This window comes from Meriones unguiculatus, chromosome 9, assembly GCF_030254825.1.
Source record: "Meriones unguiculatus strain TT.TT164.6M chromosome 9, Bangor_MerUng_6.1, whole genome shotgun sequence".
In the NCBI taxonomy this organism is placed as follows: domain Eukaryota; kingdom Metazoa; phylum Chordata; class Mammalia; order Rodentia; family Muridae; genus Meriones; species Meriones unguiculatus.
In genome coordinates, this window is record NC_083357.1 from 69964853 (window position 1) to 70036941 (window position 72089).

Below are 72089 nucleotides of genomic sequence, written 5' to 3' on the forward strand. Positions count from 1 at the left end.
GTGATTTTCCATTCTGGTTTTCATTATCCTTGCTTGCAATGCCTTGCTCCTGAGGCTTTGTGATCAAACAGAACCAGCACTCCCAATCCTTGGCCCAACTCCTTGTGCCTAGAATTGATCTGTACCAGACTTTTAGTTTAGCGAAGGCCTTACAAGTGTGTGTGTGTGTGTGTGTGTATGTGTGTGTGTGTGAGAGAGAGAGAGAGAGAGAGAGAGAGAAAGAGAGAGAGAGAGAAGATGGGGTCTCCTATGTCCAAAGCTGTCCTCAAACTATGATGACTTGACTTACAAGAGCCATCATAACCATCTTTCTTTCCAAGCATTAGGGCAGGATGAGCTATATCTGCAGAATTCACAACCCTTCTAGCCGTAAGCTGATTCCAAAACCAATAGACATGGTATCAAACTCGGCAGTATGTCAGTCTGCCAACACCAAATATCCCCACGCTCCCGACATATAATAAATGCTGTTTTCACCTTACAAAAAGAGAGGATCTTGATCAGCGCACATCTTTTCCTGCACTGGAAGCTATTACCCGAAAGACAGCCAAGCTTATTATGGTTTCAAGACCATGGGAAGGGAAAAGTTGTAAACTCCTTTAGGAGAGAGCTTAGCTTGGGATCTGCACACATGGGCGCTCGCTACATGTTACTTATTGACCAGCAAAAGACTGGATTTTCTGGATCATCTGGTAGAGAATATTTTACTGTCGTAAGTGCTGGCTTAAAAAAAGTTAGTACCTGGCCTAGAGAGATGGATCAGTGGTTTGGATCTCTTGCTGCTCTTGAACAGGATCCAGGTTCGGTTCTCAGCACTCACGTGCTGGTTCACAGGCAGCAATAACTCTGGTTCCGGGGGATCTATCCCTCTCTTCTGGATTACACGAGCACAAGACATTCATGTGGTACACAGACATACATGCAGACAAACACATACACACACACACAAAAGAGTATCTGATAGGCTGGTCATCACAAAATTATTCCTTGGGATAGAGAAGTGAGAAAGGCTCTCAGTATCTACATTGAGCCTGTGCTAACACCCATTCAGACTGCTAAATTCGCAAGCTTTCAAGCAAGCAAGACGTCTCTCAGAATGCCACCTCCCTGAGGACCCTGACTTGTGGACTGGCCTGACCTTCAATGCACTCTTTGCCGTTTTTTTTCCCCTCCAAGGTGATTCAAACTACCACATTCAAGAAACCCCACATTAGAAGGAATGTGAACTTCAAACATTGAAATTACTAGCAGATTTCTTCTACTGTGTCCACTAAAGACAGAATGTTGGTCTTGCTTAATATGGCAACATAACTAGTGCCAAGTCTGAGGTGTATGTGGCCATGCCAACCCCTAAAATAAATTCTAAGACTAAAAGGAAAGAAAAAAAAAGCCCCCAAAGAAGGTTTAATTTGCAACAGCCTCTGAAGTCTATACAATGAAGCCAGTATCTCCCCCAAGCTCCCTGACCCTAGACTGGTTTCAAACTTACTAGGTAGCAGAGGGTGACTTTAAATATTTCTTCTTCTTCTTCTTCTTCTTCTTCTTCTTCTTCTTCTTCTTCTTCTTCTTCTTCCTCTCCTCCTCCTCCTCCTCCTCCTCCTTTCTTCTTCTGAAAATTCACTTCATTTTCTATTATGATAGGTATTCAAAGGCTGTTTCAAATTAAATAAATCCAATCAGCACTCCTGCCAGGTTCGCTAGGCTCTTGTGACCATCAAATGTGGCCACTCCTGCTAAAGAGCAGCAGTGAACACGCTGCCAATGGCTACAAGAGGCAGAGGGGCCACACAACCCAGCAATCGCCAGGCTGCTGAGGGCAAGGCATGCTTTCCTTTGCACAGTTTCTACGGGTCCCACAGATAGTTCTCTGAGAGGTTAAAGGAGGGAAAATGAAAGGGAAGTCAAAATCCAGCTGTAGGAAAACCCATTTCACCCGAACTTCAGCTTCCGGCCAAACAAAATCAGTGCTTGCCTTTTTGGACATGGTATTCTGTGACCTGGGACAGGGTGCTGAGGTACTGCCAGCTCAGGACAGCCAAAGGCATGACAAATGACAGGTAAATGGGTGAGTAGTGGCTTCGGGTTGAGCTGGCAGTTGGGAAAGTTCTGCGTCCGTTCTGATGGCGGAGATCATCTGCTTGGTTTTGATAGAAGACGGGTCTGTTTAAGGATCTGGTGATAAATCTCTTCTGTATACTGGTATATGATAGCTTAAACTTCTGATCCTTCTATCCCTACCTCCCATGTGCTGAGATTACAGTGTGACACCACACCTGGTTTATGAGGTGCCAGGGATTGAACCTGGGGCTTCCCGAATGCTAAGCTGACCCTCGACCAACTGCACTACGCCCCCTTCCCAACTCACGAAGCCAATTTCTTAAAAGGAGACTACATAGTATCATGTTAAGAAACTGAGCAAAAGTCACTAGGCAAAATATGGCATACCTGGCGTGTACCAGGCGTTAATCTCAGAGGTGAGCACAGAATAAAGTTTCGGGTTGCATCGAAAGTTGCATTTTACTCAAAGAGATACACAATAAGCAGATAAAACGACGTGTGTATAATATTTCAGGTGATAATCAAGATCACAGAGAAAAGGGACGCAGCATGGTCATGAACTAGGAAGGCCTCGGGGCACCAGAGAGGCAATTTAGAGAAGACCGCAGTCACAGACACAAGAACGATTGGGTATGAGCCTTGTCAGGCTCACGATGCAGCAAGATGGGAAAAGGGCTCGGCTTTTGGTTGTCGAATGGCCTGTGTGGGGAAGGAAAGAAAACAGAGTGTTATGTCCTATGTTGGATGATCTCTCCGTGTAAGCTGTGGAGATGCAGAGAGCCCAAAGTTCTAGGACCCCTTGTGAGAAATCAAGGGAGCCAGCACAAAGCTTGTCCTCACTCTCTTCGCTTGCCTGCTCCCTGAACTTTGCATTACCTGTTTTGGAAATTTGGGAGATGAATAAGCGGATACATTTTGCACTGGGAACAGAACCCAGGGTCTTACTTGCTAAGCATGAATTCCACCACAGACTGGTCTAGGAATCTTGAGACAGGGCCAAGTCCTGGTGCTCACTTACTTTTGCCCGTCCTCGAACATGAAGCTGTCTTTGTGGTCTGACCTGGGTCAGGCAAAGTAAGAAAAACTATGCAAATAGAATGTTCCACTGTTGCCTGTGGAGGTGAGACTGTTTAGAAGAGGTGATTAGAGGTTGGGTACGGTTGCACACGCCTGTAATCTCAAAACCAGGGAGGCAGAGACAAGATTACTGTCCCTCGAAGTCCCACAGTAGCCTGATTTATATATTAGACCTTGTCTCAAAATAACAGTAATGGAACAATAAAGAAAAAAGTTTATCACGTGAGGCCTATCTAGTGAAATGCCATGTGAGCAGAGATGGGGGTGAGGCACAAGAGGAGCCTGTGGGCTCTACAGGAGAGAAGAGGCTGTGGCGTTCCCGGCCCACAATATGTAAGCACAGAGGCTCCGAGGCAGACATAAGCCTGGCATGTTCAAGAGAAAGCGAGGCAGCCATGTGATGGTGGAGGAAAGACTACAGGAGGTGCCGGATTAAATACGGTCCTATCTCAACTGCTGTAAGGACTTTGGCCTTTGTCTTCAACAAAAACACTGCGATTTGATCGAGGGAGTGACGGGACATGGTTTAGGTCTGAGGATCGCTAATGGGATCCCGCACTAATCTTAGCAAGAGATAATCGATGGTGGTACTGCTGTTTTAGCAGAAGAATAAGTCCTGGGCACCTGTAGTTTGAAAGTAAAGTACACGGGACTTTCTGATGGGGCAGATCTGAGATATGAAAAACAATCACCGATGAGCCTTGTTTTCAGGCAGATCAATGGAAAAACGAGTTAAGATGAGGAAATCCCGGGAGAGATAGGTGGGGAGTGGTGAGAGGGGTTGGAACAAACTGGGCTTTAAATGATGCTAAACCCTGATAAATGCCTGTTAGACAAATAAGACTATACTCTGAGGTGAGGAAATAAATGAGAAGATATCCCAACTGCAGCTGCTTGAAGGCACGTGTGGTCTATTTAATTCCAAGGTAACAGGTAACGGGGAACATATTTGTAAGTCGGTTTTAGTGTTTATGACTACTCACCTAAGACTACTTGGGAACTGCTATAGTCTCCTGTATTTCTTATACCACATCAACCCCTCTAAGTAAGGTTTACCATAAAAGTGGTTTCACAGTGAAATTATAACGGATTTTAATATTTTATTCAATTTGGGGATTTTTATTATTGTTTTTATTTTTGAGACGAAGTCTCACCATGGAGCTCTGGTTGCCCTGGAACTCACCATATAGTCCATTCTGGCCTCAGAATAGAAATCCACCTGTTTCTGCCTCCTGACTACGGGGATTAAAGGTATGTGCCACTGTGCCTAAATCAGAACAGATTTTTTAAAAAAGCAAACTATCCTCAAAGACTTATATATAAATGTTCACAGTAACTTTATTCATATAAGGTTCCAAGTTGTAACAACCAAATGACTACGATACATTCATGAAAAGGAAATTGCGGTACATGCAAAGGCGGGATGCTCAGTCCCCCAAAAGGTTATCACTCCACGTGACAATCGAAAGGATTGGGTGGAAAGGGGGACAAAGATCACAGGCAAACAAAACAAAACAAAAACCCCACACATACAGAGCATACTGAATGACTCCGGTCTAACAGAACTCAGGAACTGGATGACATGTTCTATGGCTATTGAAACCAGAAAGTAACTGCAGCAAAAGGAGTATGAGTGGAAACGGGAACAAGGGAATTTTCTGGGATGATGAAAATTGTCCAGCAGTTAACATGGATGCATGGAATCCTCAAAAATTTTATCGAATACTTACGATGGGATTTTGTTGCATACAAAGTACATCAAAGTACACAAAATAGGTAAGCCCCGATGAGAATGGTTTATGTTGAAATGCTAGGCTGAGAATAACTTTTCTAAATTAGGAACAAGCTCTGTCTTGAGCTTCCTGTCAACCAAAGCAAAAGGAAAGAAAATAAACTAGCTACGTTAACTGTTAGTCTAGCACGTGTCAGAGGAGGGGCAAACTGTCAATTCCAATAAGATTACAGTTAAGAGTATTAGGGAACAAACCAAAGCACTTTTGGAAAAGTTGAAGGAACATATTGGCTCAGTGTCGCTATCTGTCAATCTTCAACACAACAGCAGAATGTCACTCCATTGCTCAAGCACGGCCTTCCTTTGAGGAGTAAATCCTTTGAGGGATTTAAGATGGAGCTTTTCTGGAGTACAGCTGGCTGCAGAGAGCATCTAGACCCACCCCTATAAACTAGGAGTCTCAGATGTCACAGGCTCCTTCCTCTCTCTGGAGGTCTCAGAGTTTGTGATAGGAGTTGGGGATTTGGTAAATAGGGGTCCAAGTGTTATGTTCTCTGGAGCTGATTAAAGCTAGGTAACTTAGTTTTAGCTCCTGGACTTGCACTTTGCTAATTACAGGGGTTAAGGGATGTTCTAAAAGCTCACCATATTTATACCCAAGTGGGAAAACATTCCCCCCCTCTACTTACCGGGCTTAATGGGTACCTTTCTCTGTCACTGTGCAAGCTCTCCCGAGTCTCCTTCAAGCTCTGCAGGAGACACACGCCGTATATTAAGGTGACATTGACATTGTGCTTCAGGACTTCCCGGGGCTTGAGCTCTGGAAATCACCGGGCTTTGCAATGTCAATATCCTTTTGCTATGGAAGAACATGACTCCAGATGCCACCTTTGTGGGCCGTGGAGACATAACTGTCTGCAGAAAGGTATTACCAGCAACCCACTGCTACCACAGAAAAGCAAGCCCCCACAGAACATTTCAGTTAGAACAAGACGTAAGTCATACAAACCTAGAGGATGAACAAGAGAAACCCTTGCCAGCTGAGGTGACCCAAAAGATGTAGTTCATTTGTTTGACAAACACTGAATTGCTCCACAGCAGAGTTATAATGGGCAGTTTTGGTAGGACATGAGTCTGCTTCACATGACTCCATACCTTTTATTTCCCAGGGTCAGCAGGAAAGCCCCATGGGTAAAGGCACATGCTGCCAGGCCTGGTGACCTGAGTGTGATCCCCAAGACCCACATGGTCAAAGAAGAGAACTGACCCCTACACGTTGTTCTCTGAGCTCAAAACACATAATCTTAGTGACATCCATGCCATATGTTTCCACTGACCAGAATATTACTTTTATGTCTGCAGATTTATATTTAAGAAAACTCAGACTGTGGGAGAAATAGACTTACGGACATCACTTTGTGTGTGTGCACTGGAGTGGTTCAAGAAGGAATAGTTCACTCTGTAAATAAGAGGTGTGTGTAAGGCACTTTACTAAGATACTGAAAGCTAGGGGCTGGGAGCAGAGTGCACATTACAGCATGTGCCTACCAAGCATAAGCCTCAGCCCTGACAAGACAGAAAAAAGTACTGGCATCTGGGGGGTTATTAAAATTTTTATCATACTAAATGCTGCAAAGAAAAACCGTGTGATGCTACTGACACCAAGAAATAGGAGAGCATTTACTATTAGTCCACAGAGGATGAAACATGTGAATGAATCTTGAAGGCTGAAGTAGATGCTACCTCAAGAGCAGGGTTTTGTATAGCAATTTCCTTTGAGATAGAACCATCCTTCCTGGACAGAAGTTCTTAAGAGGCAGGATGTTAACAGGGAAGTGAAACACCAGGGTGCTTTAAGGAAAGGTGAATCATTCCAACTTGCAGGGAAGCTCTTTAAACTCAGAAGTAAACAACTCACTAGCTTCAGGAAATCCCTGAAACTGATCATATTCACAAGGCTCCTCCCTCTCCCAAGCATATATAAGCATTTAGGCCTGCTGAGAGAAACGCTCAGACCAGCCAAGCAACCTTGAAAGCCTTAAAAGGCCAACTGAACCACCAGGAAAGGACACTCTCCAGCCTTTAAGGTACCTGCAAGCTATGTGGTATGATCCAGGTTCCCAGCTTTTGTGAGCTGTCACTCATACCAGAGTGGGCTTTGGTGACACAGCTGACTTGGAGTCATTTCTGCTCCTGTAAATAACCCCTCACCCATATTCTTGTAAGCAATCCCAACAAAACTTAGTTGGTTCACCAAGTAGGGCTTGGATAGTATCCTTAACGTTGGCCCATTGTCAGCTTCATATATATAGTGAGTAAACATTTGTGCCTTTCTCCATAGGGAATAGGGCTGCACAACAGGAGAGGAACAGTGGAGAAATGGTGTTAAAGAAGAACATTTACTAAGAAACCATAAGGCACCTTGTAGCAGGATGCTCAGGGCAAAGGCGAGTTTAAGATGTGTCTAGAGTGGGTTGAGACTGGAATGTACAGCAGTATCTTCTGGCTCTCACTTCAAGAACAGGAGGCCCAGACAGTGTCTTAAACAAGGAGAGGTAGCAATGTTGACCTCATGTTTTGATGAACGCTTTGCTAACAGAATGGACTGTAATAGCACGTGAGTGGTGAAGTGGGCTGAGCCACAGCTACAGGAGCATGGGAAATTGTTTGGAGATGGATGTTTTGGCAACTATCCAAGGATGAAATTCCTGGTTTGGCCTTTTTAAAGATTTTATGTGGATGCGATTGTTTTGCCGCATGTATGTCTGTACAGAATGTATATGTGGTGACCAAGAAGACAAGAAGAGGGCACTGGATCCCCTGGACTTATGGATCATGGGAACCACCCCTGGTTCAGACCATTGTGAACCACTATGTGGGTGCTGGGAACTGGCTCAGGTCCTCTGCAAGAACACGGGTGTGCTCACCTGCCAGCTCTCTAGCCCCTGGCTTGACCTTCTGAAACATACTTCCAGTTTGATGGTAGGAGGATATCCCCAAGCCATCTAGAAGTTACATTATGCATTAAACGGTTAATATAGTCTCCTTTGAGGCCTAAGACTGGAACTAGGGATCGAGGTTGGTGAAAACAGGGTGGCATTCACCCTTAGTATTTCTGAATCTTTTTTTTTTTTCATAGTGAAACTGTATATACAAGTAAAAGTTTAAGTAGTAAGTATAGAAACCCATGAAATTACATAATACAAGTAAAAAAAAAAAAAAAAAGCCAGGAACTGTCTAGCTTTGTGCCACTGTTACGAATCTGTAGTTCCATAGAACCCACTCCTGTCCCTTCTGCTTAAAATCAATCCACAAGAGATAGTCAGGAGTGAGAATGTGGGTGACATTTTTCCAGTGGACACACAAACAGCATCAGAAAACCAAGGTGTGGATGGCTTCAAAGTTCAGAGAGAAAAAAATACGACTTTGAATAATAAAGAGTGAAGGGCTAAATAGACATGATGAAGTCCTTGTTTAGAAAACAAAACCTCAGGGTTCCTCTGTGGAAGGTTCCTGTCCTGTTCCTTGTCTTCTATTCCAATGTCTATCTTGTTTGCCCTTCTGAATGAGGATTAAGGATGTTCCCTAGGGTCCTCCTTGTTGTTTAGCTTCTTTAGGACTATAGATTTTAGTGTGTTTACCCTATCTCAGTGCTCAGCTCTTCGATTACCTCCCCCTGGGCAGGGTGTGTGTGTGTGTGTGTGCAGCCTTGCTAGGCTACAGAGGAAAATGATGCAGCCTTGATGAGAGCTGATAAGCTAGGGTCAGATAGAAGGGGAAGAGGTCCTTCCATCAGGGGACTTGGGAATGGGCATGGGGGAGAAAAGGGAAGGTAGGTAGGACAGGGAGATGAGGTAGGGGGCTTCAGCGGGGATACAGAGTGAATAAATTGCAATAAATAAATAAATAAAATAAAAATGAAAACAAAAACAAAGCCTCAACACTTGACCATACAAGAATCAGAGTCCAATATAGATAGCCAGGCAACGAGTCCTGTTGAGTGGAAGGAGTCTCTAAAATACTGAACTATGAAAGGTGCACCCACCAGAGTCCTAAATTCAGCAGCACTAGCTCATAGCCATATTCAAAAGTAGAATCTGTCCTGTTTCCTCCCAATAATCCGTTTGAATTTTGGTTGCGTTAGTAAGCTGTCTCTGAGTTTCTTTAAGCTGTATACTCCCACTTCTGGCATTTGAGATAAATACCAGTCAGATCATTGTGTGTCTTTCATCCATTTTACTAAAATTGGCATATTAAAAAAAAAAAAAGTGAGCTGAGAAATGCAATGAAAAAAATTACACTTAAAATCGGCATTTACTTGCTCATCCTAGTAGCTCTGGGGTTCAAAACCAGCAAGAATCGCACTGAGTTAATACAGAACGTCTTTAGTCATGGTTCAATCAGTCACCTCTTTTGAGCCAGGCAGTCTCTCTTACCTGTCACGGATGAGCAATCCAAGTCCTAACCATTTGTTCTCTGACTTCTTGTGCTCTTTGTTACACAGAAGCAAACAGAATGTGCTACAGGGGGGCAGGAGTAGACTCAGCTGGAGCTTTCACACACAGCCATTCAGGACAGCCGAGGACCGCAAGGGTGACATCCTGACCCGGCCACATACAAAATTCATGTTGAAATCCTAACCGCCAAGGTGTGGATGGCACTAGGGGATGGGGCCTTTGTGTGGCCACATGGGTAGAGTCCACATGATTGAGACCAGTGTCCTTACAGCAGAGGGCCCACGGAGAACAGTGGGTGCTTACTGCTGATGACAAAGTGGGCCCTCACCAGAGGCACCCTGATTTTGGATTTCCACCCTACACATTTTTAAGAATCTACCTGTTGTTTAAGCCACTCGCTAGTCAATATTTCACTACAGCATCCTACCTGCAAAGAGAACTCAAGATCGAGGGAGGACAGCAGTCTGCCCGGAGACCGTAAGCCAGTGACCCTTCACTCCCCAGCTTCCTCAAGGCTCTGCCACAGCACTTGAGATCAAATGGCACCCCCAGAACCACGGCTAGGAATTCTCACGTTCCTGGGAGGGAGGCATCTCACCAAGTGTGCACCGGAGAAACTTTTTCTCCTTCCCTTCTTTTTTCAAAGCCCTTACCATGTGGCTGAAAGTCACCTAGAACCCCCATGTTGTTTACATTGCCATGAACTGAGTCTTCATGCTTCATTCTCCCAAATGCAGGGATTACAAGCACACACTGCCACTCCTCCACTAGACCCGGGGCACTCTACTTTATGGACCTAACAGCAATGGAAATAAAGTCATGGGCACCCTGCTAGTCCAATCCAGCCAAGTCAATGGTTGGACTGTACTATTAAAGTGTTTACCAGAATACCGTTCGAATGAAACAGTATGCTGGAGCCCACCATGTTGACTGCAGGCAAACCCGGCCTCTGTGAAGTTGATGAGAAGCTGGGGTTGTTGCCACAGCTTGCTTCCCTAATACTGCACTGTAATAGAGGAACTAACATGCTTTCTTTGACTTACAAACCTTACCAAATGACAGCCTGAAGAACAAGGAGGAAGGGACTGTATCGAAGTGATCTGGCATTTGCCCAACACCTTCAAGGCCCCAACTTGGATCCACAGATGATAAAAATGTGTAGGTGAAGGGCTGGCCAGTGGTTACCATTGCGAACGGTAACTGGCTGACTACTGATTAGTTGCTTACTGGACTGTGAAGATCCACAGATGCAGCACTTTCCTTTCTTTTTTTGTGAAGAGAATGTATGTCTACACAGAATTTATGTGCTGGCCCAATATGGGACATTTTCAGTATTTGCTCTTGAATGTTCACAGGCTCCAGAAAAGCCATGGCATTTTAAAGCCTGGAAGGTAGGAAAATGCAGTTCTCAATTTAGTAAAACCTCTCTTCTAAATGAAATCTAATCCCTAAACATGCACTTAGCTGTGCTAAAGCTCTGACAGTGCTACTGAAATGAAACCAAAAGGCAGGAGTCACAAACACCCTTCTGAACCAGGACTGGTTTCCAGACCAAATCTTACATGGGCTTCTGAACTTTTAAAAATTCTGACCTAAAGTCAGAACTGAGATGTTTTGTCTCGGGAATTTGTAACATGGCCACTCTTAGTATTTATTTATTGATTTTTACTAGTGTGTATGACACAATGTGCGCAGGTACCAGTGGAGACCAGCAGAGGGTGTTAGCGGCCCAGAGCTGCACTTACAAGCACTTGTGAGCCACCCAAAGTGGGTGCTGGGAACCGAACTTGGGTCCTCTAGAACAGCAATAACCCTTAACTTCCGAGCCACTGCTCATTCCCTACTCTCAGGTTTTTTACATGTAGTGGATTCTGAATTAATTCAGGTGAGAAGCAACCTCAGAGATCTAAGCTAGGTGTGGTGGCTCATGCCAATAATCTCAGCACCCTGGAAGCTGAGGCGGGAGACTCACCGTGAGTTCCAGACTGGCCTGACTACATAATGAGTCCCAGGTCAGCCTAGTTTCCAGGTTGAGGCTGTTTCAAAAACTGAAATAACAACAAAAACCCCTACCCTAACTTGCCAGGTATTGTGGTGCATGTCTCTCTACTAGAGGCCAGTGCTGGAGATCACTAGTCTAAATAATACAGTGAGATCTTTCCTGAAAAACAAAACAGAACTGAGAAGAACTACCACTTGGATCCACATTTTGTGCTTCTTGAAAAGGTTAGGCTTCAATAATACCCTTCCATTGGAAGAAAAGACCCTCTCTCTATCAAGCAGTGTCTTTCAAGTTTGATCACTGTAACAGCATCCACACAGAATCTGGTTTAGTTATATTAATGGCTTATTTTATTTTTTAAAAAAGCTGATTTTATAACTGTATGTAGAGAACTAGATTTTATAAAATAGTTCCATTCTCTATGTATGTAGATTACCTTAAAATATGGAGAACCAAATTATTCTTTGGTTTTATCTTATAGGAAAAACAACACACAGTCTCATCACATGGCTTTGCGATATTTATATTCCATTGCACAGATATGGGCTATACAAATTAGTAACATGAGTTGTTTCTTAAATTCCAAACATTTGTCTAAAATCTTATTACGGCAGAGGCCTAGGATATTAAAACATCAAGGCTGAATTCATCCTCTAAAGTAGTTAAATGCAACACTGAAAATACTGCACATTTTAATTAAAGGAATATTAGAGGGTGGCCTCAAATGCTAACAGACTAGGTAGGGGGCTACGAGCATCTACAAGTAAGTCACTGTGGTCCTTTTAACATATGCAAATGACTATTCTTTAGGTACCCCTTCCTCTTGGAAGTACAGAATTAATACATAAAAATCCAGATAAGCAATTTCAAGAAATTTAAATTCCTCCTAGGATACAAGCTCTATGGAAAAGCGATCTTACTGAAGGATCCCACACATCTGCTAATTCAAATATCAAAGACACCACACTTGGAAAAAAGAAAAGGTTTTGTTTCCTTTTTTAAGATAATGGTTTTTAATTGAATTACTGAGATGAAAAGACAATGAAGCCCTGTTTGCTACTTACATGAAAAGAAGATTTTAAAAAACAATCACTGCACAAAATACAAAGGGAGGGGGGGTAATGCTGTGGCATTGATTTTCTCCCCAGGTTCTTCTCAACTGCTCAAGAACAAATTAAAGTTTCCACAGCAAATTTGTTCTCAAAATGCCGAATGGTGAAACAGTCACTGGCTTCACGCTTCTGAATACCTGTTTGAGAAGGAAGAGGTAGTTTTTTTTTTTTTTTTAAGTTTTTGGTTCTTTAGTAATAAATAGTCACATTAATTCTCAGCTACTCTTTAAATGTAAAGAAGCATGGCACTGCTCTATATCCATCCCATAATCTCACTATTTTAAATCTTTTCTCCACTGGGTCTTTTCATAGACCGGAGCACCTGGTAACAGTGCTTTACAAACTGCTTACAGATCCTGTTGGCTGGTTTTGTGTCAACTTAACACACAAACTAGATTTATATGAAAGGAGGGACCTTTACTGAGAAAATGACACTGTAAGGTCTGGCTGTAGGGCATTTTCTTAATTAGTGATTGGTGTGGGAAAGCCCAGCTCATTGTGGGTGGTGCCATCCTTGGCCTGGTTTCTTGGGATCTATAAGCAAGCAGGCTGAGCAAGCCAGTAAGCAGCACCCCTCCACGGCCTCTGCATCAGCTCCTGCCTCCAGGATCCTGCAGTTTGAGTTCCTGTCCTGACTTCCTTTGGTGATGAACAGCAATGTAGAAGTGTAAGCCGAATAAACCCTTTTCTCCCCAACTTGCTTTTTGGGTTATAGTGTTTTGGTGCAGCAACAAAAACTCTAGAACACAGATGTATGAGCTAAAAGGTTTGAGAATTATTCTAGTTATGGATGGTGGACTGACATGCCCATATGTGCTTGCAGAACTGCCCACCAGGACAAACTTCATTCTATCAAATTGTTTTTAGACAATTATGAGCCAAGATAGTAACTTAAATGTAAGAGATCAAGTGGGAGATTTCAGATGACTCATTGGCCAGAGGTAAGAACAATGTCATTACAAGCATGAGAAAAGACCAGGAAAGCACTTTTACTGAGTGATGCAATTCCAAAGAAATCAGACTGCAGTGAGACTGACAGCACTCTAAATTTTTGTGTTGTCACATGTACTTTCTTTTGCATTTGTAATGGCACATGCTGCTATTCTTACTGTTCAGGAAGAAGAAAAGAAGGTTAAGTGACTGGGCAGAGCTGGTAAGCTGTGTCAGTGCTCTGGACTCCTTACCTACACTCCTTTCTAAGTCACCTGGCTATGACTATCCTCAGCATGATCCAAAAGGCCAACTGCCCCATGAGAATTCTTGAATCCCTGAGAATCCAAGCGAAAGGCCAAAGAGAGAACTTTCAATAATGAGACTCCTCTTTCCTATGGCTGGGCCACAGGGGGAATGAAAGGTCAAACCTGACTTTTCTACATGCAAATTGAAGAGGGGCATCTCAGGGCAAGGGCATTTCATGCTGACTGGCCTTCGCTATCTGAAAGGAGTGGGTGTGGGATTCCGAAGACTGTAAATGCTAGAAACACTAACAAAGTATGGGACTGATTCCCTTTCATTTCTTACCTACGGCAGGAAGGTTACTAGCGACACCTATGCATCATAGGAATTATCTGAGTGTCTTTACCTCTGATAGTTTCTCTGCGCTGCAGCTTGTAGGTTTCCTTGTCATGACACAGTCGATAAATGAAGAAGCCCAGGTGGTCCACGTTCTCGATGCGGTCGGTGATCACCATGTGCTCATGAATAAGGTATGACTGAGGCAAATAGGTTCCAGCCTGCGGTTGAGAAGGTGACATGGAGCTTTCAAAATGTATACCGAGCAAACTAGAAAGGCAGGCAAAATTCTTAGGTGACAGTTTTAAACCAGAGTTTATGGGTATTTAACCGTCTGCTTTTATAAATACAGACTTGGTGTTTGAATTGGGGTCTCACTTTGTTGCCCAAGCTGGTCTTCAATTCCTGGACTCAGCTGTTTGTTCTGTCTCAACATCCAACTAGACGGGACTGACTACATGCATGTGTCACTGTGCCCAGCAATCATACGGTTTTGTTGTAATACAGCCATGCTCAACACAGAAGCAGCAGAATTAAGTACTGGTTAATATTTATTTTCTAGTTGTGTAGGAAAATTTAAATGTGATAAAATTGTTTTGAATTAAAAAAAACTTGCATCTTATTTATCATTTACTATGTATGTGAATAGTATGTGCCTGTATATGTAGTATGTGTGCACATATATGTTCATGTGTGTGCATGCGTTCTGTCTGTGTATAGTGTATGTGTTGTATATATAGTGTGAGTGCCTGCATAGTGTATATAGTGTGTATATAGTGTGTGTATACATGTGTTCTTAGTGTGTGTGTGCTGTGGGTATAGTGTGTGCGCACATGTTTATAGTATGTGTAGGACTGAGCATGGATGTCAGAACAATTTCTGGAGTTGGTTGTCTCCTTCCACTATGGACTTTCTGAATTGAGCTTTTCTGTCAGGTTTGCATGGCAAGCACTTTTACTGCTGAGCCATCTCTCCAGCCCACTTTTTAATGTTTTTTTAAATATTATTTTCAAATTTTAAAGCATTACAAATAGAAAGAAACAGCACCCAGGTCTCCACGCTTCTTTGTAAATCCCTTGGCTGTACTCTAGAAGGCTGACTTTCCAACAGGGAATTCCAAGACACTGTACCAATACTGCTAATCAGAAATAGCAAACACTTGATACCTTGATGTTAATGAGTAGCTCCAACAGGTTTCTGGGTGGCATAACGATGGAAGTGTTCAGAGGAATCACATAGCACTTGTCCAGGTTAAGGTCCAAATAAGCAGTGAGTTTCTGGAAAGAAGGACAAGTCTCAGCCAGGTCAGTGTACCTGAGATACACAGCAACTGGGCTTCTAAGAATTGTAATGGCAAGGTGGGCTGGCTTTGGAACTTCTAGATCACCTGCATTTCAACAAATTAAGAACTTGGTGGGGTTAGCAGGCAAGCCACAGGCAGCGAGGTCTGAGAAGGCCAGGGCTCAGAGGGAGAGGAACCTAAGTCTGCTTTGTTTATCTCATTTCAGACAGCACTTCACTACATGGACCACGACAGCCTCAAACTTGGCAATCCTCTGCTCTCAGCCTCCCTGCTTCTGGGATGAGAGGCATGCTTGGACTTTCCAAGTCTCCCTGCTCCCCTCTCCTAAGTAAAGACAAAACCCGCAACAGAAGAATTTCACCACTATTAAAATGAAAACTGCAGCTATCCTAGAGAACCTGCATTCTCTTCGCAGTCCTGGCTATCAGCTCACCTTGTTAAAGTCATGCACGATGTTGGCAGGGTCGCTGTCTGCAAACTCCGGTACAGGCACACTGATGAATTCAACCTCATCTTCCTCAAAGATCTTAATGTTCTCTTCAATTGTCTGGTAGCGAGCGGCCGGGGCATCTGCAGAAGGCTCGTTCAAGATGACGTCATCCTTGATATACTTCAGTCCACAGTAGTACACATCATCTGGCTATAGAGTTGAAAACATTGCATTTCAGCAGTTCTGCAGCAGACAGGTTTTTAAATGTAAGCTTTACTTAAGCTACCTACATGGCATTTTGCTTACAAACTCTTACTTTTCAGACAACAAGTCTGATAGTTTAATTACAGAGCTAACACATTCTTTATCAAGTTCTAAAGTTGTATTTTTTTTTAAGGCTTTTCAGAAGGAGAAAAGCAGCTGATTTCCTCTTTGCTCTCTGTGGTAGATAAGAACAGAGAATGAAAGCTATCTGGTGTGAAGAATATTTGAAGAAACACGCAGGCCTCCACAAAACACATTCAGAGGCAAGTAATATTTTCCTTTCTTTTGAGACTGGGTCTCAGGTAGCCCAGGCTGCCCTATACCTTGCTATGTAGCCAAGGATAATTTTGGAGTTGCCCGTGGTCCTGCGGGCTACCATACCCAGTTTAGGTATAGGGGACTGTTCTACTCGCATCAATAAGTCGATTAAAAAAAAAATGTAAGTAACAAGAAACATTTTTAAAGGAGAATTATCTAGGGACCGAGGGTGTGTAATAAATCATTTTGGTACCAAATGTTCTCTCCTGGCAGCAGAACTGCCAATTATTTTTTCTGTATCTTATGCTTCTCGTAAAACAACACAAAACAAAATACTGCATTTAAGAAGATGCAGCCAGGCTTGGTAGCAGTATGTCATAATCTTAGCCCGAGGCTGAAGGAGAGGGAGCAACAGGTCAATCCAGACGTGCCTACATAGGTCTATTTTAAAACACAATTGCCCTCTGAGTTCAGTAATGTTTGTCAGCGTGCCTCCATCTTCAATAAGGCTAACAACAAGCACAGAGTTCATATAATCTCTGGAGAAGACTTTAAAATTAGTTTAAAAGTCTGTTTTTGAAGAATTTCTCTCTACTTTGAAACATTAAAACATCTGAAGCAGTCATGAAAGCTTTAAAGTAAATTTCCCCCATGATTCCTTAAGGATGGGGCTCAGGGGACGATATCATAAACTGTAATTGAGTGGAATCCGTGTACGCACTGAGGGCACTGTAAACACTAGGTTACAGGCAGCTTTCACCAAAGGTGACGTCCTCACCTCTGCAGCTCACCCAACTCTTAGACAAAGCCAACAGCAAGAACCAAACTGGCTGTTCAGGGATGGGCCTGTCAACACTGTAGCTAATATACCTCTTTGCTCTTAACTACGGCAGAAAAGTGATTGCCCAAACACTGTTGTTTGGCTATAGACAGAAAGTATAAGCTTAGAGCAAGGTAGGGACCACATTCTAATGCACAGTAGAAAGTGGAAAAAAATCCAGACAAAAAATTTCTACAGAGCTGGAGAGACTGCTCACTGGGTAAAGGTACTAGCCCCCAAGCCTAATGATTCGAATTTAATCTCTAGGACCCACATGGTAATAAAGGAGAACTGGCTCCACAAATTGTCCTTTGACTATGCCCCTGCCCCATAAATAAGTAAATAAATGTAGTAAAAAAAAAAAAGTAAATATATTTTTCTACTTACCTGAAGTGCAAAATACTTGTACAGGTATGCTCCTCCAAGGATGACTCCGGCGAGCATGAAGGCCAGTCCAAAGCACATGCACCAGCACCAGGCCCTTCTCTGTCCAACTGTGACCACATCATCTGGGTCCTAGAACATGAACAGGGCAGGCGGTTAATACACAAAATCCAACAGGGACCAAATCATCCAGGTCCTAGAACATGAACAAAGGAGGCAGTTAACATACAGAATCTGACCGGGACCACATCGTCCAGGTCCTGGAACATGAACAAAGCAGCTGCTAAACACGCAGAGATGCAGAGTCACAGAGGGTTATTAATGAAGATAAAGAGCAAAGGAGCAAGGCTCAGATCAAACTCAACATGGAATGAGGAAGAGGGGACACCAAGGCTCGCCCCTGTGCCTCCTCAGCCAGGAGATGGACACTAGTCCCCAGGGAGACTTGTACTAACAATGTCTTGAGCAGTAATATAAACCACAATTTACACAACTTTTGGTGCCATCTTCTAACATTTAAAATTCAGAATGGAAACGTCAATTTTACATTTTCATTTCTAGGATAAGAGATGGCATCTGGACACCAATGGGCAAGTCCAGTTCCAGGAGCGGCGGCCCACAAGAACAGTGTGAGGCTAGACAGATGCACCCCTTTCTTTGTTCTGTAGCCCAGGCTGACGGCAAGCTGGTTGCCATCCTCCTGCCTTTGCCTCCCGGGTGCTATGATTACCGGCATATGCCATTACATTCACAGGTTTGGAAGCTCCATTTTTACACAGAGAATCATACAGAATAGTAAATAATCTTCAATGTCAGGTTCAGACCAAATGACACGGAGCAGTCTACACTTCAGGTAGTTCTCATCAACGACTATGTGGGTGTTTAGATCAACGTGTGTTAAAGCTTAACATGGAATAGGAGGGAACTGAGAAGAGTTTATCAGATGTCCTATCAGTGAATCAGTGAAGTTCTAAGAATCCCACATGTGATAAGGCTTTTTAGACCCAACTATAAAGCACACAAGGTCTGCTTGAGCTTGCCCGACAAACACATTGCAGGAGACGGAAAGTGTTCCCAGAATAATTACTCTCAGGGCGGGCGCAAGTGTTGGGAATGGAATGACATGTGAAGATGGCTGCTCTCGGCATTTGGTATCAGCTAGTCAGTATGCACACACCCAACCCTACCTGCCATGCTCCCTCCAAGAGTATATTAACAAATAGCTAACGACCACGGGTGGACACCAAGAAAGACTATGCAGCCTTAATATAACATGGACAGTGAGTCCTCAGGCTTTCTGATTTATCATTTTAACTATGCAACAAACAGTAATTTGAGAATAAATTACACATGTCTAATATGTTTCAACAGCTGCCCTGGGCCCCAGGAATATAGGTTCTGTCAAGAAAAAGATAGGCTGGTTCATTCTGGAAAATAAATATACAAAAAGAGCCAAGCAGAGTATGCATACTTACAATCATGGCACTTGGTTGGGGGGGGGGTGTGTGTGTAGGGATGGTGGGGACAGACGGATAAATGGACAGATGGTCATATGACACTATGGCCAGTGACTGCCATGAGTTGGAGATAGCCTAGACTACATAATGGCTCTAGGGCAGCCTTAACTATCACAGAAAATTCCATTTCCTATCTAATAAAAGACAAAATAACAAAAATATGGGCTGTGACAGGGAAAATACAGAGAGTCACGAAATAGGATGAGTTAAAGGAGCCTTCCCAAAAAGAGAACATGGCATGGAAAGATACAGGACAAGCACACACTGTGAGGCAGAAGACAGTGGTCCAGGAAACAATATAAAAGGTAAAGAATGAATAAAATCACGAAGGCAGAATACCCAACCTTGCCAGGGAGACATGGCACAGCAGAGTGTTCAATGTGGTGAGAGGGATCCTAGGTCGATAGAGAACGAACTGGGGCAGGCCACAAAGGGCCTTCGTATGAAGTTGAGTTCTTAGGTTATTTTAGAAAACCATGTGCCAGGACAACAGAAATGACAGATGTGTTAAAGAATTTAACTTTAGAACGCTTCTCCAAAGGGCAGTTTGTCACTCAGCACCTGAAACATGGCTTGAGAATAAAGAAATAAACAAGAGTCTATTTTGGTATCTAAATGGCAGACCCAAGTCCACATACCATGGGGAGCTTCCTAACAGAGCTGACACTGTCAAAACTAGATCTGTTTCCTCTTTACTGCCATTTTGGCTACTGCTTTCTTATATTAGAAAATCGTGTATAGATCTTATCTCTTGCTACTAGGTTAGACAGTTCCTGTGTTTATTCTTGTTCATTTTGCATTCCTAGAAACTCTAAACCACACTTGGCACTTGGCTAACATGCAGATATTTGATGGCTGAATGAAGAAAGAGCTTGGCTGTTTAACTTTTCATGATTGACAAAAGCTGTACCAGCAGCCAGAGCGATAGCGGAGGGGGCCAACACAATCACTTTTGATGCATAACAAGCTGGCTGTCAGGCAAAGGCAGTAACTGCATTTAACCGAGCGTCTGTTCCGGCCAGTTACATGGAACATACTGGGTGAGATCCTGCAAGAAATTCACAAGTGAATAAAGCACGCTTCATATCATCAGCAGTTTATGAACTAATGCAGGTATGACAGATATGATGGCCCACATTACAACCTGAGTTACAGAGCAATTAAGCTGGGTGTGGTGGCTGAGGCAGAAGAACTGCCACACATTCAAGGCCAACCTGAGCTACACAGTAAGTTCCAGGTCAGCCAGGACTACAGCACCACATAAAAATTAAAAAGGAAATAAATAAACACCTCACAGAACAAACCTTGTACTTGGTGTACTAAAACTCACACCACAGCCCTTCTAGTCAGGTGTACAAAGATGCTCATTATAGTTGAGTCTGTTTCGACTTGCTGTAATACTTGACATCCCAGCCAGTAAAGAGCTGACAACAGGCACAGGGTGAGAAAGAAGAAAACTGTAGAAAGCCCACCAAGGTCAAATTATTCTACTAAAGATCAATTATTAAACATCACCGATCCTTGCCCAGGGTGGTATAAGCCTATAGTCCCAGCACCTGGCTTGAAGAAGCAAAAGGATGAGGTCCTCCAAAAGGAGACCAACAGCCATAAAAACTGAGCCCTGGGGGCCCTGCATAGACTGATACCCCAACCAAGAACAATGCATGGAGAAGACCTAAAACTCTGGCTCAGATGTAGCCCATAGCCTCAATCTCCAAGTGGGGCCCCTAGTAAGGGGAGAAGGGGCTGTCTCAGACATGAACTCAGTGGCAGGCTCTCTGATCACCTACCCCTGGGGGGTGGGGGTGTGCAGCCTTACCAGGCCATAGAAGAGAGCAATGCAGCCAGTCCTGATGAGACCTGATAGGCTAGGGTCAGATGGAAAGGGAGAAGGACCTCCCCCATCAGTGGACTAGGGGAGAGTGGCATAGGAGGAGATTAGGGAGAGAGGGGGCCACAGCTGGGATACAAATTGAATAAATTGTAATAAGTGATTAAAAAAAAAAAAAGGATCAGGAGTTCAAGGTTGGGCCAGCAAGGGGACTTGGTGCTTAAGAGCCTCACTGCTCTTGCCAGAGAGCCTTGGTCCGGTTCCCAGAACCCATATCAGATGGCTCAGAACCATCTGTAACTCTAGTTCCCGGGGACCCAACACCACTTAGAACCTTGGGATCCACATATGGTGCACATGACTTCTCAGGCACATGTGCATACACATAAAATTAGATAAACATTTTTAAAATACTAAAAAATTCAAAGTAATCCTTCCTACAGTATTTTCTAAGAATGACATTACATGAGAACCTGCTTCAAAACACCAAAAAGGAAGAACTTGTCTGTTAAATTCATAGCATCATTTTTCAAATTTGTCCTAAACTAAAACCAACCCAAATAAACATTAACTGAAAGATTTCCATGTATCACAATCATACTGTCAAACAAAACACCAGAGATCCTGTATTTAGTGTGTGCTTCAAACATTTCATAACTTAAAAGAGGAAAAGCCCACCCTCATGTTTTCAGGAGTTTTTCTTTTTTTTAACTGTAGTGTTTAAAGTCCACATTAGAAATCACTTAATAAACTCCAAGTCTGCTTTAAAAAAGAAGAGGACCATTAACTAATAGGCAAGCCGTTGGCTGGGGTACAAAACTGTACTTGGCCTGATTTAACAGAGCCATGTACTTCCTCCCCTGCACCGCACTGTAAGTGGTGCACCTCGACTCCTTAGAACTCCCACAGGCCCCGCGTAATTAGCTTCTCATTAATCTTCCTGAAAGTCAAGACTTTAGCCCAGTTTACGAAAAGCACACCGTGGCCTACTCCCATCCTCAACAGCAGATAGGGTCCGGCTTGGCAGTCCAAGTCTTTAACCCTCAGGTACTCAAGGAGGCTTGCAGTTATAATGCAGCCTTAACAACTTAAGTTAAAAAAAAAAAAAGGCATCCAGGGGATGCAGTGTGGTCGCAGAGTGCTTCAAGGGCACACACACGACCCTGGCTTAGTCACTAATGCACAGACGTGGCACAGGCAAGTATTCTCTCAGGTATCACAATATGTTCTGTTCAGAATAGATCTTAACAGACAGTAGGACAAGATGACTTAACTACGCCTTACGCAAAATGAAGGATAACTGTTTTCTTAGTTCTGAATCAGGCCACCCCATCAGCTCCCTAAAAGGCTTCAATAAATGGGCTTCAGTCACAAAAGTAGCTCAAATAAAACATAAGATTTAAACATGTTTTATTCTGTTTCAAAGTAACAAATACTTCACACATCCTTTGCTACATCTATCCGAACCTTATTTACATATTGAATGGAGCACAGGGCTTTTTAAGTGACATTTTCTAAAGCTCTTCAAATGTAATGTTTTGAATTTCAGGGCAAATGTAGCAGTGGTGTCTAAGGAGGAAGATATCTCAAGTATTAAAAATTACAGGGCCAAGGCTAGGGGTGTAGGCAAGTGGGTAGAATGACTGCCCAGCACGTAAAGCCCTTAGGTTCAGCGTCCCCGGAATAAAGCCAGGTGTGGTGGGCACGCCTGTGACCTTAGCCCTGAGGATGTAGAGGCGGGAGGAACAGAGGTTCAGGGTCATCCTTAGCTACACAGTGAGTTAAAGGCCAGCTGGAATACAGCCGACACCGTCCGCATGAATGAATGAATGTATGTATGTATGTATGTATGTATGTATGTATGTTCCAAACAGGGGCAGCCTGGGGGTGGGGAAACCGTGGCATAAAAATACTAGGTATAAAAATAAGGCAGGACAGAGGAAAGAAAAAAAAAATAAAGAATATACTTAATTCAAAATAGCATGAACTACTTACTGAACCATCAGACACAGATTTACTGAAAACATGTACATTCTTAATTACGTTGGGCCAGTGTAGGTAACTACTGACTGGGTATTACATAATGAAACAATCCAAAAGATGTCCCTTGGAGAAGATTTTGGGGATGTTCCTCTCTTGGAGTCCCTCCTAGTCTTGGGAAGTCTTTTTTCACTTTCCTCTAATAAATCTATGTTTTCTCCGCTTACAAGAAAAAAAAAGGGGGGAGTGGGCATTTTCTTGCATGCAAAGCAAAGGAAACAGAGGCTGTGTGACACAGCGCTGGAGCACTCGGCTGTTGTGTTCAACGCTGGGGTTCAGCCCTCAGCGGGTGTCTTGCTTACTCCAGGCTGCACTGCCTGGTTGGGGCTCTGCATGGCACAGTTACAGCCTGACAGGCCCTTTCCCTTTTCAGGCGTCATCACAGGACTCTTCAGGTCAGTCCCCCTTGAACCGTCTCCAGGAGGTATACTCTGTAAGGTATTTACATATATAGTTTAACTTAACTCCTATGCTCACAAAAACTTTCACTAAAACTTCATTTTTGTGCCATAACTACCCTTTCCAGATTAATCGAAAATATTTTCTATGATAAATAAGAAGTAGCCTTAAATATATATAAAAAAAGACTTTTGAACTTTTTTCCCTCTTGGTATTACAGACTGCACCTAGCGTCTACACCCTAGAGGAGCCCGTTAATTTTTGCTTTTAAAACTTTCATTTTGAGGCAAGCTCTCGCTGCCCTGTCCAGGCAACCCCTGCACCTGTCAGTCCTGCTTCAACCTCCCAGGTACCTAGGATTACTGGCCTGTGCCACCCGCCCTGCAAAGTCCTAGGCTGCAGAGCAAGGGGGGATGATGCTCTGCTCACCTGACTTCCACGTTCAGCGACTTTTCTCAGGATCATCAAAAAGACATCCTGTGATCTGTCCACCATCAGTAGTGTCAACTACCAAAAGCACGTAAGTGGAAAAGAACCTCAGGCTGGGACGTGAACAGTTTGTCAAGGAAGGCAAACACTGGTTTGTCAAACACTGCTTTCTTCTTCATCCCTATCAGTGTATAAATTCTACTTCCGGGTTTGCTTTTCAAACAGGACTGTCATTGTTTCAGTTACTAACAAGGTCCACACAGGACTATTACCTTTGACACATAAGCATTACTAACAAGTTCCACATAGGAATATTACCTTTGACATATAAACAGGAAGCAAGTTCCCAGAGCTGGGCATGTGCTGAGAGGAGCAGAAAGCTGCTCCTTGCATTTTAAGCGCCACACTTCACAGCAGCCTCAGCCAAGTTAATTAGTATTGAGCTGAAATTAGGAAGTATACAGCACAGTGTTGGATCGGGAGTTATCGAATTAGTCTATATTTAGAATAGGGAAGGAAGAGAGAAAGGCATTGCTGATGTCGACAATACTGTTTCGCACTAACTTTTTTTTTTTTTTGGCTAACACAATTCTATAATATACAAGCAGCAATACAGAAAGAAAAGCAACAATTTAGGTTATTGCATAATGTTTTGAGAAATCTATATAATCTGAACCAAACTGCTAGCATATTATAAAATGAGCAGGTTAAATAAGCAGGCCAGAATTAAAAGAAAAAACTCAGTGAGGCTGTAAAAAAATGCATGTTGTGCTGAGCTTAATAGTCAAGTCTGTACCACTAGGGAAAAGTAGAGTCTCTGCAGCAAAGTAAATACCATTAAATATTAATCTAGGAGTAACTTTAAATTGATTCCTTTCTGCACGGTTTAGAATCTCATTCTTTCTCCATCATTTGAAGATGACCATCAGTTCTCTAGTGCTTATTCTCTATGCTTTCTAGAGCTTTACCAACGATAGCTTATGAAGCAAATTATGGTACTTTCCAGGTCACAATGCTGAGTTATAAAGCAAGGAGAAATGACTGGCAGGTGCTTTGTATGCAGCATTACATGCAAGTTTTACCTGTTGTTCATAAGACAGCCTCTACCAGGAACAAACCAGCTGGAGAAAACAGGTTTTGCTCTCCCACCAGAATCTGATTGTTCCTAATAACAACTGTCTTCCTAAAGCCTTCAAGCATGTCACAGATGGTCTGCTACTATCTAATTCATCACAAGACTGAGAGTCAAGATCAGAAAAAGAGCCAAGCCTGTCCCAACTCACATTTTATATGAAGGTTGGATTTTAACGAAACACAGTAAAATAATTTCATATACTTATATTAAAATATAAGCAATCCCATTTGGTATGCAGAACCCTTGGTAATTCTAAGTGTATTCTTTTAAAAGTATATAAAATTAATTATATTTCTTCTTATTCATTAGCTTAGCACAAGGCTGGGGATAAAACCCAGGGCTTCCTACTCTACCACTTACATCACGCTTCCATATAAAATTACTTAAATGTGAAGGTTTGTAAATACTGTCCATCCCAGTTTGAAAAGCTGGAAGTTAAACACCGATGGCTGAGGTGCCGAGCAAGATGGTGCGGATAGCTACACTCCCAGCACTTGAGAGCCTGAAGGCAAGAGCACCTTGACTCTGAAGCTCCTGTCCAAGCTTGCCAAGCTCCACACGGCAAGAACAACAAGAAACAGAGTACTAAGTACCAGGTACGTAATCTCATCTCCTGAGCATGGGTACACTGGTCTCTCCAGGCTGGCCAGGTAAGCAGAACTTTGATTCAATGGCTCTGCTGTCTGTGCTGAGTGCAGACATCACTGATAACAGTGAAGGCGCCTGGGTGTCAGTCACCACTGTGACTTGGGACGCACGGGCAAGAAGATCAGGGATTTTGAGGCCACCTGAGCTGTATGAGACCTTGATCAGAAACCTGAAAATAAATCAATAAATTAAAAATAAAATTAAAATCCAGGTCAAATATTTGATCTTGGCTCCTTATTTTACCATGCTTCTGGCTCCTGGGCTGAGGGATATAATTTTCTTGTGAAAACAGAGCTGGCATTTCTTAACATGCTGTCAAATTGATAGGCTGTTTCTCTACTGTTCAAATTAATGTAGAATAGTATTTATGAAAGAGTATTGAAGTCATATATACATGAGGCAAAATGTAACAGGTTGCCAACATGCATGTTTTAAAATAAATCTTAGAAATCCAAGATATAAAGAAAAGGCTAGGTATGTTGATGAGCATCTGTAATTATTGGTACTCAGGAGGCAGAGGCAGAAGGATCACTGCTAGTTCAGGGTCAGCCTGGTCTACATAGCAAGTACTAGTCAAGCCAGGGCTCTACTGCAAGACAGTGACAAAACTCAAAAGAAAGAACAAGAAAAATGAAGTATTCATTGAAAAGTCAAACTCAGAGCAGTAGAGGCTAAATCCCAAAGTTGGTAGTGAGCTGTCTTCAAAATTACTCATGAAGTCAACAGTCTTGGCTCTTTGGAGAAGAGATCAGAGAATGGTGGCTCATTTTCTAGGTCATCTTGTCAGGTCTTAAATTAGTGCCAATAATCCAGATGGTTTCCATATTATCCATTATTAATTATCATTAGGCCTATTGTTAGTGCAAAGGGAATATTCTAATTAAACTTTCAAAAGCTATGATAAAGGCAGAGTTGAAAGTCCTAATATTGATTTTCAGCTAATGTTTGTCTTCTGAAAACTCAATGAAGTAAAGGTAAAGGCAAAGCAAATGAACCTTCAGCCCCACAGACTGGAAATGATCGCCAGCATAGTCTATCGACAAAGAGGGAAAATGCTACTGCATGAGGAACAATAAACCAGAGCAGCAGCACACAGGGAGATGTGGCGAGTGTTCCAGGGCACCCAGGAGCTACCGCTGAAGTAGAATTTGATACCGAACTATCAACGGAATGAAAGGATCAGCTGAGACTGTGCAAGCCTGCAGTTCCAGCGCCCAGCAAGCTGAGACGGAAGGTTAGTGTGAGTATACGGCAAAGCTTGGGCTGCATCATTCTAGGCCAACCTTAGCTACAGGAAGAGACCAGGACGGAACAGAGACGGAAAGGAGGGAGGCAGAAGAGAGGAAGGGAGGGAAGGAGGAAGGAAGGAAGGAAGGAGATGGCATCAGATATGCAAGACTTTACACATTTGTAATCACAGACTCACACACACACATATACACAGATCAAACGCATGGAAGCAAATGTAACCCAGAATGAAGGCAACTAAACTAGTCAGAAGAACACCAAAAACTACACAGAAAATTAAGCCACATTCCCTCCAGTGCCAAGAAACAAAACAAAAAGGTTTGATACAAGAAGACAGTACAATTCAAGTATAAGCATTACTCTGGAATAAATAGCACATGTCAAGTACAATAAAAGCAAGGGCTACCAATTTAGCAAGCAGTTACTATGTATACCAAGAGAAAAGATTATGTAGCCAGGCGTGGTGGCACATGCCTTTCATCCCAGTACTCAGGAGGCAGTGGCAGGTGGATCTCTGTGAGTTCAAGGCCACCCTTGTCTACAAAGCAAGGACACAGAGAAACCCTATCTCAAGAAACCAAAACCCAAAGACTAAAGAGAGAGAGACAGAAAGAACAGATTGTGTTTAGTGAAAAAAACATATGTACATGCATAACTATAGCCATCTTTCACATGGAGACTACCAATTAGTATTAAAAATGCAGAAAAATTTTAAAATAAACTCTTGGAAATAATATGAAAAAGCAGTATAAGCAAGTATTTCTAATCATTGTCAGCCAAATGCGGTCCAGAAGCACCCCTTCAGGGATCCTGTCCTATAATCTTCCTAATAAAGCTATGATGCTGTTTTCACTTTCACTCTCTCTAGTGCGCAGCTCAGCTCCCACAAGCTCAAACTCAACATCTAACTAACAACACGGGCGCACAGACTCCAGCTGTCTTCTGTCAAACTGTTCACTGAACACTGCACAGCTCTGGGCGCCTTACTTTAAAACTGTTGTTTGGAAAAGTTTGTGACTCACAAAGCAGCTGTTCATGTTAATGCTGTAGGTGTACAGAACAGTATCTCCCTCCTTTCTAATACAGTAAACATCTCTTCATATAAATTCTGTCGAATGCAAACCCTTCTTGGCTTTATCAACAATTTTTAGGTTTTGGGACCAAAATGTTTGAGAATCAGAGCAATGTCAAGTTCCGATCAGCATGCACAGGTGGGCAGTGCTTTCAGCCTACACTCTGCTCAGTGAAGCCACAAAGCAGAGTGGCCCGGTGGCTACCCTGTAGTAAGAGCCTAGGTGTGAACATAAGAGAAGGCATACTGTGAAAGAAAGTAAGTAATCTTCCCAGTTGCTGGCAAAACCCTTCCCACTAATTGGGATGGTCATTCAGGTTCACAATTATAAAAGAATCTGTCACTTAAGAGCATAAATTTTGCTGGGTATAACTGCACCACAGCCTCCAAAAGTGTATTCTGCAGGACTACGATTTATATCTAAAAACTAAATTAAATCTATTGATGCCTAATATTTACTGGAGAAACACACACTTAAAAATCCTAATGGTTTTTCTGTTGGAGGGATCCAGAATAACCTTTGACGTGAGGTGGGGCAAAGCAGGAATGACTGGCAGGGTTGAGAGGCCTGGTCCTCAGTCCTGTATTCACTGTGTTGCTGGTAGAAACATGCGCAGAGATCTGAGGGGCTTAGTCACCACAGCACTTGAGAGATGAGGGCAAGGTTCAAATATGAGCCACAATGCTTAAGTTTCTATCACTAATCAGCCCTGTTTACTGAGGGTACTGGAAAAAAGGATTACTTAATTTTTTCCATTCTCTTTCCTCTAATAACTAAAAGAAAAAAGGAGGTATCATGCCTATTTCCTACGCCACAGAAAACCAAGCTGTACATCTCATCTGAGCACAAGAGCCAGACTTTGCTAGCTTGCTTTCCGAATGAAAGGGGATTATGAAATGGTGGTTCATGTCCAACCATTAGGATTTCCAGCTGATTATATGAACTGTAATGACAACCCTGATTTGCCTTTAAAACTGTGGTATTATAGGCTTTTTGTTACTTGGAGTAACTCAGTGGTATACAGTGTGGACTTACTAAGTGGGTCCTATGACCAAGAAATTACCACTACCAGCAGCAGGGCACAAACTGAGGATCTGATATTTTTAAAATGAAAAACAAAGAAAATCCAACTTGCTTAAACATGCAAAAACTCCAGTTTCATCAATTCGCTTTCTTGGGCATAACAGGTATTGAGTTTGCCATACTGTTTAGCTTGCCTTGCCTTGTTCTAGCTAAAACTGATCGGGTTGGGGACTTTCTATGTCAGCCAAAAAGTAAAAGTAAAAACAAGAAAAGCTAAATGAGTGACAATGACTTAAGCAGAACTTCTCTCAAAGTCACCTTCCCTAGTTTAATAGGGAGTCTTCTGGCTTCTGCAGTAATCTAGGCAATTTAATTAACACTGAGAAATGCCTTTTTGGCCAGCAGGGTGGTGCATGTCTGTAATCCTAGCCCTAGAGACCCAAAGCAGGAAGAATGCCTTGAGTTTGAGGCCAGTCTGGTCTACATAGTAAATTTCAAGCTACTCTGGGTTACAAAGCAAGCCCTTGTCTCAGAAAACAAGGGGAAATGGTGAAAGAGAAAAACAAATAAGTAAAATTGGCTGTTTTGTTTTTATGGTAATTAATTTTAACCAGGTACAACAGCTCAAGCCTAAGGCTAAGGGACCCAGGAAGTCAAGGCTAAGACTGAAGTGAGGTCAGAGTCAGAGGAGTCACACAGTCCCAGGTCAGCCTAGGTTAGAGTGAGACCGTGTCTTAAAAACTTTTAAATTAAATATTGCAATCATACTTAAGAGAAAACTATTGAGATTTAAGCTGTATACTCACCATGAAAAACAAACTTAATTTCTAAAAATAATTTAGCACCAAAAGTTAAGGATTCAGAACTAGGTGTGATGACACTTCTCTGTACTACTCACATTCAGGATACAGAAACAGGTGGATTGCTATGAGTTTTAAGGCCAGCCTTGTCTATACAGTGAGTCCTGGGACACCCAGGGATACATACTGTGACCTTGTCTCAAAAACTAAAAAACATGAGAAACTTAAGATTAAAATATTAAAAATCCACCAAGGCTTGTTCCATAAGATATGGAATTTTAACTACTAATTTGTCCTACAATGAGATAACTACTGAAATACTTCATAGGCTTTTTTTTTTTCCCTCCTCAAGTCAATGTAAGGGCTAAAATTCAGCAATTCTTTAAAAATTTTTTTCATTCAATTATTAGTAACATATCAAGAGCTTAGACCTTGTAAGAATATGGATCCTAAATAAAGAAGAAAGTGAAAAACCACAATTAAGTGTAAAGGTTTTTTTTTTTAATGGAGTTTTTGTTTTAGTAATTTTTTAAGTTAGCACACCAAGTGAGTAATGGGATTCATTTTCATAAGTGGAAAGTTTTAAAATGATATCCTTAGGGTCACTTCTGCAATGTAATCCTAAACCTTGAACTTTCAGCTGTCTACCTTGTAAAAGATCGCCATTGTGGAGCTCTGGGCAGAGCTTTCGACAGAGAGTGAGGTCAGTACAAGCCACACCCCAGTGTTGCCATACTGAGACATTCAGACAATCACCACCTTTAGACTGGGAAGCGTGAGATCCTTTATCTTAACAAGTAGTAGCTGTGGCCTGAATCCTTCGGTGGGAAAGTCCTTAATTCCTCCTTGGTCTCCAAGCTCTAATTAAAGTGACACATTTAGGGCTGGAGAAATAGCTCAGGGCAGGGTGTTCAAGGCCCCAGGTTCAATTCCCAGAACCACAAAAGTGGCGCACTTGCCAAACAGTTGAAAGACAGCGCGTTTATTTTGACCCATTTCTTTGTCCAGGATGATCTTTACTAACGCGGTATCATACCAAGCGATCCAAGAGACTTTAGTCAAAACATGACTGCAGAAAGCGTCTCCTTTTTGAGAAAGAATGCGGCAGCTTCTGAAGCCACTTCAAATATTTGGGTTATGGTTTGATGAAACTGAAATGTCTCAGATTACTGCTTCGTACATTCTTCTCTGGGCACTAACACAGGTCAAGCTTTTGCAACACCTAATGAACACTTGGTAAGCTGAATACTGAGTGCATTAACTATTGCTATGTCGTAAATGTGTTTTAATGTTTCTGGTATAGACATATATACTGCTACTCACATAAAATTCTTAGGTGGTAGAGTTGAACTTCATGAGTTCTTAGAAGCTTTTGCTTATGCCAAGGATAGTATCTAGCCTTGTCCACCCGGGGACTATCATCCTGGCAGCTAACTTGTCCTACAACCGATCGATGACAACATGCAACCTTACCCACCCTCAAAGGCCAGAATGTCCCATCAGAGATATGCAGAGGCAATTCATATCTGTCTCCCAGAATAAAACTCTCACTTCAGACATCCACAGCCTCCATTACCCGTTCTAGCATATTAGGCATGGTGCCACGTGCTTGTCCCAGCACTGAAGAGGCAGAGGCAGGAGGATTGCAGCACCTTCCAAGCCAGCCTGGTCTACAGTGAGTTCTAGGATAGCCCTATCTACTCTATAAACTCTCACAGGTCAGTGTTTACGAACATAAAATGACATTACTGGGTAATGAGATGCAGTCTGGTTAAAGAGAGCCGAGCCCCCAGTCCCTCTGTAAAGATCAACATGTCTCACTGGACATCTAGTCATGCACCTTATGTCCTTCCTGTACCCCCAACAAGCCACAAATACATCATTACAAGCTGAAATCTAAGTGACTAAACCATTCAGTCCTGAGAGTGAAAACAGAAAAATCAGAAAGCACTAAACTAGGATCCCCCCAGCCATTTTATGACAATTCGGAATGTGTTGCTCACTCCGGAGCCCACACTGCCCATTTCCTCTGCTCTGCAAGCTATTTCCCTCTTGCAGTCTATCAAAAACAGCTTGTGTGGCTGACTAGTGAGAAGGGGGCTCACGAGCAGGCACTGCAGCAGGAGCTGCTGAGCACTCCCCTGCTCCACAGTGAGGTAAGCAAAAACCGAGAACCTGCTTTCTTATATAATCCTCCCTTCTCTTGAGTTCCCTTTTCTTTGGCAACTGCCATTTCTTCGGGATGTAACAAGTTAAACATGAAAAGAAAGGAAACTGTCTTGTTAGGGTGAGGAGGTACTTGTCTCCCCTCTCCCCCATTTAAAACAATGGAATTGTTAGCAGGGGTGTGGTGTAGAGCAATCTCAACCATCCAGGAAGTGGAGAGGTGAGGATCAGGAGTTCAAGGTCATCACCAGCTACACCGCAAGTTCAAGACCATCCTGGGCCATGAGAGATTCTTGTCTCAAAATCCCAAACAACAGTTTTAATTATTGCAAAACTGTAATTTATATAGTCCTAGCACTGTCATAGAATTTTAAAACTGAAAGTCTTTGTAGACCAGCTGGTTCTACCCTTGAATATTACAGAAAAGAAAAAGAAAACCAAAAGAAAAACTAAAATTTAAGCTTTAAAAAAGTTAAGCAGTTATATCAGGACATATTTGAGGCTTCTGATGCACTTATTATTATTATTATTTACTTTTTTCTTTTTTGTATTTGCACACACGTGAGTTTCCCAAGGTTCAAAGAAAGCTCTAAGCACAAAAATGAAGGACTGCTGTCTGTATCACAGTGTATCTGTATCATTTCAAACTGACCTTTGTCATACAAATCATAACATATGATTATCTGCTGTGTCTGTCCCTGTGTGTGCCAGTCAGGACAGGTCTGGGAAGAAGACAAGACTGTCAATAGGAAAACGTGGAAGAAAAACTAGGGGGGGACAATGTAATCAAAAGAAATAGCTGCTGGAATGAACAGCTAATGCGAAGACAAGGCTGAAGCCATAATGGAGCAGTGGAACTCTTTCCAGAAGGGTTCTCAGGCAGGGAAAAGAAACAGCAGCCGCCGAGAGCAGTGTAAAAGTACAGGAGTGCGTGTTACATAAGCCAGTGACAGCAGAGATCACAATGCCTACAGCACGGGGTAGTGGATGCAAGAGGGTAATCCTCAAGCAGATTCTGTCAAAACTGGTCCACCGCTACTGTGTAGAAGTGTTAAAAATGCTTTCTTTTGGAGTTCTTAACCGGAACTAGCCCAGCTTGGTCCTCCTGGCCAAAGGAAATACCCCAGGCAGAACACATTGAGGCTAATTCTGTTCCCAACCCAGGCGGTCAGACAAGGTGGTTGCTACACAGTCCAGCCCAGAGGAGCACCAGAACATTATGTAATCGCTCCGCAGCTCGGAGATGAGATCAGCTCTCTCACAACCATCTCTCATTAAGCAGGCTCTTCCTTTTTCCTTCCTACTTTCATTGCAGAGATATTGTCCCCCACTGGCAAAAGGCTTCCAGCTTATAGATGGGAAAGGAATTAGTTAGTTTTTGTATTAACCAGTTTGGCTGTGACTTCTGTGTGGCTGTAAAGGAACACAAGCCCTTACTGCTCAATCCCAGTATTTTTCTTTGGATGGAGAGATCAGAGAACTAAAAACTTAGAGCTATAAATAGTTACTTTGAAATAAAAATTCAATTATGGTGAACATATGAGAAAGGCTAAGGGTATGAAAAATAAGACCACTACTTCATAAATGACAAGACCCGCCGACAGTCGAATTCAAAGCTGCACGGCAAAGTGAATTCTGATGTTCGACTAGAGTTTCCAACCTTTACAACAGTGGCATAAAGGGCAGAGAAATGACATCACTGATATTTTCTTAAGAGGGGGAGGAGTTCTCCCTCTAGAATTTAAAGATCACATACCTCTCTAATATCATTGAGAATGTATATTTGGAGCTGGACATGGTGCACACCTGTAATCCCAGTACTTGAGAGGAAGAGGAAGATCTGAGTTCAAAGGCTAGATGAGACTCAGTCTCCACAAAAACAAACAAACAAACAAACAAACAAAAACTGATATGAGGTTGTTGTGACTGGGTACTTGACTATAGGTCTATTTTAGATAAAATGTGCCTCTGATAAAGAGATATGATAATCTGCTAGAGCAATTTTCACCTGTGAATGCTAAACATTTTTCAAGACCAAGATTGTTTGCACTGGGTTCAGGAAAACAATACTAAAACCAGAACCTTTAATCCTTTTAAGGGATCAGCCCAGTCTTCCTATCTCAAAGGAAGACAGTCATTTAAAAATCAACCTAATGTTTGCTTTTTAGCTGGAACACTTCCAGAAAACAAGTACAAGCAGACCAGATTGCCAATTATACTCTCAAAAATTTTACAGGCATTAGTGACCTGTTTCTTAACAATAATTTCATTATATCATTAAAAAAAAAAAAAAAAACAAAACAGCCAAAACACCCCTCACTACTTGTACCAAGGACACAAATGATTGTGTTTCTACGTCAATACTAAAATGACCTAAGTGATAACAGGTATTGAAAAATATTAATGAAACACTAAGCAACACCAGCAGTTCATATCTGTGTCACTGCAGCCTACAGATGGGGCAGAAGGAAAACTTGGGAAACAATTACATTTATATTTAAAAGGTTGTTTTTTTTTAAAAAAAGTGGATCCAGCGACGGCCTCTCTCGTGCTTCTTCTGTGTTAAGGGAGGACGTGGTAAAACGAGGGTGAATTTCGTAGGGACAGGAGCAGACACCTACGTTTAGGTTCCAGTGTCACTTAATCGGGAAGTCCCCTACAAAGAAGCTGGTAACGTTTAAAAGTCAGCTCTTGGTCACCAGGGAACAGCCACAAGAGCAATTACTTTCACCTGGAATATCTGCTGCAACTCATAAAAAATCACCAGCCAGAAAACTACTCCCGGTGTACTGCTGTCCTGTCCTCTCCCCCAGACCCCAGGGTGTTCACCTGCCAACCCCGAGGGGCCATGTGCGGGCGACGGAGTTGGTGAGAGAAAAGAGGGGGGAGGCTTTAAAATTAAGATTCTTACAGTTGCTGGACTTAGTCCGAGCGCTGTTCGGCCTGGAAACGAAAGTAGGAAACAACAGAGGTTTTTAGGCTTGTTGTGATGTCAGCCATCTTAGGCACAGTATTTACACTGCGAGAAAAGTGCCGGACTCGGCGGCGGCGGCGGCGCCTGTCGCTGCGGGTCCCCACACGACCAGCGCCGAGCGAAGGCGGCTGGAGCGCCGACACCTGTGCCACCGTCCCCAGGGGGGTCGCCGCGACCAGGACCCCGCCCCGCCCGCCGCACACGCAGCCCCGCGGGGAGCCGTCCGGGCCCCCGTCCCCGCCGCGAGGACCCCGCCCGCGACCCCGGCCCGGACCTTGCAATCCACCGCCACGGCATCCGGGGGGATGATGAGCGCCTCCTCGCTGCTCTTGGGCTCGTCCTTCTTGGCCTCCTTCTGGGCCAGCGCCGAGTTGAACGTCACCTTCACCATGGTGCGGCCTGGGGCGCCCTGCGGGGGGCGGCGACGGAGGCTGGGGTCGCGGGAGGCTGGATCCCGGCTGCGGGTGCAGCCTCGTCGGCCGAGCTCGGGGCGCGACGCTGCGGCGGGGGAGCGGACTGCGCGACGGCGAGCGGCGGCTCAGTGCGGCGCGGTTCCCGGCCTCGCAGCTGGGGCGCGGGCGCGGGGAGGGGCCCGGAGGGGCGGGGCCTGCGTGGGGGCGGGGCCTGCGCAGGGCGGGGCGGGGCTTGGCCCCACGCCACACCCTCCCCGGCCCCCCTAGAGCCAGCGGGAATCTGTCCAGGTTTTGAGGAGGGAGTGCCTGGTTGGGCTAGGACTTGCTGCCCCTCTGGGCTGCCTGGATTTTCCGGTTCTGAATTCGCTTCGCTGAGTTCACCTCCGGGGCCCAGTGTTGCAGGTTGATAAGGAAATGGGGTGAACGCTGCAGGTTGGCTACACAGGATAAGTTAACCTCTGATAGCCTCAAATTCTAATTGTGAGCCCAAAGGCCGTGGAATTTTTGTGTGAGAAAAAAAAAAAACCAAAACTCCATTTACTCATTTATTAGCAAGCGACTCAGTAGAGCATAGGAATATTTGAAGCGTTGTGTCCTGGTGATCTGACTTATCTCCCACAGACCTCACCCTAAGGCGTTGCCTGATTGACCAGACTGGTCTTTTCTTCCTCCTTGGAGAGGTCAGTGCCTGCCCTGCCCAGTCCCAATCCAACAAGGAACCCTCTTCGCCCGTTTGTATTCCTAAAATGCCACACTGGTAAAACAAAATGTACCAACCGAGCTCATTTGTGGAAAAAAAAAAAAAAAAAAAAGCCAAAAAACCATATGTGCACTAGGCCAATCTGTGATTTGTGACAATGTACTTGGGATAAGTCCTTATTTTTCTTCAAAACACAAAAATTCTCTCTCTCTCTCTTTTTTTTAAGAGGTTTCATTTATAACTGACATAACGCACTGGCCCACACCCTTAGTGGGTTTACAGCTGTGTCCGAAGAGCATTTGGTCCAAAGGCCAGGTCCCTTGGTCAAATGACTGATCCTTATATTCTCCTTGTTCACCTACAGTTACGTCTGTTGCCCATAAGGTTCCTGTCAGCTCTGGCCCAGGTCAACCTTGAAGAAAGCACTTGAGCCTGGGGTTCTTGGGCCCTTGTCTCTGTTCGAGGAGGGGACTATCAGAAAACCTCCATAGAATTCTGGATCACAAATCCCTCCCAGAGAAAGTGCTCTTGAGAATAAAGAGGCTGAGAGAGAAATCCAGCCTAGACCTTCAGTTTTCTTTGGGATTTTGAGATTCCGGTCAGAATTAACTAAGCCTGGGCAGCACTGTGCTCCAGTCCCAACCGTTTTCACAGTTCCTCTGCATGACTTGCTGCAGTTTATTTAAGTGCCTTCAACTGGAATCACTTGCCCATACAGCAACCCTGTGGTGTTCAATACGCCAAAGGGCTTTTGAGAAACGGAATGTAGCTGGGCACCATGTAGAACATCTTTAGTCCCAGCTCTTTGAAGGCAGGGGCAGGTAGATCACTGTGAGTTTAAGGCCAGTCTGGTCTACATAGGGGCTTCCAGGCCAGCCAGGGCTTCGTAATGAGACCCTATCTCAAAACAAAACAACAACAACAACAACAGCAACAAAAATGAAAAATGGAATCTAGTACCAAAAAGTTGACTACTTCTTCATTTCATAGCTTTCCCAAGACATTATAATTGAAGACCAAAGAATTCTGGAAGCTAAACATATGAGACAAATATTATAAGTTACTTGAAATATTTTAACCTTTATTTGTTATTTTTAAATATTTATTTATTTTGTGCATGTGAATTTTCTTTGCCTGCATGTGTCTGTGTGTAGCACATATGTGCCTGTGCCTGAGGAAGTCAGAAAAATGAGTCAGATCCTCTGCAACTGGAGTTATAAATGGCTGTGAGCCATGTGGGTGCTGGGAACCAAACTTGGGTCTTCTTGAAGAATAACAAGTGCTTTTAACCTCTAGGCCATCTCTCCAGTCCATCTTTATTTTTGATTCTATCATCAAACAGGACTCCATTCCATGAAAGAGGAGGTGAGAGGTGGATGGTTTTATAAACAGAGAAATAAAAGATGAAGAAGGCAGATATGAGAAACAAAGAGCAGATTGTCATTTCCAAGTCACATGCAAAGCAGAAACAAGGAAGCAGAACAGAAACACGGCCAACTGATTAATATTAGGTCACACGGTAGCAGGTAAACTACCGCTAATAATAGAGAGTATGCCCAAGCTGGTCAGTCCTGGAAGAGTCTAATTTCCTCTGGAAGTGCGTTTTATTAGACACTCAGTAGTACAGTATATTAAAAACAGGTCCTTACAGGGAAGGAAACTTCCCCATAAAACCTGGAGGGGTACTTCCTCAATAATGAGAGTAAAAAATAGAGAAAGAAGGAAGAGCTGTCATGAGAGTGATGGTAGGAAGGGGCTAAAGGAGCCTTTTTTAGTGACCAGCCTGAGGAATTTTTTGAGACATCCAGAGCCAATCCCAAGAACAAAGGAAATATCAGAGTCTTCTAAGTTTTTTGGGGGTGAGGCTGGTGAGAAGTTTTGCATCCTGTGATTTAGCTCAACATATCGGAAGGGCACGCAGGACTCAGATACTGGTTAGGACCACAATGGGGGGTGGGGAGTGGGTTCTGCTAGGTATGAGAGCTTCTTAACTCAAGGCTAGGCCTGATCTCTTTAGGCTGCAGGAGCGTGCCTCGTAAGAGTAACCTCTGTCTTTTAAAGGGTTAAAATAAGGGACGCGAGTGGGGAGGGTGGGGGGGGTGTATCATTAACATGCTAGTTGAAACAAGCCTGTCTGAGAAGTTGAGACTGTTGTATTGTCCATCCTAATTTCTCAAGGACAAGTAATTTTCACAGTGACAGTGAAATTCCCTGTAAATTGAGTCCGTTTGGATTTTCAGTACCTCTTGCAGGAGCTTACTCTAAAACAAGGTCTTCATACAGCTTTTTAAAAGACATGTTTGTGAGTGGGAAGATGGGCATCCAATGTGCCATGCATGGTGCATGAGCGGAGATCAAAGGATAATTTGCAGGAATTCGTTCTCTCTCTCTACCACGTAGGATCTAGGACTGAACATCAGACTTGTCTTTGCTAAGTATCTCTGTCATCTCACTGCCCCTATAAAGTTTTATTAGAACCTTCTGTGCTGGTTCGTTTTGACTATCCACTTGGCACAACCTTGAAACCCCTGGGAATTATCCAGATCAGGTTTCTCTGTAGGGGACTGTCTTACGTGTTAATAGATTTGAAAGGGCCCACCCTATTGTGGGTGGCACCATTCCCTAGGCAGGAATGAAGAAGACCAGCTGAGCAGAAACAAGCAGGTGGATTTGCATTCTACCTGGAATGCCATGTAACCAGAAGCTTTGAGCTTCTCCTTGACATGATGGATGGTAACCTGGAACTACAAGCCAAGGAAGCCCAGTCTTCCCCTAAGTTGCTTTTAGTTAAAGTATGGATCACAACAACAAAAGTGAAGCTAGAACGCATTTATAGTTCTACGTTAGGATGAAATGATAGAAAAGTACCCAAAGCATTTGAAAGCAGATAGGATGACAGAAGAAAGTTCTTTCTGAAGAATACCATTTATTACAACTCTTAGGAAAGTGAGGCAAAGAAAGAGCCAGTGAGGTTGACAGAACCAGAAATCTTCCCCTACCCCAGGACTTTTATTTTTAAGGACCTGTGAATAAAAGGCCATTATTTTGTGTGGTAGCAGTGAGCAACAGAGAAAAAAAAAATCAGTTGGCTGACAGTCTGGGAACAATCTCTGGGTTTTGCTTCTCTGGTTTGATCTGGTGTGTCTACAGAGCTGTGTAGTGCATAACAACACAGATAATAAAGAAGCTGGCTTGAGACCAAACATAGCAAACCCAGTCCCATGATTTAGAAAGTTGGCTTGTTGACCCTGTAAACTAAGGGGTGGAGGGGGAGGAGAGCGGATGACTCAACAGAAAGCTAAAAACATAGACCTAAGTTGCCATTAACTACCGCATGTAAAGGCGAAAGTCTCCGTCTCTTTGTTTCCCTTCTTCGTGTGAGTCTGCTTTTAAAGTGCTACTCCAGTTACATTTCATCAGGATCCAAGCTTGTTTTTTCTGGTTAACCGGGAAGGAGGCTAATGTGGGGAACTAAATCTTAGAATCATAATTCACTTAGATTTGTACGATATGCTTGGGCTGTTTTGTTGTTGTTGCTTTTAGGCATTCTTTCCATTGCCTTGCCCTCTGTTCTTTCTCAAGACAGCAAGTCCCTCTTCTGAGAAACTTTGAAGTTGAGCAGAACGATTAGAAAGCATCTTTTTCAAACATCGGGCCCTTAGTTCAGCAACATCACTGAATATGCCCTTTGAAAAGTGTTCTTGGCACCTGCCCTCAGGCCCCAAGTGTGGCTTTAACTAGGCAGCTTGTGGCTTTGTCTCAGCTTTCAAAGGGAAGTGGCTCTTGTAGCTTATAAGAACTCTTCACCTTGTCTCTACAGAGACTTCAACATTGCTTTTGTCTCTGTCACATTGAGTGAGTGTCCTTTACTGTTTATACCTTTCTTACCTCTGAAGTTCTATTATCTACTTCTTGTATGCTTTTTACAATTTATTTGATAGCAGTTCTTTTGTTATTGTTTGGTTGCTTTGATTACTGTTGTTTAATCTTTTGGAACAGGGCCTCACTTTGTATTTTTGGCTATCCTGAAGCTCACAGGGTAGCCCAGGCTGACCTCAAACCAAAGGAAGTTCCCTTGCCGCAGCTTCCAGGTACTGGGATTACAGGCATGGGCTAACTTGTTTATTCATTTTTGTTTTCCTGAGACAGGGTCTGTTTGTGTATCCCTGGCTGTCCTGGAGCTCTCTTTGTAGACCAGCCTGGCCTCAAAATCACAGAGGTCCACCTGTTCCTGCCTCCTGAGTGTTGGGATTAAAGACATGTGCCATCATGCCTGGCATATATCTTTTTTTTTTTTTTTCCTGGCATATATCTTGAGTTTTCTTTTTGTGACCATCCTACTATGTCACCTAGACTAGCCTTGAACACCCTCCTGCCTTTATCTCCATGCTGGCATCAAGCCCAGTTTATAGCAGTTATTTAAACTTAAAAATAGTTCATTGTAGGGGAAGAAGGGGTGGCCCAACAGTTAAAAGCACTTGCTGCTCTTGCAGAGGACCTGAGATCAGTTCACAACACTCACATCTGGTGGCTCCCAAACACCTGTAACTCCAGCTCCACAGAATCTGATGCCTCTTCTGGCACCTGCACTCATGTGCCCATAACCTTCCCTCACCCAACAAACACACAATTCAAAATCGAATAAGTAAAAATAACTTTCTACAATGAACTCACTAAGTGGCCACTCCCCACCCCATCCAAGATTGTTACTGGAATTTTTGGCGCAAAAGATAGGGGTTGGGCAGCTCCCAAAGGCAATGCTCTCCTGTCCCAATAAACCAACTGAAGAGAATCATAAAAAAGCAGAGAGAGGGAAGTTTATCAGTGTGGCCACACTGGAGAGAGAAACAGATAAAGAAGTCAGGTGACCCTCACATTCATCTTCGGGTACTGAAATGAACTTTGGGTTTAAATAGAGGCAGAATTGGGGCAAGAAATACGTGGTGCACAGGGGCCAGGCTGTGGCCATGTGAATCATTGCTCCGCTCCAGCTCTGCAAAGTGGCCCAGAAAGGTGCCTGAGTGGGAAGGAGGTTGTTCTCAGGAGACCTTTAATTCTACAATAAGGTGCAGCCTTCATCTTTGGGGGCCATGTCTGTCTGTAAGGTGAGTTTCTGTGAGATTTTGCTCTTCCTGGAAACGAAGGTAGACTTTAGGACAGTGACTTATTAGACCTTAGAGGAGAGTGAGGCAGGTTAAGTTAGCAGAGTCAAGTAGGAGTGTGAGCCAAAGTAAAATAAACAGACAGGAAACTGAAGGCAAGAATGCCAGGCTTTCATTTTCACTCTTCCTTTTTTTTTTTTTTTTTTTTACACATAGTCCAAGGTTGCCCAGACTGGCCTTAAACTTGCTATGTACCCAAGGATGAGTTTGAACTTCCTGATCCTCTTGCCTCTACCTCTGGGTTTATAGGTGTGTACCACTGTACCAGCTGTCTGCTATGATGGGACTCAAATCCAGGATTTAGTGCATGCTAGGTGTGATGGTTATCTTGGTTGTCAACTGAACCACATTTGAAATAAACTAAAACTCAGAAATGACTGGGCACACTTGTGAGGGACTTTTGCTTAGTTAAATCATTTGCAGTGAGAAGACCCACTTCTAATCTGGATCTTTGAGACGGTAAGACACACCTTTAATCCAGATCTTTTGACGTGGGAAGATTTCTAATCTGGGCCACTCCTTCTGCTGACAGCCTATATAAAGAACGTGGAAACCTTGCCCTTTGCCTGCTTGCACTTGCCCTTGCTAGCCATCCCTTCACTGGTTTTAGCACCTATTTCTTCAGGATTCCGGCTTACCCTGAAGACCTGCTGAGACATCCAGCCTCGTGGACTGAACAATGAAGGGATCCTTGAACCTCCCATTCATAGGCAGCCATGGTTGAATTAGCTGGACCACAGCCTATAAATAATTCTAATATATCCTCTTCCTATATATGGAGAGATTAATTCTGTAAATTAGTTCTGTTACTCTAGAGAACCCTGGCCGATACACTAGGCTAGCACTCTACCAACTGGATGTGTTTCCCAGCCCTTTTCTGTCTTTAGTTCTTTCTTATGGGCCTAAAGAAGAGGCATTTTTATTTTATTTTTAAGCTTGAGCAGCTTCTAAGCGCTTCTTTCAGAATCTTGACCTAAATAGCTATGTGATGGTTTCTGTCATTGACATGCCAGGACCTAGACTCACCTGGAAGATTGGTCTCTGGGCATGTGTGTGTGTGGGGGGGAAGATTATCTTGATTACATTAATTGATGTGAGAAGACTCACCTCAACTGTGGGTCAACCGCTCCCAGGCTGGGGATACTAGACTGTATAAAATGGAGAAATCAATCTGATTTCTCATCTGTCTCTCTCTGCTTCTTGACTTCAGCTGCAGCACAGCTCCCTCAAGCTCCAGGTACTGTGATTGTCCACCATGATGGGCAATAACTGGAACCGTGAGCCAAAATAAGCCCCTTTCCCTTAATTTGCCTTGACCAGAGAATTTTACCACAACATCAGGGAAAAACAATAGTCCCAAACCCTTTCTGTAACTGTCCTAATGATAAATGTAAATCTTTTAGTATTCAAATGGTTATAGAATTTGGGAGTTTTTTAATCGTTTTGTTTGATGTGAAAAGATTGGGTGTCCTCCAGACTGAGCACTTCAGTGTTTGGTTGTCATCTCATGGTTTCCCCTCATCCAAAATGGGGGAAACAGCATTGGTTGAGGATTTACTATGTCCATGTTGAGAATATATTTCTTTACCATTAAAAGAGAAGGAGAAAAACTGGGGGAAAATGATAGAAAGAAACAAGGCAAAAACATAAACAAAACAAAAGAATTAAGAGACATGGTCAGTTACGGTCACACAAAATTTCCAGCCCTTGGAATGTAGAGGTAGGAGGATCAGGAGTTCAAAGCCAGCCTCTTCTACAAAGCGAGTTTGAAGCCATGTGAGACAGCAACAAATTCAGAACAATGAGACATCGCAAAGGGAAGTGGTAGTTCAGGGAACAGAGCCTATTCACAAGACCCAGGGCTTCCAGAGTATCTTGTTCAAATGTCGGCATGCTTTGTGTTTTCCCTGGTTGGTTATCTTTGTGTACACAGAGGATTGATTCCTGGACTCTCCCTCCTGCTGGATACACAAGTCCTTGAATGTTCAAATCCCTTAGATAAACTGATATAGTATTTGCATGTAACCTCTGCATATCTTCCTGCACTCAACGACGTAGCAAGCCTGTGCTATCTCTAGTTTATCTAAAACACCTAATGTGTGCCACTGGCCCAAAAGTACTGGTGGTGCCATATTGTTAAGGGATATTACAAGAAGAGAAAGTGTGTGCAAGATCAATAGGGATGTAGCTTTAAAAAATATTCTCAATATGCCATTGACTAACTCTACAGATAAGGATGTGGAGGACTGGTTGTACTACTCAAATTAACTGTTGGTAGCATGATATCAGACTCGAGAGTACGTGACAGTAGCCCAGTAAAGATTCTTAAAAAAGAAAAAGTTTTAGTTGAAGTAATGGAAAGGGTTTGTATAAAGACAAAAGAAGAAGAAAACATCAGCCTGAGCAGAATGAAGGATAACACCAAGACCAGGAGAAAGGACTGAGCGGAGAGGACCCTCAGCAGGAGAAACTATCTGCTGAGCACTTACAGGAGACACGGCAGCAGGGGTCATTGGTCTGCATGTTGTGTGTTAGGATTCCATTACTCTATTAGAATCCTGAGATAATAATTTTATAGAATAGAAAAGATTATTTTTGACATTTTGGTCCATAGTTAGTTGGCCCTGTTGCTTTTGGGTCTGTGGCAAGGCAGCATCTCATAGCAAGAGCACTGGGTTGAGAAAACTGCTGGGAAGCCAAGAGTGACAGGACAAGGTCATCAGCGCTCTCACAATTTCTAGAGCACATATTCTATGACTTAAAATCTCTCATGAGCCCCTGTCTCTTAAAGGTTCCCACTTCTCACAGCAGAATATAAGTGATATATGTTGTTCCCTAAAAATCTTTCCAATGATCCAACTGCTAAATGACTTAAAATTTATGTCTAGACTAGAGCCTTTATGAGAGTGACTCAATCTAGTCTAACCATGGTTTGATGTGCTACAGCTCTCTCTATTTTTATGCATTTTGTGTGTGTGTGTGTGTTATACTTTGTATATTTCAACTAATAGCACATAAAGTACACATGTAATTTAAGTCTAAATCAAAATAGAAAAATGTTCTAAGCAGAAGATTAAAATAACAAGGGGGGGGGGAATAGCTGTTTTGGGAAGCCGAAATTTCTGGAAACCAGAATTTGAAGTCTCATGTTTTCAGACTTAATAGCCAGAGGACCTTGCTTTGTGTTCAAACAATGTTCCAGCTAATAGAATCAAAGCGCTGGAACACAACTCTGAGAGGCCTCTCATACTTCATTTGTTGCCTAGTCCAAAAATGTTTTCGCTGTAAGGCAATAAAAAGGTCATGCGTTTTTTTTAGGAGCCCTTTATATATATATATATATATATAAGCCATAGGAACATTATTTTTTACATCATCACTTAAGACAAATTTTCAAAACTCAAAGGAAGAACCGAAATCCCTTGTTTTCCTGCAGAACTGTAGACAGCTGCAGGCATACATGGACCAGGACCTAAGAGATCCTTCCAGCGTGGGACCCACACAACACACTGTATCTGGTAATAGTTACTGGGTGATGTGGTTTAAATGACATGTCCCCAACAATCATGGGCACTTGAATACTTGGTTCCCTGTTGGTGGCACTGTTTAGGAAGGTTTAGAAGGGGCAGCATTGCTGGAGGAAGTAAACTGGGGACAGGTTCTGGGGAATTTAACGAATTTACTTTAAATAATTTAGAGAACCATTTCTGGTTCACTCTTTTCTTACGCTGATGGTTCAAGAAGTGAGCCTTCAGCTTCGTGTTACTGGTCCCAAGCCTTCACCCTGCCATTGTGGACTCTAACCTTTTGGAACCATAAGCCCAAATAAATGGTTTCCTCTATAAATTGCCTTACTAGTGGTGTTTTATTACAGCAATAGAAGAGTAAATAATTCCAGGGTAAGGAACACACACATAAAGCAGTGTAATTAATGGGATAAAAATAGTAAGAAAAGTGGGGAGGAGCTGGCAAAGGGGAAACTGTAATAAGAATATATTGTACAAAAATCTATTTTTGATAATAAAAAAAAACACAGTAAGAGCTTTATTCCATTCTAAGTTTTCATAGCTACAGGATGGTTATATAACCTAGTCTTAGACACTCAGGAGGCTGCTTCCTGTTAACTCTGGGACCATTTCCTAGATTAGCATAGATGTCTGTGTCTAGACTGCCTCTCATATTCCCAGCCACTACATGATTAGATGCCAATCCTTAGAATCATTTCCTGTGCTGATGGAGCCCTTTTCAGAAAGTTCTGCATATGCTCTAAATGTTTTCTCTATTTTTTCTCTTGTGGCAGAGTCAAAGCTTTATATATCAAGATCTTTTATTCATACTGTGTTTGTTATTTTTGTGTGGGCAAATGATGAAGTCCTAGTTTTATTCTGTACGGAAATCCAGCTACCCCAGGACCATTAGTTATAGAGGTGGCCTTTTCACCAGTGTGTACCTCACAGCTTTTGTGAACAGTGAAGTGGCTGTAACTGTAGATTCGTTTCTGGCACCTCTATTATATTCTCTTAGTCCACATGTTGACCTCGGGGACAGCATCATGCTGCTTTTGTCACTGCTGCTCTGTTAAACAGCATGGAATCAAGGATTGTGATACCACCAGCTCTATTTATACTACTAAGGGTTGCTTTAACCACTTGTAACCTTTTGTGATTATATATAAATTTTAGGGTATTTTTTTTTCTAGTTCTTTGAAGAATATCATAAGGATTTTGCTGGGCTTTGCGCTGATGCTTGTCAATGAGATGAATTTTGGTTACGCAACCATTCTCATCGCATTAGCTGCCTATCCATGAGCATGGGATGTCCTTCTTACTGCTTTAATCCTGTTGGACATGTTTAAGCCATTTAAGTCTTCTTGGTTTCGTTTTTGGTTGAACACCTGTTGTCTTAGTTCTATAGTTGTGAGGAGATAACGCAACCAGAGCAAATCTTACTTATACACAAAAGTGTTTAGCTGCAGCTGGCTTACGGTTTCAGAGCTTTAGCCCACTGTCATCATGGGGGGAATCGTGGTGGCACACAGGCAGATATGGTGCTAGAAATGTAGTTAAGAGTTCTACAACTGGATCCACAGGCAACAGGAAGAGAGAGAACAAGTTGCTGGGCCCGGTTTGGGCTTTGGAAACTCCAAAGCTCACCCCCTGCCCCCCAGTGACACACTTCTTCCAAGAAGGCCACACCTACCCCATGAAAGCCACACCTCTTCATCCCTCTCAAGTAGTGCTACTCCTTGATGACCAAACCCTCAAATATGTGAGCCTACAGGGCTATTCTTCATCACACCACCACATCTGTGTTTGGAATGTGTCTTCAAGACCATCTGGGATTTGTCTTTCATCCTCTGCCAAATGCATTTCACTGGGCCTGCCCTCCTGGCCTGGGCCTCACTGGGCCTGGGCCTCACCAACACTGTGTCTTGGTTGCAAGCTGACCAGGCATGGGCCTTGGCCCACACTTCTGTTGTGTTCAGCACAGCAGCTTAACCAAGAGCTGTAACACTTTGGTGTCACCATAGGCTTTGGAACACCCAAGCTTCCCTTGCCACCTGCAATCTCATGCTAAAAGAGCCAAACACTAACACTCTGGAAACCTTTCTCACAACCCGGCCTTGGGCACTTGGGCTTTACCCTAAAGTGCTCTAGCTGTCCCTGAGACAAACAGGACCCTGTTCTCCTTCCTGAAGCCGAGTTCCAGGACCCCAGCTGGAATCCAGGCCCCTGCCAATCGGAGAACAAGAATCCACATTGTGAAGGGAGCAAACTGACACTGGCAAGCTGTCCTCTGACTTCCACATGTGTGCTTTGTCTTGCCAAAGCAGGCGTGTGAGCACACACACACACACACACACACACACACACACACTACTCACACACATACGTATGCAAAAAAGAAAAACGAAATGATCCTATTCCCTCATCCTTTTAAAAAAGATAACGTTCCTGGAATATAGCAATTTGGTTGGCATTTGTTTCCTTTCAAGACTTTAAACATAACCATGCTATGCTTTCCTGGATTTTAGCATTTCTCCTAAGAGACCTGATAGTATTCTGATGTGTGTCCTTTGTGGGTGAGTTCATGTTTTTCCTTTACAGGGTTCAATGGCTTTCTTTGCTTCGTTTTTTTTTTTTTTTTAAGAAACGCATCTTTATTTTCTTACCTTGTTGGGAGGAAGGCATACACGTCACAGGATGTGTGTGGAGGTCAGAGGACAACTTTGTGGAGTGGGTTCTCTCTTCCACCTTCATGTGGTTTCTGGGGCCTGAACTCAGGTTGTCAGGCTGGCACAGCAAGTGCCTCACCCATGGAGCCATCCCACCAGCTCCTATGCTGTGCTTTGCATTTTGACTACTTGACTATGATACGTCATGGGGAGGTTCTTCTCTAGCCCCGTTGGTTTGGGGTTCTACATGCCTCTTATCTTTGTTTCTTCTTTGACACTTGAACATGTTTTTGCTATCATTTTATTGAGTAGGTTCCCTGCTTTTTGGTTGTTATTTCTGCTCCTTCTCTAATTGCGTGGATTCCTGAGTTTCTTCTCTTGCTCGTATCCAGGCTTATTTAATTTTGTAGTCACACTCGTTTGCTTTTTTTTTTCCTCCTCCACAAGCTCTACATCCCTTCCCCAAAAGCCAACAAGGTCAGTTCTATCACAGCAACACTGTGCTTTCTGGCACTGATTTCTATCCTAGTTTTCGATTTACTGTGGTGAACACCATGACCAAAAGCAACTTGGGGAAGAAAGGGTTTATTTCATCTTACAACTGTCAGGTCACAGTCTATCACCGAGGGAAGTCAGGGCAAGAGCTCAAGGCAGGGGACGAAGAAGAAACCGTGAAATAATGCTGTCTATTGGCTTTCCTCATGCTTTGCTCAGGCTCCTTGCTTATGGCACTGGGACCACCAGCCCCGATGCAACACTGCTCACAGTGGCTCTCCCACATCAATTATCAATCAAAAAATGAACCACAGGCTTGCCCACGGGGCAGTCTAGTGGGGGCATTTGCTCAATGGAGGTTCCCTCTTTCAAAACTTCACTCTATGTCAAGTTAACATAAAACCAGCCAGCAGGGGCCTGGGTTATGTAATTTCATCTCTTTCAGGTTAAGCATCATTTCTACCAGTAAACTTTAAAAATCTTTGCTCGTTTTTTAAAAATATCTTTGACTTCAGTAACTGAAGAGTCCCTTGCTTTTTGTAATTTCTTACATGTTTTCTTTCCTTATAATGTTATTTTCTTAGGTAGGATCTCGTATAGCTGAATGTGCTCTTAAATTTCTAATCCTCCAGCCTCTACTTCCCAAGAGTTAGGATTATAGGCATGCACCGCCATATCTGGTTTTTTTTGTTTTTTTTTTTTTTCCTAATCTGGTTTTATATGAGATGCTGTTTAGGGCTTTGTGCATGCTAGGCAAGCACTTTGCCAAAATACATCTCCAGCCCCACAGTCTATATTTAAACATTTTAAATTAACCATTTTTCATTACATTTCCTATATGTGTCTGTCTGTCTGTGTACATGTGGGCATGTGTGCCCCACAGCACACACGAGGAAGTCAGAGGATAGCTTGTAGGAAGTCAGTTCTCTCTTTCCATCAAACTCAGGTCTCCAGTCTTAGCAGTAAGATCTTTTACCTGCTGAGCCTTTTTGCTAGCCCTAAATGATTTCTTTACGTTATCAAAGTAATGGGTTTCATAATGGCATTTTCATATTTACTTTGGTTATTCATCCCCTTTCCTACTGCTCTGCCCTCCTCTGTGCCTTCTTGCTGGTGCCTTTTTTCCTAACAGCTGCTTTTCTGCTTTTATGTCATTTATTCCAACACATTCCCTTCCCCCTTTCCCTTAATATCTCGTCTTCTCTAATCATCCCTTTTCTAGCTTCATGACTATCATAGATGTGTGTTGTATGTATATATGCCACACACACATACACATATGTATATGTACAAGCATACACAGATTTAATTCTATGTTCTGCGTGTGAAATGATATTTGCAAGGCAAACCGGGGGTTAAAATGAAAGTCGTTTCAGGTGGAATGCACTCAGATACAGGGATGCTATTTCATTTCTAATCATGTGTTCGCTCTGCCCAGGCTATCTCAACGCCAAAAGAATATGGAAAATGCGAACGAGCCCTCCAACACAAGAGAAGCCTGCATGGATTTTTACCTTGAGTCTGTAATAATGAGCGTTCTTATACTCTGAATTATTAAATAGTGGCGGAGATTCACATGCAAGCAAAAAAAAACCAACCTGCACTGTGACTCAGCGGCATCCAAAGAACCTGCTTCGCTGTAACCTTTCATCTAGCTTCCCTCTGGCTTTATTTTAAGGAAAGGCGGAGAAGGTTTCATTAAAGCTCCAAGGAGCCAATATAAAAATATTTATATAAAAATCCCTTTAAGTTATAAAAAAATCTTTTAAAAGGGTGTTTCAGGCAGATAAAATAAATGTGGAGTCAGGATGTACTTTTTGAAGGGAAGAGAAAATTCACGTCTAGTAAATATACTAAATGCAGGCATTTCTCCTTACGATAGCCATGGTTTGAATGATCACACTGCATAAAAGGCCCGTGAACTTCATCTTAAAGAAAGTATGTGGCCTAAATCAGAGATCACGTGTTAAACTGCATTTGAGGAAAAGGGAAAACAGGAAACTCTGAAGCTGGAGAGGCAGCTCAGGCTGAAAGCCCAGCACCAAGAGGATTGCTGTGCATTTGAGTTCAGGGACAACCACAAAGGAAGCTCTTTACCAAGGGAAGCAGAGAAGGAAGAAGACAAGCCTTACATCCCAGCAGCACCATCTTCCCCCATCGGAGGTCTTAGTTCAGGTCTATTCTTCTTCCAAGTCACAGAGAGATTGCAGCTGGGTATACTGGTGGACACAGAAACTTCTAGGCCAGCCTTGGCTTCATTGTGTGAGGTCTGTCTCTAGAAGCAAAAGAGGTGGCTCAGTGATTAAGCATGCACTTGCTCTTCTAGAGGGCCTGAGTTCAATAGCGCCCAGATCAGTGGCCACAACCACTTAAAACTCTAGCTCCAGGGGGATCCTATACCTCTGGCACATAGTCACACACAGACGCACATACATTCACACAATCTTAAAATCAAAATAAATCTTAATTAAAACAAAACAAAACAAAACAAAAAAAGATTATAGGAACAAACACAATAAGACGTCCCCTGGGGGAATAACGTTGCATAGAAGCCACCCTCTGCTTACCATAAGTGAAACAAAAATGTTGTTAATGAGGCAACATATATTGGGGGAAATTTCCCAACCGCGGTTTAGTCTCGGTGAAAGCCACATCCATTGCTCATCGGGTAGGCGGTATCCCGTAGTGACTTTGCAGTAATACCCGGAAGAAGATGGTTCAGGTTTTCTCTTTCAGGGCCACCGTGGGCCAAACTGTTGATGGAGCATGCCGCTGTACCAGGTTTTCCTCGTACACCTCGACTAGGGTTTTCCTTTCTTTTTAAAACTTTGTATATGCTGATGCCCTGGCTGGGGGTGTCACCTGGTTGATAGAGTGCTGGTCTCAGCATGCGTGAACTCCCGCGTCCTCAGAACAGATGTGGCAATACCCATGTGATTTTAGCACACAGGAGGTTGAGATAGAAGGATCAAAAGTGTAAGACTGTCCTCAGCGGCATGGTCATTTCTTTCTGAAAGTGAGATAATTACATTTTGCAGGGAGACGGATGATACTCTGGAGGCAGAGTTAAACCGTGGTGGTAGTCATTACCAAAAAAAAAAAAAAAAAATACCATGACCATCATTCTGAGAGGCTAGAGTTAGCTTTATGAAGAACAGGGGAGGGTATAAAAAAAAACAAATGTGCAGACTGTACACAAGGAGGATTTTGCTTCTTTTTTATTTTTTATTTTTATTTTTTTGTATGGGCCTCCCTATGTAGCCCTGGGTGGCTGGAACTCACTGATTTGAACGGGTTGGTCATGGACTTGTATCAGTCCTTCTGCCTCTGCCTTTACAGGTTTTGTAAAAGTCAGATGCATCACAATAGGGCCGAGAAAATTCCCCTATCAAAAACAAAACTGTGTGTGTGTGTGTGTGTGCATGCATAAGGGTCTGAGCACAATTTATAGGAGTTGGTTCTCTCTTTCCACGGTGCAGTCCCAGGGGCTGAACTCAAGTCAGGCTTGTTGGTAGATGTTGTTACCTGCTGAGCCATCCCAGCAGCCCAGGTCTCCTTTTTAATGCCAAATAGGTGGGTAGTTGTTTACAATTGGGTAGAGAGGTGGACACAGGGTAAGAAGAGGGAGAAAGGATGAGTGCATGGCATTAAGGCCAAGTAGCTCTGCCAGGCAGTGAGTTAAATTAATAAATCCTGCTGTGTGGCAGAACACATCCCAAGACAAAATATGAGGCGCTCGGCTGGCTGAAGATAAAGTGATCAGAAAATATTTCACAGAGGTGTTTCTGAGTTCAGTCTTTTAGAAGCTCTACTATCTATGATCAAATGGTATCTTCAAACAACCAAGGAGAGAGGCCAAGACAAACGCACTCGAAGTTGCTAAATAAGGAGCACCGCAAAGCCACTGAAGAACCGTGGCCGCTCTGCAGTTAGCCCTGTACCAACACAGTCATTGCAGACTGTTCCTCAGGGCTGCTGCTGCCCATCTAAGGGGACTTTTCTCAGCCAGCTGAGGAGGAACCCCACAGCAGGCCCAGCTCAGGAGGGAGCTGCGGAAACCTGACAGACACGGGGAGAGCCTAAACGGTGTTTTTAGCCTTGCACATCCTGTGCTTTTTTTTTTTTTCAGCCACTATTTTAAAAACTAAGCATGATATTTGTGGTTGAGTTCTTTTCCAGGTTCAAGAAAAGAAAACAATATGGTCACGAAAAGAGGAGAGCTGAGGTGGAGGTAATGACCTTGCAAAAGTAGACTCTTTTTTTTTTTTCCTGGTTTTAAAAACAAACAGGAAAAAAAAATGGTTAAAGAGCAGGGGAAGGCCTTTGTCTGTCTAGTGTCCTGAGCTGCGCCAAACAAAAGACCTTATCTCACAGGAAGCCTCAGGAGCCAAGCAACGGCTGTGCCTTACTGCACAATCATATCATATTTTTATTTTCAGTTAGTTGGTTCTAACAGGCAAATTTTGCTCACTCTCAAGTTTTATTAAAGCTAGGCTATTTTCATATTCTCAATTAGAAAAAGAGAGCAGTTTTAATTAGAAATGCTTTAGTCTGTTTTTTTTTTTTTTTTTCTTCAACTGTAACAGAATACTTGAGGTCAAGTAATTTATAAAGAAATTATAAAGGCAGGGTGGCATGGGCTTGCAATCCCAGTACTTGGGACACAGAGGCAAGAGGCTCAGGAGTTTGAGGCCATCCTGGGTTACCTGAGACTCTGTCTTAAAAAAGAAAAGAAACGGGATGTATTGGCTTATGCTTCTGGAGGTTGCGGGATGGCGTCGGTGTGGGCTCCGTGTTGTGTCGTGGTGTGATGGGAGCATCACATAAAGAGAGCGAGTCTAGGTGAAAGTTTGGATCCTTTCCTCATTTTATGATACTATTCTTTCTATCCTGAGAATCCCTAGTCCATGACCTTATCTAACCCTGGTTACCTCCCTCCCTACCTCTCAGTACTATGAACATAGGAAGGTTGTTTGCAACACAGGAGTATTGGGGGAACATCACAACCAGAGCAGAAAGCCAACAGTTTTCTTGTAGCTTCGAAGTCAGACTCACTCCACTTCTATGGGTTACTCCACGGAATCCTTTGGCCTGGTGGTAGATACCATAGATAGCCCCTTTTCCATCCTGAACTCAGCTGTCATCACACAGAACACTGTTATAGGCTCCTGCTTCCCGACAGCCCGTCCGAGAGGTGAATGACCTGGTAGACTTAAAGATTCTTGAACTTCATTAAGAAATTACTCAAGATAGCAAGGTACAGAGACAGTCCGGCAATCTTAGAACTCAGGAGGCTGGGGCAGGAAGAGCTTAGCCTGGCCCTCATAGTGAGACTATCTTAGATCAGAACAAAGCAACATTTACTTCAATTGGGGCGTAAGAGTTGTCAAGAGGTGTTGCCTTCTTTACCAGCAACTGTGTGACTGGTAGATAATGGTGTCCTTTGAGCGGAGGTGAGAGATAGAGAGGGCTTCAGGAAATACATCTTTTGTTTTTTTGTTTTGTTTTGTTTTTTTGAGACAGGGTTTCTCTGTGTAGCCTTGGCTGTGCTGATACTCCATCTGTAGACCATGCTGGCCTTGAACTCATATCCACTTGCCTCTGCCTCCCAAATGCTGCAATGAAAGGCATGAGCCACCATTGCCTGGCAGTGAGCTGCATTTTAAGCCTCCTTTACTAAGTATGGTTTAGCAAACCAGGGCAGTTTGCTAAGGCCGCTTTAACAGATGGTCATAAATGTTGCTGGAAGAAACCGAAAGGTATTCTTACATAGCTCTAGAGGCCAGAAGTCACAATGCTGTTATCTTCTCTGAAATCAAGGCGTTGGTGGAATTGCAAATACTTCAGAAGTGAAGCTGTTCCTTGCTGCTTTCAGTTTCACATAGCTTCGGATACTCTGGTTTGAGGCCATTTATTTATTTACTGAAGCAAGGGCTCACGTAGCCACAATCTCAGACTCCTGATCCTCCGGCCTCTGCTTCTCAAGTGTTGGGATAGCAAGTGTGCTGTCTCCGCACCCTGATGACATTCCCCTCCTTAAAAACAGTGGCTCCGGGAGTTAGAATGTTTGCTGTGCCGGTGTAGGACCCTAAGTTCATGTCCCTAGTCCAATGTTGGGACAAATTAAATAATGGTGATGAGGTGCAAAACAGATCTTATATGAAAGAGATTAATTAGATGGAGATGAAGAGAGAGAGAGGAGAGAGAGGGAGACATGATGAGGGGAGGGGGGGCGCCCCGACAGAGAAAGGGAAGAGGGTAAGAGAGTCAAGAGGGCAACAGGCAAGAGAGGCCAAGAGAGAACAAGAGAGAAACAACATGGCAGGTTGGTCCCTTTAAGGAGCAAGGTAACCATGCCTGCCAGGTGTGGCCACCTGGCCTGCCACACATGATGACATCATAGGTTGCTAAGCAACCCAGAAGCAGGTGCCTAAATACTTACAGGGGGGCAGCAAAGCCTAGACAAACAAATAAAACAACAGAGCTCAAGCTCCAGGTTCAGTGAATAACCCCATCAAGGGGATAAGATGGAAAATGACCGAGCAGGACACCCAGTGCTCTCCCATGTCCCCCAAAGACGCATCCCTCCTATGCACACATGTACACATACCTACAACACACAAGAGCAAACAACAGCAGCAGCAACAGTAAAAACAGTACTGGATTTTCAGTCATACTGAAAAGCATGTATGTTTTAATGCAATGAAAAAAGAGCAAGCAGGCTGGAGAGACAGGCTAGCAGTTTAGAGCATTTGTTGCTCTTGAGAAGGACCTGGGTTTGATTCTCATGATGTCCCACAATCATCTGTCACTCCCGTTTCAGGGAATCCAATGGCCTCTTCTGAGATCTGCAGGCACCAGGCACGCACGTGGTGTATATATGTATGTGCAGGCAACACACCCACACACATAAAGTAAGTAAATCCAAAAAGAAAAGAGTGGAGAAAGTGACAAAAGAGAGAATATGTATAAAATACGCAACGATTTGAATGGCTAACTAGACTTTTAAGTTTATAAAGTGACGTCCATGTTGGTCTGGGAGTGGTATATGCACCTCAGTGCAGGTATCTATGGAGGCCAGAAGATGCCGTTGACTCCTCTGGAGCTAGAGTTACAGGTGGTTGTGGGCTGCTACGGGGGTGCTGGGAATGGAACTCTGGTCTTCAGTGCTCCCAATTGATGAGCCCTCTCTTCCTCAGCCCCAGAACAGTTAACTCCTATGCAGTGTGTTTTGTTTTGTTTTCTAGTAGCCTAGCATTGGTCTAGAATACTTTAGATATATGTAGTAATTGCTTTTCTCGTGGTTCTGACATGCAGAACCGAGGAAGAAAGCGTTTATCTGGCTCAGGCTCAGGATGTCAAGGCAGCTCCTGACTAGACAGGCAGAGGGGAAGCGGAGAGCAATGAAAGCGGGTGCTCAGGTTACTTCCTCCTTTACTCCGTCCAAACCTCAGGCTGTGGAACGGTGTCCTGTTTGGAGTGGGTTTCTCCACCTCATTTAACCCGGCCTAGAAGGCTGGCCAGACAGGTGTGTCTCCTAGGTGACTCTAGAGCCTGTCAAGTTGTCAGTCAGTATCGACTACCACAATATACAAATTCATTTAATTTTCGCAGGACTCCCAGTGAGTTGGTTACCGTTATCATACCCATCCAACAGATAACGGGCACGTATTAATAATCTGCTGGTGCCTGGCAGAACTAGGATTTCAGCACAGCAGGGTGATTTCAGAATGCTCTTATACATTATGCTATGTCGCCTCCTGTCTCTGTATATTTCTTTTTTATTAAAAATTAATGGTTATTTAAAATGAAGAATTTGACAAAATATATATTGCTTCTCTCTTGCTGGGTGAAACCAGCTCCAGATTTTGTGATTTAAAACAACAATTTTTTTTGTTTTTTGTTTTTGTTTTTTTTTTTTTTTTTGTCACAAGCCTTTAACCTGAGCAAGGCTCAGCAGAGATGCCTCCTCTCTGCCCCCATCCTCTATGGCACAACGATCATGGGAGGAGAAGGTGATGAAGTGATGAGTGAGTTGGTACTGGCCACCGTCTGGACTCAGCCAGAGCGGCATTCCTAACAGCATGGTCGCTCTCTTCCAGGAGGCCACCTTTAAGAATACACAGTGTCACTTCTGCCACAATCCCCAAATCAGCCAACCTGTTGTCACTTCTCAGTGAGCAGTGCGTGTGCTGGTTTGGCTGTAGCAGACTGAGAACGTGTGCCCTGTCACAAATGCTTTTATGCATGCAAGAATTTGATAGGAAGTGAGATATGAAGTAGGGAAATGCAATCCCAAGGCTAAGGGAGTGGGGGTGGGGTGAGGATAAGGAAAGGCCCCCACTGCTGGTCAGTGATAGAACACCTGCTTTAGTATATGCAAGGCTTCCAAGGTCAGTCCTCAGCAACCACTGCATTCTAAAGAATTTAAAATTTTGAGGGGCTGGCGAGATGGCTCATCGGTTAAGAGCACTGGCTGCTCTTCCAGAGGACCAGGATTCAGTTCCCAGCATCCACATTACAACTGTCTGAAATGCCAAGATCCGACACCCTACACAGACATACATGCACACAAAACATCAATGCACGTAAAAATAAATACATTTTAAAAATTTGAACATAGCATTTGGCCTGGTTGAAGGTGAATTATAAATTGGTTTAAGATTCAGAAAACTGACAGTATGAACCTTTGAAACAACATCAAAAAATGGAAATGTTAAATGAGGGAACAGTAAAAAACAAGTACAACCCCCCCCCCAAAAAAAAACGATGGTTTTGTTTCATTTAGTAATTATATAGATAAAAATGTCAGTCGCACATGTGCACATCTTTAATCCCAGCACTTGGGAGGCAGAGGCAGGCAGATCTCTGAGTTGAAGGCCAGCCAGGTCTACAGAGTGAGTCCCAGGAGAGCCACAGCCAGGGCTACACAGAGAAACCCTGTCTAGAAAAAAAAAACATCAGAACTATTTCTAATGCATACATATGCACCTATTGGAAGTCAGCATAGTTTTTGGAGACAAGGTCTTTCTATGTAGACTTACCTGGCTTGGTACTTGCTATGTAGTTGAGACTGGCCTTGAACTTGTGGCAGTCTAAAGCCCTTCTAAGTACAGGATTACGATCATGCACCATCACACCTGGCTTTTTGTGTTCTTTTCCTCTTACGCACTAGCTTAAGTGCATAATACTAATTTGTAAATTTTAATATAATGCATGAATTAAATATGCCAAAAGTTCCAATTATCATAAATACATGACATGAAAAAGAACTAACAAGACATATTGTTATTCTGTTTTATCACAGTTAGGCCAGAAGATAATGTTTATAAAGAATGCTGACAGCTGGCATGTTGGCACATACCTGCAGCCCTAGCACTTGAGAGCTTCAGGGAGGAAATTCAGGAGTACAGGGTTGTCCATGGTTTCATAGAGAGTTCAAGGCTAGTCTGGTTTATGTGAGAACCTGTCTCAAAAACAAAACAAAACTAAACTAAAACAAAACCCACCTAAACAAAGATAGAAGTTGAATATGCAGTTAAGAATATTCTTCTGGCCCTTCAGAACTTAGATTTACTTTGCTACAAAGGAGAAAAATGTGTATTATTGCTTGAAAATAATTGAATAGACAATCAGCATATCCAAATTGAAAAAGAAAACCCTCAAGTATCAAAGTATTATAAATAGATTGTAAACATCAACTTAAAATCCGTTATAAAATGTACCAACTGATGCAAACTGTTGGTGGGGTGGCCTTGTGCATTCAAGCCATACCGTACTGAGCACATAGCAGCTCCTTGTAGGTCTGGAATATTCCAGTGTTACAAGTTTCGAGTGCTGGGAAAAGCATCAGGAGAATTTTGTAGTCAGTTGCTTTTTAAACAGAGGGACACGCATATTTACCTGGACACTTGTGCAGGGGGACAGAGACGTTCTCCATGTCTTGATTGTAGCTGGGTGTTAGCACTCTAACCTCTGCAAGAATTGGCTCATGTGTGGGATGCTGAGAGAAAAAGAAGCAAGTGTAAATGTCACTCCACTCTGTGTCCCCCTCAAGGGCTACCATAGATAAACATATTGATGATGTCTCTGGGGTACCAAAGTGTCATGGGGGTGGGAGGTGAGGATAGAGGGAGAAGGCTCTAGAAAGGTTTCTTAGTTCCATCTTACCCCAAGCCAGAAGTGGTGTGACCAGGCATAAGGATGAGAGCAGGTGCTGACAGCATGCAGGGAAAGGAAGGCTGTCGACCCTGTTGGTGGGGTTGTCAATTAGGGCAGCCAGCCACTCTGGAAGTCAGTCTGAAACATTCTCAAAAAGCTACAACTGCCACATGACTCCGCTGTGTCACTCCCGGGCTAATACCTCAAAAGGGCTTTATAGCCCACTCCAGAGACACTTGTACATCCATGGTCAGTTACTCTACTCATAATAGTTTGGAAATAGACTCAATCTAGATGTCCGTTAACAGATGAGTGGATAAGGAAAATGTGTTGCATATCCACTCAGCTGTGAAGAAAACTGAAACCATGAAATTTTCAGGTAAATAGAGCTAGGAAAAATTCTATTGCATTTAGGTCATCTAGAAAGACAAAAGCAGCATGATCTCTCTCTAATGTAGACTCTAACTTTGATTTTTTTTTTTTGTATGATTAACCTGGAGGGTACATTTGGAAGCCAGAAACTTTGAAACAGGTCACAGGGGGTTAGTGCATTAAGAGAAAGGAGAGAGTAAAACAAAAGTAGAGAGGGAGATACGGAGGGTGAAAAGATTCAAGCATGGAGTGTAGTGGATGGTGGACGGGAAGTAAGAGGTGGGAGAGAAGATGGGGAAATGAGAATTGGGAGAGGAGATGAAGAAATGAGGAGCCAGAGAGGTCTTAACCAAAGTGAAGGGTACACGACAAAGCTGTGTGTAAACACACGATCATCCAACCCAAGGATGGCAGGAAATGTGATTAGAGGGGATAGGACCAGATGACATAGAAGGAGAAGGAGGGAAGAACTCAGAGTTAAAGGTTTTTAAGTGGGGATGGAAGATTAGGGAGAGGGTAGGGGATAGATTAGCTCAAACTAAGGATATATGGAGAAGCCTCACTGAAATCTACCAGTTTGTATGATGTTTTAAGAATATTATATATATGTATGCATATACATAGGAAGATACTTTAAAAGAGTATATATATAAATACTCATATATATACACATACACATATATATGCATATGAGTTTAAACAGAGATGTTTAAACAGAAATGTTCAGCATGGGTGGACAATGCTGCCTTGAAGACTTGGGTTATTAAGTGAAAAATCTCAATGCCAGGCACTGGATATTTCTTTATGAATTGTTGGTCACAAAGGTCCAAGAGGCATCCAAAGAGCCACAGGCTGATGCCATGGCTCTAGAGTGCTCACCATAACAAGATGCCGAGAGCCTATTGCTGAAGATACCGCACGTTTTATTTGTTTGTTTGTTTTCTACGTTGCCTTGGCTCTCCTGGAACTGGATCTGTAGACCAGGCTGGCCTTGAACTCACAGTTCTGCCTCTGCCTCCCAAGTGCTGGGATTAGAGATGTGTGCCGCTGTTGCCGTTGCCGCTGCCGCCGCCACCATCCCCAGGCTGACACCACACAGCTTTGATGCAGAACACAGAGAAGACAGTCTTGAACTAACCAGGGAACTCCCTTACTGCGGGCTCATTTACATAGTTAGAAAGTCATCTTCGAGCTACTGGGAGAGAAAAGACATCAGTAGCCTTACCAAGCACTGGACCTTACATGATACAATATGTTAGTGTGCCCGTGGTGCAGCCCTGACATAGGAATCATGGGGGTAACCAACTGCTTTCTGACTAGATATGAGGACCATTCCACAGGAGGGATTTGTGCCCGGTACTGTAAACACGGTCAAAGTGCCATGACACCAGCGTTCATAGTCCCTAGGAGGCACATACTGTTGTTTTGCTAAATTGTCATGCTATAAAACTGCATTCTAGATCATTCTTTACTTGTTTAAGTATCGGGGTGTGTGTGTATGTGTGTGCAAACACTCATGCACACATACACACATATGCCCACTATGTCTGGCTGTGTGTGTTCATGTGCACACAGCGCTCAGAGGACAGTTTGCAGGAGTCAGTTCCCTCCTTTCATAATGTGTTGTTCAGCTGTGATGGGCCATCTCTGTCAACCTCCCTCCATCCAAGGCTCAGGAAACACGTCATAAGACTGGACCGAAAGGATGGCACAGCTATTGGGTGGGTGGAAGAGCTGTGGGGTGCTGATTTTTGGATGCGACACGGCTTTGAACAAATGCGCTTACAGCAGCTGGGGTTACCTACATGAGATCAAGCCAGTCCAAATCCCAGCGTGGATGGGGGAGCCCTTCCCCTTCCCCCCCAGGAGAGAAGGAGGAGGAACTATTGGCAGTTGTTGGCTGCTGAAGGAGGGAGAGCCAGTCTCCTTTGGAGAAGGGTTGCTAGCAGGTTGCAAATGCCCTGCTGGATGGTCCCAGGCTCATGTGCACATGGACAACTCTAATTAGACTCAGAAGTTCTATTTAAAAGTAGGGGGAGAGGAGCATGAATTTGGGAGAAAGACAGGTTAGGGGTGCTATGAGAAGTTGGAGGCAGGAAGCAGTGGAAGGATATGATAAATATACGCCATCTATGGTGGTGGTGCATGCCTTTAATCCCAGCACTTGGGAGGCAGAGGCAGGCCAGTCTCTTTGAATTCGAGGCCATCCTGGTCTACAGAGTGAGTTCCAGGACAACCAAGGCTACACAGAGAAATTTTGTCTCAATACAAACAAACAAAAAAGGTTAAATTTAAAACAAAAGCTGTCCAATAATATCCATTAAAATATGCTATATAATATATGTGTTTTTGACATGTGTAACCTGGCTGGCAGCATGGATGCTAGACCAGGAAGCCTGCAAGTTGAAAGCCTGCTTGTATTGTTCCTGGGAATGAGTGGGAGAAACAATGGGCTGTACTTCTGGGCATCCCTGCTCTCATCCAGCCACGGTGGCCCTAGACAAGGTCTGGGTACCACAGCTTCCGCAAGCAGAGGTGCTCATCTTCAAAGACAAGCAGCAGACCAAGGACCACAAGGCTTTGAAGGACCCTGACACCCAAGGGCTGTAAGAATCAGCACCCCAAGAAACTGTAAACAGATCAAGTGAGAGTCAGGGCTCATTACAATTAAACTCAGATAGGAGACTGCGGCCATAATGACAAGCCATTTTTAAAAGAATTACGCTGATAATAAAAACAGTTTATGATCACCAAAATAATAGGTGTCTTTGACAGTGCAGACAGCAAAGTCAAAGGGTGAACTTGTTTCTTGAACCAGCTAGAGGCGAGCACAGCAGCCAGAGGTGGAAAGGGAACATTTTGTTTTGTTTTGTTTTCACACAACCCACGCTCTAATGTAGCCCAGGTTGACCCCAAACTCATTTTATAATCATGGCTTACCTTGTACTTTTGCTCACCTTGCCTCTACCTCCCTATGCTGGGATCACAGATGTGTGCCCTTGTGTTCTGTGGAGATTTTGTTGTTCTGTTTTAACACACACTTACATACACATGCAGTAGATTTCTAGCAATGTGGGCCTGTAAAGTTGTTCTGGTTTTGTTTGTTTGTTTGTTTGTTTTTTTCTTCAGTCTTGGCTCTGTCTTGAAGCAGATCCCCCTGACTCAGCCTCCCATGTACTGTACTGTAGGTGTGCTGAACTTGGTGTAACTCAGTCTAGCTTTTACTTCACTCTTCTCTATGAGGGGAACTGCAGAGACAACTTTGTGAAATCCTTAATTTATATAATCGTGGGACTTAACTGTCCTCCGTTACATAGTTTTCAAAGTCAGACACTTTCTACTCAGACAGGACACCATTGCCTTACTGTTGACTAAGACCTTTTGTCTGCCCTTGCAAAATGGGATCTTGGCATCAGGAAGCCGGTTTGGAATGATTCAACAGCTTTCTCTTGCCTATTGCACAACAGCAGTAGAGAGCAAGCTGAATCAGATTGGACAAAAAGCAACGAGTCTTAAATTAAGTGAACTACTGTAATACCAGTGGCCCGCAAATTGTATACTTATGGGACTGTGCAATTAGTTGTTGGCCAGGATGAGAAGCTAGTTGTCTGTGTGTCAGAGTTCAGGGAAGTGGGAAGACAAAGGTTGCGCCATTTTCCAAAGCTGAAGTGTTCCGCAGTTTCTAACGTTCAGGCGTTCCCCTGGACTTTTATAATGGACTTTTGGCTCTCTTGAACCTAACTGTGATACTTGATGATCATTGTTCTGCTCTAGATACTGCAAAGAGCTGAGCATGGGTTAACTGAGATCGTCTATCTGCAAGACATGCTCTCAGAGTATTATTCTCATCTTACAGGTGGGGAAACCAAGGTAAGATGTGGAGGGCCCTGGGCTGCCTGTGGTAGTTTGTTCTGATTCAGGCAGTGTGGCTCTACAGAGCATGCTCCGAACTGTCTGTACACCGGGGTGTACAGGGGTGAGAGCCCAGCCCTCTGGAAGAGTGGGATGGAAATCAACACATGAGTCACACTACTGGCATTTCAAAAAAACCTAAAAACCGAACCAAACCAAAAGAAAACCCCACTGTCTTACTTCGGATGATTTGTGTCTCTTTGTCTTTTCCTCCTTTACCCCCTGAGGATTGATAGCGAAAGAGCTGCGGCCACTGACGCAGAACTGAAAGTGTTGAACAGTGTATATACTCCAGAAAAACTTAGAGAGAGGCGCACACGGTGAACTTTCGATTTTTTAAAGTAAAATATGAGAAGTCCAATCTCATCTTTCCAACACACTGACAGTTTTCATGTTACGTCTGTCCCTGGTTTCGCTTTCGTCAAGATTTTAACAGAGAGATGTGTCCAAGTTGTGTCAGGAGCTGCCGACTGCATTTTTACAAACCGTAAAAGGACTACTTGCTTATGGTAGCAAAAGCTAGAAGTGGGGGTCTGGAGGGGTGGTGGAGGGCTCTGCAGTGCTTGCTCCTGAGTGCCGTTCTCAGCACACGGGTTGTGCCGTGCACAGCCTCCTGTAACTCGACCTCCAGGGCCTCCAGTGCGTGTGGCCTCCACAGGCACTTGCACACACACGGCACACATGCGCACAGACACACATAAACACATAATGACAATCTTTAAAACAAATGGAAGAGTACACATTGATAGCATTTCCTTTTGGTCGGGAAGTTTAAATGTAAATAGGAACCCATTGAATTACCGAAGGAAAACATTGGTAAACGTAAGCAAAAAAAAAAAAAATCTCAGGAATCAAAGGGACTGGAGGCATAAAATACTACACGGAACGATAAAGGAAAAAACCCATACACTACACCGCATAAAATTTTTGTCTTAAAAGTGAACTATGTAAACTAACAGGATTTATTGGGGGAGGGAATAACACTTGTAACAAATGGCTCTTTAAAACTCTTTGCAAAGGGCTAATTCAAGTCAATAAGAAAATTAAAACTAAATGGAAGCTTGGCAAAGGATATGAATAGGAAAAAACCCCACTCACATGTTTTTAATTTAATAATATTGGTTTGGAGAGATGTCTCAGTGGCTCAGCACGCTTGTTGCACAAATCGTGAGGCCCCAAGTTCAGGTCCCAGCACCCACGGAACTAACCAGATGTGCTCTCTAGCACTTCTGAAGCCCCCTGTCAGTGTGGGGGCTGAGGCAGGAGGCTCTCTGGGGCTGACTGGCTGTCAGCCTAGCTGAAAAACTGAAACACACACACACACACACACACACACACACACACACCTGCTCCAGATTCAGGGAGAGACCATGTCTCATAGAAACCACCTTAGATCTCTGGATTAAGATGCTCACACCAATCTTAAGCCCAAATGGCCTCTCTACATCAATACATATATATCCTACCCAATATATCTAACACAGTTACCAAAAGGCAGTCTCACCATCCATGTACCCCTTCAGATTGCTTCTCTCACTCAATGGAACGTGACTATCTTTTTAGAGTAAACACTGTCTGGATTCAGGTTTTGTTTTGTTTTTGATTCAGGGCCTGTGTATGTTGCCCAGGCTGGCTTTGAACTCCCAGACCCCAGTTATCTTCCTGCCTCAGCCACTTTGCCGGCAGACAAACACCTCCAAACCTAGCTAAGCAAGCATGTTAGCTCTGCTTCCTAATTTAAATGCTGGATAGTACACCAAGGAAGGAACACATCAAAGGGAGTTCCTTTCCCTCCCTGCTGGCAGCTTGCAGTTTTCCCGCGTTACACAGTAAACGTATTCATGTGTGTCCGTATTCATATATGTTTAGGGCTAATTCTTGGAGGGATTTCTCACTGAAGAATTCTGAAAATCAGAGTGAGGTGGTGCATGTCTGTATTCCTAGCACTTAAGCGGCAGCGGCAGGAGCAACGAAGGCTAGACTGGACGGTAGAGTGAGTTTCTGGCTAGCCTGTGGGGAACCAGCGCACACTGGTGGAAGCACATTCTGGATGACGCCCTTACCTTGTGACAGAGGGAGACAAATGTCCCTCTCAAGGTCACTCCTCCAGTGACCTAACTTTCTCACACAAGTTTCCATCTTAAAGGTTCTACTGTGCCTCAGGCTGGTGAGTGCACCTTGAATAGGCAGATCTGGGGACACTTCCCCAGGCCACCTTTTTGGTTGGTGGTTCTGCAGGGACCGAACCTAGAGTTCTAAGGCTGTGAAGCAGGTATCCTACCATTGAGCCACATCCCAGGCCCTAGCAATTCTTTCGTAAGTTCGAAACCACCCTGGTCTACATAATGAGTTCAAGGATAGCCAGAGCTGCAGGCTGAGACCCCGTCTCAATATATAGATATATAAGTAGGTCTAGATAGGAGAAATGTTGTCACCTGCTACAAGGTAAAAGAAGCTTGAATATATTATTTATTCTACGTGAAGTAAGGCAGCCATGACAAGCGAAACCATGTATAAATCCCCTTGTGGGAACTGGAATAGCCACATTCATAAAAACAGAAAGTAGAATGATGGTTGCCATGGCTTCCAAAAAGAGAAACTGGGGGGGTGGGTCACTGAGTTTCAGTTTTTTAACACGAAGTTCTGAAGGTCAGTGACTCTCACACAAGGTGAATGCATTTAAACTTCTGTATTATACACTCGAAAACAGTTCTGAGCTGGGTGTGGTGGCTCATGCCTATAATTTCAGTGTTGGTGGGGAGAGGGGGCTGAGCAGGAAGATTACCATGAATCTGAGGCTTCCGTAGCTACCCAGTGAGTTCTGAGTTAGCCTGGGACAGTTAGACCCTGTCTCACTCCAGACATAACACCTTTCCCCAAATAACAGGACATGGTGACAGTGCTGTGTGGCACTCTCATAAATACTCAGCGGCAGCCTGTGTTTATAGAATTCATGTCTCCCTTATGTCACTTGGTGGAGTATCTTTTTGGGTCCATGTCTCACCAGGTCTTTTGTCCATTTTTCTTTTATATTGTTCACTTTATTGTTATATGTGTTCTTCTCATATTCTGCATACTAGTCCTTCATCAGATATGTGTTTTGCAAATATTTTCTCCCCATCTGTAGCTTCCCCCCCACTCATTCTTTTAACAGGAACTTTGGCAAGTGAAAGTTTTAAATTTTAACAGGATACAACTTTTCAATTCTTTCTTTCCCTTAACATCACCAAATGCTTGGGGAGAGAACGTTCAATGGGAAGTCTTCATTTTGCCCCTTGTGGTGGCTCATTCCTGTTATCCCAGAACTTGGGAGATTGAGGCAAGCAGATTGCCCTGAGTTTGAGGCCATTCTGGTCTGCCTAGTAAATCCCAAGCATGGATTATAAAGTAAGACCCTGTCTCAAAACAAAACAGAAGGAAAGAAAAAGGAATGAGACAAAGACAGAGAGAGCTTTTCAGTGGTAGAGCACTTGTCTAGCATGTGCAAGGCTATGGGTTGAATCCATAGCACTGAAAAAAAAAAAAAAGAAAAAAGAAAAAGAAAAAGAAAAGGCACACTTATTTCTAGCAGATTAGTCCCCCACTCTAGAACAGAGTTTGACCATTTCTTATAAAACTAAAAATACTCTTACTGTACAATTCAATAAGTATACCTCTTGGTGTTTAAACAGAAGAGTTAAAAAGGTGTCTACACCTTTTAATGTAAGTTTATGGCAGCTTCCTCTGCAATTGATAACACTTGGAAAAATCGAAATGTCTTTCAGTGGGGGACTAATAAGCAAACTGCGGTACATCTATACGATGGAATATTTTTGAGCACTAGAAGATAGCTACCAAGCTATCTTAAGCCAAGCTATAATAAAACACGGAAGAATAGACACAAAATACTGAGTAAATTCAACAAACATGAAAGTGTTACTTTCTGTGCTATTATAGTTATATGACATCCCGAGGAAGAGGGGCAGAGACAATAAACAATTCAGTAAGCTCCAGGGTCTTGGCAGAGGGGATGATGAACAGACAGAGAATTGGGGGGGATAATGAAACCACTCTATGTGCAAAGTAATGGAGGAGTCATATCACTGTTACTTTGTCATAAACCCTTACAATGTACAGCACCAGCAAGCAAAACGCAAACAAAACCTGAGGCCTGGCTGGTGGCGATTTACTAATGTTGATTGTCACTTAAACGGGGCTCATGGGACACCACTAATTTAGACTAAGCTACTGCAGCAAGCTCTGCGGCAGTTTACTCTGTTTGATTTTTTTTTTTAACCGTGACAAATATAGCACTATGACACGGAGCTGTGAGAGTGAGGGAGGCTGTGTGGGGGAGAGAGGGCATCTAGGTGACCTCAGCTCCGCTGGCGTTACTACAAACCTAAATCTGCTGTTTAAAAACGGTCGTTGTTGTGGCCGCTGTGCGTTTGTGAACGCCTCGGAAACTAGAAAAAACGCAAATCAAAACCGCATGGAGGGGCTGCGGGGATGACTCGGCAGCTGTGAGGGCCGGCTGCTCTTGCTCAGGAGCCAAGTTTGATGGTGAGCACGCACTTCAAGCGGCTCACAACTGCCTGGAACTCCAGCTCCAGAACATCCGGGGCTCACTTCTGGCCTCAGACAGCACTTGCTTGCGTGTGGACACGCGTACGTGCTCCTAAGCAGACGCACACATAAAAGGAGACGTCTCGGGATTTCTTTTCACTCCATTCAGAATGGCTATTAACACAAAGCAAAACAAAAACCAACAGATTCTGGTGAGGACGTGGGCAGCCAGGAAGGGCGCACTGCTGGTCAGAAGGTAGATTGGTGCCCTCACTGTGGAAATCAGCATGGAGGTTCCTCAAAAACAGAAAGAACTTCCCCAAAACCTACCTACATTAGCATTATGGTAAAAGGCAGCTGTACCACTCCTGAGAAGATACCCAGAGGAGGCTAAGGCACATACTTCAGGGACACCTGCATGTCCATATCCCACACTTGGGATTAAAACAAAAACCTGCTTACATGACTGAGTTTGTAAAGAAACCCAAATTTCCACTGTGGCCAATTGTCTGGGCAAAGAACTATCAAAAAACAGGGAGAGACAGAGAAAGGGTTAGTGGTAGATATGCCCAAAGCACACGGCAGACTGGACTGAAAGACTGAAACATCTTATGAAAAATATCACTTTGTACAATGAATGCCCTGCAGAGGAATTTTAATCCAGCAGCATGGCTGCTCCGGCAAGGGATCACACCCAATGCCCTAGATGCAGGAATACAGAGAGTTCGTGGAGACAGTACAGTAGAGTTCATCGTGGTTCTGTGCAGTTCAGTTGAGTGCAGTTCAGTTCATGGCGTTCAGAGGCAGTTTCTCCAGGGAGAGCAATTAAATGAGAAGCAGAGAGAAGCCAGTTTGAATCAGTCAGCTTGGAGAGGAGTTCTGAGCCAGAACAGCTGAGTTGAACCAGCCAGCCGGAGTTCAGATAGAACTAGAGAAGGTGAGCTTATTCAGCAGTGAATCTTGGAGGTCGAAAACATTCTAGGCCTAGGTTAGAGGCTAGAAGCTGAAGCCTTCAAGGTCCAGACTTGCACAAGATTAGATTATATAAGGGCTAAAAGCTTCCAGGCCTAGGACTGGAACTGTTTATACAGAAATGCTTTGGCCTTAGCTCAAGCCATGTATTAATAAAGAATCTGATCTTGCCATCACCCAAGGATAAAATAAAAACGTTTACAACAGCCGCTGACCAAAAGTGCTAAAGTCTTTTCTTTGTTGCCCATATCCATTAGAGAATGGGCAAAAATCCCAAAATATGGTTTATATGAGGAAATATCATTCAGTCTTGAAGATAAAATAAAATTCATATCGATGCTATAGTATGAGTGAGTCTTAAAACAGTAGGCAAAGTGAGACAAGCCAGACAGAAAATACCAGTTATTGTTTTACTGTTATGTAAGAGGTCCCTAGGAAAGGCAACCCGGTGACATAAGGTGGAGCAGAGAGTACAGGGAGAGAGGTAGGAAGAATGGGGAGTCACTGTTGTGTGGGTACAGTTTCTCACTTGAGAAGACAAGTAGTTCAAGTAGGAAATAGATGGTAGTGTAGGTTGCTCAACCATTTGGACGATTTTTTTGTTGTTGTTTTTAGACAAGGTCTCACTATGCTGCCCTAGCTGGCATGAAGCTCCATGTATAAACCAGGTTGGTCTCAAATTTACAGAGATCCGCCTGCCTCTGCCTCCCAAACGCTGGGATTAAAGGCATGCACCACCATACCCAGTTCTGTTTGGACAGTTTTCGTGTTGCTGAAGCATGTGCTTAGAACAACTAATGTGGAGTTTTCTGTGCTATGTATGTGTTCTCACATTTCGCTGGGATTTTTTTTTTTTTGGTCTATGTATATTTGTGTGTGTGTGTGTGTGTGTGTGAGTACACGTGGAAGCCAGAGGTCAACACACAGTGTCTTCTTCCACAGTTATTTCTCTACCACATGTTCTGTTTACTTATGTGTTATTATTATTTTTTTTTACACGCTAGGATGCTCATGTGGTGGTCAAAGGCCAACTTTCATGAATAGGATCTCCCCTTCAACCATGTGGATGATGGGGAGCATATTCAGGTGGTCAGGCTTGGTAGCAAATGGCTTCATCCTCCTGCCAAGCTATCTAAAAAGGCCTCTCTGCCTTGGGTTTTGAGGCAGGGTCTTTCACTGATTATGCTAAACTTACCAGGCAGATTTCCGGGAATCCCCTTTCTCCGGTTTCCCAGTGTGGTGATCACAAGTGCATGCTGCTGTGCCTGGCTTTTTTTACACGGGTGCTGGGATCCTCATGCTTGTACCCCAGGCATTTTACTAACTGAACTCCTTGTTACCCCAGCCTTTATCCCATGCGCTGTCACAATACATTGATGATAAATGATGATGATGATGCATAAAGAAGCCATCCACAGAATACTCAAAGAGCTCAGTCTAGAAAGTCTAAGGCTAGCCAGAGTCATGAGGAGGTTGGTGGAGTGAGAACAGCTTGTGAGAAAAGGAAACGGGCAGAAGGAAAACCCAGGTGTACATTTTAGAGTTTAAAAGGGAAGGGGATGAAACAGGTCCTGTTTTCTGGGAAAGCCCAAGGCAAGGCTTTCGTTTTAGGCAGGGGAAAACTGGGTGTAGTTCCAGCTTGTCGAGCACAGAGGGAGGATGACCTTGGAAAAGGGGACAGCCTTGGCATGAGGAGGAATGAGGGGAAGGCACCAGCAGGGGAGAGGAGAGTTGGCTGGGATGGGGACTCCTCTTGCTCAGGGAACAGGAGGAAGAGAGTGGAGGTTGGAAGAGGACCAGCCAGCCAGGAAGAGGGAGGGAAGCACGTGAGAGGACTCAGAGCTGAAGACTGTTCTGAGGTCTGCCCCTCCCCCACCGCCCCTCCCCCCCCTCCCCCCCCCCCCCGCTCAGCCTCACCAGTGTTCTGCAGGTGCCAGCCTCTCTGATAGGCTTCTCCCCTGAAAACTGAGCTCTCTGCCACAAACTACAGCCCAAAGACACGTCTGAAAATGTCCAGCTCCGAACAGAGGTGTTTGCTCAAGTCCTCTAAGCTTTGTTCAGGATGCTATGGTTTGCTTACCCTGCCTATGAATTTGAGAACAAGTCACCTGGGGGAGGCGAGGCGTTTGCATTTTTAAGTTTTCTCTGTGTCCTGACTGTAAGAAAAACAGCTGGGAAATTAGTGTATCTGAGCTAAAATTACATTGGAAATAAAGAGAGCTATGCTTTCTTTCCAGAAGTTCTAGCTCCCTCCCTTCCTTCTCCCCCCATTTTCTCCAGATTAAATGAAACTTTCTTTGCATCTGCAAAGAAAGCTGATTTCAGACTCAGATAGCTAAATCAAATATATTCACATGCATTTGATGTATCAACATTTTGTGAGTAGGAGGAAAATAATTAGAACAAACTTCCTTGTCTGTTCTGAACAGTAAAATTGCATTATTGTTTGTCTGTCCATGATAAGATTTGGGATGAGTCTAGGATGTACAATATCCTTGACTGAGGAATCAAGGCCATTGCTGAAGGCCAGGCAGTACCGCAGCTCCATCATGTGATTCAAGAAAGAGCCTCCTTCCTTCCTCCCTCTGTCCTTTCTTCCACCCTCCCTCCCACTCTCTCCCACCTTCCTTCTTATGCTCTTGTTCTTTGCTTCTGTTTGTCTGAGGTCTTTCTCTGTAGCCAAGCTGGCCTAGAACTCACTGTGCAGTGCAGACTGGTCTGGTAACCCCTCTGCCTCAGCCTCCCAGATGTTAAGGTTGCACATGTGAACCCTTATACCAAGTTTAGAGAAGCCTCCCCTAAAAAACAAAATTGCAAATAAGGGAGAAATGGAAAATATCATTAATATTCAGAGAATATATTAGTAAGTTAAAATGTCATGAATCCCATCTTATTTTATCAAAATAGCAAGGTTTGTGAAAGCAGTGCTTAGGAATAAAGTGTAATGGGGAATTTTATGCATCACCTAGAAAGCGGTTTAATTTTTTTTCAAAGTGATGTATTAAAGTCTTGTCAACGGTGTATCTTTTACATGATTGTGATAGATAGGATAGCATTTTCAATGTATTTTGATCATATTCATCTCCTCTCCCCAAATCCTTCCAGGCCTAACCCCAACCTCTTCCATCTTTATGCCTTTCTTATTGATTAATTAATTAATTAATTAATTATAGTGTCCCTGGGTTTAGTTTATGCTTTCTGTTTATTCAAGAGTGGAGGTCCACTGAAACATTGTTGTCCTTCCAATGGCTACATCCTTACACCCTTGAAAAAGACTAATTTTCCCTCCCCAGGATGGCATTTTTTTTTTCCTCCGAGACAAGGTTTCTCTGTGTAGCCATGGCTGTCCTGGACTCCCTTTGTAGACCAGGCTGGCCTCAAACTCACAGAGACTCACCTGCCTCTGCCTCCTCCAGTGCTAGGATTACAGACGTGTGCCACCATGCCCAGCTCAGGATGGCACTCCTATGAGAATTTAGGAAAGGGGATACAAGCTTTTGTGCTGGAGCTGAAGAGATGGCTTTAATTGGTTAAGAGCATTTGTTGCTCTTGCAGAGGACAGGAGTTGTTAGCACCAACAGGGTGGCTAGCAGCCATCTGTATCTCTAGTTCCAGAGGACCCAGTGCCCTATATTGAACTCCACGGGCGCCAGGCAAGCATGTACACATACATATACGCAGGTAAACACGCTCATACACATAAAATGAAAACAAATCTTTTTAAAAAGCTTCGTCACCAAAGACAATACTTATTTTAATGTTAGTAATTGCTAGAAAGAGCTAGACATGTAGGTTAGAGGGAGGGCTCTGTTCGCAAAGAGCTCGCTGTGCAGTCATCGGGATCTGAGTCTGGGTCCCAGCACCCTAGAAAAAGTGAAGCATGGCTGTATCCTATGGGCAGCCACATAACAAGCTGAACATCCCACAGATGTCTACGTCCTCAGACCCAAGAGGGCAGAGACAGGGAATTCCAGGGACTTGCTGGTGTCCAGCATAGCTGAGAAGATATGAGCCCCACAGAGCTTTTAAAATAATGCCTGTCCGTTGTGAAGATGTAAGCAATACAAGAAAGGGAAGAATAATCGCTAGATACTTACTTTAAACTTTGACCCTGTCTCAGAGGAGTAGCCGGAGAGTGATGGAGGGCACCCAACTTCTGCCCTCTGCTAATACTCATGGTGATGTGTTCTTGAATATCTGTGTACATACAGTCACAAAGACATACACAGACACACACGGTCACACGCATACGTTTTAAACACTTTGAACTTGAAAGCATTTTCTGATAAGGGAAGAAATGCCCCTTTGGGTACTTTCTGATCATATTTAAATCCCTGAAGTCCAGGAAACAGGGCCAAACACGGAGCTCTGGTCAGCTACCCACTCAGCAGTATTTATGAGCTTCTGTTGGGTGCCAGGACCCACAGTAGGTAGGAGCTAAGAGTCCAGTGGAAGGGAACGTCAGAGCTGTCTACTAGGCACCTCACACT

General features: G+C 43.5%; 1 protein-coding gene across 1 annotated transcript; it reads right to left on the reverse strand.

The window, feature by feature from the left end:
• Positions 1-11833: 11833 nt before the first annotated feature.
• Positions 11834-35269, reverse strand: Itm2b (integral membrane protein 2B). The gene is made up of 6 exons (XM_021645587.2): positions 34967-35269; positions 17413-17541; positions 15687-15893; positions 15117-15227; positions 14021-14171; positions 11834-12575 (listed from the first exon to the last, which is right to left on the reverse strand). The coding sequence occupies exons 1-6, from the start codon at positions 35081-35083 to the stop codon at positions 12490-12492; spliced, it is 801 nt and encodes a 266-aa protein (XP_021501262.1). The 5' UTR covers positions 35084-35269; the 3' UTR covers positions 11834-12489.
• Between the last annotated feature and the right edge of the window lie 36820 nt (positions 35270-72089).

Excerpts from the sequence above, each read along its gene's own strand:
- Itm2b (XM_021645587.2), bottom strand. The coding sequence starts at position 35,083 with ATGGTGAAGGTGACGTTCAACTCGGCGCTGGCCCAGAAGGAGGCCAAG. Across the intron at positions 14,172-15,116 it reads AGCTACTCATTAACATCAAG|GCTGGAACCTATTTGCCTCA; the intron begins GTATCAAGTGTT and ends TCTCAACCGCAG. Across the intron at positions 12,576-14,020 it reads GCGCAGAGAAACTATCAGAG|GTATTCAGAAGCGTGAAGCC; the intron begins GTAAAGACACTC and ends CTTCTCAAACAG.